Here is a 72,089-nt window from a genome sequence, read left to right as displayed (position 1 = left end):
AACTTCTTTCCTGCTAAGGCTACACTATGAAGTTGCAAATTTTTACTTGATATTCAGGTTTTATTTTATTCATGGACATTGAGAATTCTGTTGAGACTTGAAAGTTGATATCTGTTTCAAATGTTGCTCCACTGCAGAGAAGCCATGTCACAGATTCAAATCTCCATTAGCAATAATCAGCTTAAAGTAACAAACACATAACTTTTCTAGGTCTGAGGCCATATAAATAAAATTATGTTTTTAAAGGCCAAAGATTGGCCATAAATATAAACCTCATTTAGTCACTAGCTTAGAATCTCCCTCCTTAATTAGCATAATTTTGTGACTTACTCTGTCGCAAAATGCTCTTGAAGCTAAAGATTGTAAATTAAATCATCACCTTCAGCAACTAGTCATTTATTTGTCATACAGCATAAGCTGCCTATCTAAAGAAAACTCAGTTTACAGGAAGACCCAAGTATACTGTGTATTCTTAGGAATGCTGTTTTGAACACTTCCACTTTCACAGACTAGAGTCACAAAATAGTATTTATTGAATCTAGTTCTCTCTTTTGCATGCAAGAAAATACTGACTAAGCCACAAAGACTAGAACCCTGCTTGATTCAGAACTATACTTGAAGTCAGTAGCCTTCCTAACCTAAGAAAGGAGCAAAAAGGACTTCACTTATATCATAAATTTTTCCGCCTATGAAAATATGGTTCTCCCTTTTGATAAAACTAAAACTGGACTTTCAAAATATTTTATTGTGATTATTATTGTGGTATATAAACATTTCAATTCAACTTCACAAACAAGGATTAAAGACTTCAACCTATTAGGATCAGTCTGATACAGAAAGACAAAACAGAATCCTGTCCCCAAAAGGGAATGACAGACATCTAATAAAGCAGAGTGTTTTAGACACTTTTGAATTATATATGAAATCCCCTGAGAATACAGAAGACGGAGAAAATATTCTCCTGCGAAGTGAGGAAATCTTTAGGAGGAAGTAACTTTTGGCCCATAGCTTATAAAGTATGGAATTTCAACAAAAAACTGATGATAGGAAGACCCATCCTTAGAAGGGAGTGAAGCCTAGGAGAGCCAGCTCGGGCAGGGAAACCAAGATCAGCACACTTTTAAGGAGACTTTCCTATTACCATTTTTCAGAGGCTGCTTGGGATCTTAATAGAGACCTGAAAATCACAATTGACTTGTAATAATGCTCAACAAGAGTGACCCATGACCTCTGCAACTCCTGCCCCCACTCCCAAGGGCAGGGCTAAGGCTGCTTCCTAGTTACCCCATTCAGGAGATGGACCTAAAGGTAGTTGAAGGAAGACAATATGTCACTTCCATCTCAGCCCATCACTGAAACGGCTCTCACTAAATTCACTCATGATATATTTGACACTAAATCCAATAAAAATATGCAACCTTTATTTCTACCCTTGGCTGCATCTGACATCTCTGACTTCTTCATTGAAGCTGCTTCTCTAACTTTCCTAGGACCACTTTCCTCATGTTTGCTTTATGAATCATCTTTGGACCATCCTTAAAATTCCTACAGGTCCTATCTTCAGTACTATATGCATTCTAAGCACTCTCCCTGAGCAATCTCATCTACTTTCATAGCTTTCACTACATCTCTAAGCTGATGAATTTCAAATCTACATCTCCAGCCCTGACTCCCTTCCTGAGATCCAGACTTATATCCACTGTCCATCGGGCATCATCCATTCTCTCTAGTCGCATACTGCCAACAATAAAGTGACCGCCTCATCCTACTTTTTATTCCTCTTAACTGTTTCCTAAATCAGTGCACTTTTCTCTGTCCAAATAACAGACTGGTAAGGAAAGGTGACTGCACCTGAGAATGTCAGCAACAGCTCCTAAGCATTCTCCCTCCCTCTGGTCCTGTCTTGTAATTTTATCCTCAACACCGCAGCCAGTGTTATGAACACAGATCTGGTTATATCACACACTTGCTTAAAAAAGACTTCAAATTGCTTGTTGTATTGGGTGCAAAGTATTCTGGTGGCTTATAAGGATATTCATTACCTGGTGTTTTTTCACCCAACCAGTTTCATCGTAATCAACATTCTCCCCTTCATAGTCTGGGAAATCATTATGCTGAACTTCTAAATTTCTACATTTTGTGTGGCCTGGAATCAGCCAGCTCACCATCTTCCCCTTCTTCTTTTAATTGGTTCAATTTAGATAGCACCTGCTTCTATGAGTTTTCCATCACCAACACTCAAGCTCCAAACACCACCATCACCACCAAGACAAGCATTAAATGAGGCTCCCAACTGGATATACTTTAAGGTCTTTTACTGCCTTTACCATATATGCCATTTTACTTTATTTATTTATTTTTTATTCTTTCTTCTCCACTAGGACTTGATCTCTATGAACCTTAAAAGAAGATTGACTTATTTACTCTTGTATCCATGGTGTGTAGCATAAAACCTGGCATATAAAAGTAACTTTATTATTATTTCTATATAGATAATTAACATGGAAATGTGCAGGTCAAATTATAGAACAACTGGTGTCATAGTGGTTTTGAGGTATAATTAAAAACAATTTATTGTTATTGTAGTTATTATCTTGTGTTAATGGGAGAACATGTAACCATAATACAAAGATAGTTGCTGCCAGGGATGGGGTTCACAAGGGAGGGGGAAGGATGAATAGGTGGAACAGAAGGTAGGGAGATAGATAGATAGATAGATAGATACATACATACATACATACATACATACATAAATACATAGACAATGTAGGCTGAAAAAGATTTTATCCAAATGATAAAAAATATTAAGCCTCAAGCTACGGTGGTCTTTTTTTGGTTATTGTTTATTGTTTGTTTGTTTTTTAAATCTCATTCTGTTAGCAACTGGAAAACAAAGCAGCTTTGCCAGCAGGAAAAGGATGTGAACTAGTCTGGGTTTTTAGAAGAGGTAATAATGGCGATATTCAGAACGGATTAGAGAAAAGAAACACAAGTGAGACAGACACCAATACAAAAATCTAGAAAGGAGATTATAAACCAGCTTTGTGGCAACAGGAATGGAAAGAAAGAAAAGAGTTTGAGAGCCAATGTGGAGATAGGACTGAAAGCACTAGGAGAGCACCTGGATGAGGAGGGTGAGAGAAAGGGGTGTTCTAAAGCTGAAGGCAGGAAGTGGACTTGGCCCAGTGGTTAGGGCATCCGTCTACCACATGGGAGGTCCGCAGTTCAAACCCCAGGCCTCCTTGACCCATGTGGAGCTGGCCCATGTGCAGTGCTGATGCACGCAAGGAGTGCCGTGCCACGCAGGGGTGTCCCTGCGTAGGGGAACCCCACGCGCGAGGAGTGCACCCAGTAAGGAGAGTTGCCCAGTGCGAAAGAAAGTGCAGCCTGCTCAGGAATGGCACCGCACACATGGAGAGCTGACACAGCAAGATGACACAACAAAAAGAAACACAGATTCCCATGCCGCTGACAACAACAGAAGTGAACAAAGAAGAACACGCAGCAAATAGACTCAGAGAACAGACAACTGGGGAGGGGGGTGGGAAGGGGAGAGAAATAAATAAAAATAAATAAATCTTTAAAAATTAAAAATTAAAAAAATAAAAAAATAAAGCTGAAGGCAAGCGTCCAAAACATAATTGCTTTGGTGAACAAAGGAGAATGAGATCATTCAAGGGAGGGAACAAGATGAAAATTGATTACATCCTTCTTACACTCTTTGAATTTGCCCAAACAACTGAAATATGGATATGAAATGCAAAAGAGAAAAAGATAAGGAAAAGTTTAAAACAGGGATTTATCTATAGAGAAGTGATGGTTGAAGCTACAGTGTAAGAAAAGGATGAGAAAAGGGGAGAGGATGGCTCCTTAGGGAGTATCAGTATGCCGGTCAAGCAGAAGAGGAACAAATGAAGAAAAAGGATAAGGAATGATCATAGTAACAGGAGGAAAAGTAAAATGGCGTATTGTAGTTTTCCCATATCACTGAGAATTTCAGGAAGGAAACATATGCATTAGTCTCAATTACAGTGGAGGGACAAAAAATGCAATCTTTGACTTTAAAGTCAGCAGATAATTTGTGGCTTTGAGACAGTAGTTTCAATTGTGTGTTGCCATTAGAAAATAGATTACAAAGAGCTAAGGAACAAGTAGAAGGTGAGGGAATCAAAGCACCAAGGGTAGCCTACTCTTCCAATATGGGATTGGACAGGTCCAAGAGAGACAAGTATCCAACTATGAGTCTGTACACTAGTATAACAGGAAGTAGTATAAGATGGAGAGAACACACAGTAAAGTGAGCAAACATTTGGAAGACAAAATCTACAAGACTTTGTCATTCATTGTGTTTTGAAGGAAACGGTGAAATAAAGTTAATCCTCAAGTTTCTATTTTGGGTTATTAGGTAGAATTTGGTTTCACACACCAAAGAAATAGAGGCATAAAGAAGATTGTATAGGGGAAAGATGGAGTCAGTCTTTAATGTGTTGGTTAGATTTTTGAATGGAGATGTTTAATGGGCATTGGATACCTAAGTTTAAGATTTGTGGCAGTGGGTAAGATTGCCACATGGTAAGTAGATTGGTGAGCTAAGGGTGTGACCCAAGACAAACTAACAATTAAAGAGAGAACAAAGGGATACTCCAATCAAGGACTGGTCAGAGAGATGGGAGGAGACTGAGGAAGGTGTGGGAGCCCCATAATCCTGTAGAATAGACAGAGCTGATCCACAGTATCAAACACAGAAGATCAGCCAACTTAACTAAGTATCAAAAAGACATTGGATTTGGCAAGTTGAAGGTCATTTGGGGCCTTAGATATTTTCAGAGGAATAGTGAAGGTAGAAGCCAGAATACAGTGGGCAGAGAAATAAATATGACTTAGAAAAACGAAAGAGTAACACAATGAATCTAGACTGTCTTGGGGGCCCTGTGAATGGGAAAGACCCACAGAAGGTGAAGCCCAAATAGACTTTTCAGAGGACTAGATATCTGTTAGCTGGATTTAAGAGGAGATTTCATATGGGAGAACACAAAACACAGGCACAGCAGAGCAGCATGAAACAGCTTGGTTTGCTTAGAAAGCACAAGAAGTTGAGCATCATCAAGGCTTTGAAGTAAATGGAATGGCTGTGTTGTCTCATATCATAAATAAGACATGAGACAGAGGCAGGAGCTGGATTAGAAGAGACTTCCATGACACATTAAGGAAAATGGACTTTATCTTGAAGGCAACAGGGAGCCACTGAAAGATTTTAAACACCTATGTTAGTTTCCTTTGATAGTTTCTATAACAAAGTACTACAAATTGGCTGGCTTACAACAGCAAAAATGTATTCTCTCAGCTTTGGCGGTGGAAATAAAGGTGTTGACAGGGTCACCCGCCTTCTGAAAGCTCTAGGGGAGAATCCTTCCTTGCCTCTTCCAGCTTCTGGTGGCCCCAACATTCCTTGGCTTGTAGCAGCATAACTTCAGTGTCATCTTCACATGGCTGTCTTCTATTTATGTCCATGCCAAAGTTTCCTCTTACAAGAATACCTGCTATATTGGATTTAGGGCCCACCCTAATCCAGTATGACCTCATCTTAACTAATTATATCTTCAAAGAACCTATTTCCAAACAAAGTCACATTCTGAAGTTCTGGCTGGACATGAGTTTGGGGGACATTATTTAACCCAGTACAACATCCTATTTGTGATTTACACTGGCAGAATAAAGAGTGAGAAAAGGCTGGAGGCAGCAGGGAAGAAGTTTTTATAATAGCATAGCATATTATAATAATAAATATTAGCATAAATTAATTGCAGAAACTGGATAAGGGTAAGAATTAAGAAGACTTGATGATTATGTGGATGTGAGAAATAAGGCATGAAAGAAGCAGGAGTCAAAGACAAGTCCCATGTTTCTGTTTTCTTGATTGAAGGGGTGGTTTGGGGGATGGACCTATATCATCAATTATGGAAAAGAACAGAGAGGGAGATTGGTTTTGGAGAGGGTAAAAATCATGATTTCACTTGGGAATATTTTGCATATGAGGTTTCTTTTAACATCTAAGTGAGAAAACTCCAGGCAAGTTCCTGGATCTGGCATGCCTGATGCATGTGCTGTGTCATTTAGAGGCAGAGGGTGACTGGGGCCCCTGGGGGATCTGGGCCAGAATTCACTGCCTGGAGGAGATTCCCAGAGAAAAGAGGTGGCTGTGCTTAACTATCCCAGAAACAGTTTGAACTAGTTCAAACTCTCCCTCTTTGGGACAGAACTGATTTTGGAAATTGAGCTGTCTAGGGGTGGCAGGGGTTGGGAGGGGTTAGAGGATGGAAATGATCAAGGTCAACTATGGGTTGTAGTAATTCAGAGGCTGGAAATCAAATAGGACCTGACTTATCCTTTAAAACTCTCATGATTACTCCCTATGGCTCTTTCCAACAAGGGTGTAGGAATTGGGTTGGTGGACCTAAGCCAGAGCCTCATAAATTCCACAGAAACAGGGTTAGGGGAAACCTTGCAGATGTAGCCAGTGGAGAAGAAGCCCTGGTCTTCACACTTCATTGCCAAAGAGGCCTAAAACTCTGCAATCTATCGCCACACCCAACCCAAAGCAGGCAACCTGCTTTTGCATTTCCACACAGCCTTCTTACATTGCCTTATGAAATTTTGTGACCCTGGTGTTCCTAATAACCTGATTGCAACTGCACACTCATTTGGGAATGGACAGTCCATGCCATCTCTCTCTTTCCCCCTGGCCTTGAGCCCTGTAGACTTGAATTGCTTCCAGTTCAATAAGAGACTACAGTGAATCTTTGGACACAGGGTTTGATTTACTTGAAGCATGGATATTGTGCAAACCGGAATCTCTTCTCCCTTTAAAACCCAACAGTCGTTTAGCTCCAGAATAACTTAAGGCAATTTCTCATGTGTTATTTTGTCGGCACCCCTCTGTCTACACCCCCCCAGGCAGCATTTCCAAATAAGAATTTCAGAGGCTCTAAGTTGCAGTCAGAGAGTAATTTTTCATTTGGAAGAATGAGAATTGCTGAAAGGTTTGGGGTCATCAAGGACTAAAGAAGAAACAAGGATCATGTGGCCAAAGAAAGAATTTCCCAGGGACATGTTTCAGGTCACTAAGCAGAATGAAATTCATTCTGGGCTTCAACTCTTTGACTCATGTTTTTTTGTTTTTTAAGAAAAGGTGAATGTTTATAGAAAAATCATGCAGAAAACACAGAGCTCCCATATAATCCTCTATTATTAATACCTTGCATTAATGTGGTACATTTGTTACAAACAATGAAAGAATATTATTATTCTATTTCAGTCCATTGTTTACATTAGGGCTCCCTGTTTGTGATGTACAGTCCTAAATTTGTAATTTTTAAAAAATGTTATTCTAGTACCATATATACAACCTAAAATTTTCCCATTGAATAATATTCGAATGTACAAATTGGTGCTGTTAATTGACACTTAGAGTGTTCACACCATCCATTACCAAAGCTTTTCCCTCATCCCAAATAGAAACTCTGTACAATTTAAGCATTAACTCCCCATTCCCTACTCTCACCCTGGTTCTTGGTAACTTTTATTCTTGTTTCTGCCTATAATTTTGCTTATTCTAATTACTTCATATCAGTGAGATCATATAATATTTCTGCTTTTGTGCCTGGTTTATTTCATTCAATATGATGTTTTCAAGGTTCATCCATGTTGTAATGTTGTGGAATTTAAGAGAAGTTTAATTATTTGAGAATAGAGAGGCCAGGACTCAGGAATGATTTTGAGAAGGAAAAATGGTTTATTGACGGCCGGCCGGACTCGGGAACTTTCTGTTTGAATCCCGAGCCCTGAACAAGATTTTTAAACGTTTTTTATACAGAGAGGAAAGGCTAAATGGTCCCTTTGTTTCAGTTTTCAATAGGCTTTAATTAGCATATATCTCTTTTACATCTTAGGTAAGCTTTTAGCAGGGACTCTAGACATTTTAGATAAGCCTTGGTTTTTGCATTTCTCCTAAATACTTAAAGTTTATAGCCCTTGCTTTGTTAAACATTTCCTGGGACTGGAGCCTGCTGGTCCCTAAGAGCAGGATTGCAGCTTCTTACCGTTTTACACCCACAAGTCAAACAACTTAGTTATCTCTGAAGAGACAAAGAGCTTTCCACCCATAGCCCACATCATTCCCCCCTTTTGTCAAAGTTTACTTGCTAAGCTTTGGCATAATTATTGTTGTAGCTATGAGGTGGATGACTGTTTGTTGTCTTGACTGATTATTTATCAGTCTTTAGTACAGCATCAAGGACCGTTTTTAGAAGTTTAGAACTTTTCATTTTGGACAGCAGAATTTTGGGCAGGGGCCTCTCGCAGTTATTCTGCTGCCACTGGCACTCACGTGGATTTTCAGTCAGGTTCCAGATCCATCTATTACTTTTATTTTACTCTTAAAGAGTTTACACCTTTAATTTAAAAGGGGTGCTGAAGGGAGACGATCTCTTTTTTGTAACTGCTTTTTGCTGGCTATGGGCTGTAGTCATTGCCTAATAAGGTGTAAAACTCTTTAATTTATTTTAACTGGAGGAAGATGGATCTGGCATTCTGTACGAAGTTGGATGAAGTTTTTATATGGTTAATAAGATGTTTACTCTGAAAGAAACAAACTTAATTAAAATTTTGGAATACCTGTTTTTAAAAGAGGACACATTGGATTACAGAGGTAGACAAGTTTAGGTGCCTATAAAGATGGCATTCTTTAAAAGCTGGTGGGAACAGCATATATGTTTTTTTTTAAGTTATCTATCTTTAGAGAGAAATTGCAACAGACACTTAGCTTTGTTTGAAGACACATTCTAAGCTGTTTAATGATTGACACTCATTCGCTTTGTCAGATGCTCCTGGTGAACTGGCACTCTTTGGGCAACTGGCTTCACTCAGGATTAGAACACTAATTTGGAAATATTTTTAGTTTTCACCTGTGGGAGTGATCAGAACTACAGAATAAAGATTTTTACACCTTGGTTTTCATTGTACAATTTTTAGCAATTTTGACTTGTTCAATAGGTGACTCACTATCAGCAAGCAAGCTTCACTTTTGCTAACTGAGACTGGCTGAGACTGCCACTTTATTTTATAGACATGTTATTAACTGTTTAGAAAATGATTTTACCAGGAATTTAACATGTTTAATATACTTCTGCACTTGATTTAAAATAGAAAAGATAACATTACAATTATTAGGCATATATTTAGTACAGGATAAAAGTACAGCACTTAATATTAACTAATGTATTACTTAATGCATAAGGATTCAGAGTTGCTATTATTAGTTTTGAGTTTCAGGTTTGTAATACTTTACATGTTATTTCTCCATGAGAGCAGGCCATAATGCTAATTGTGTTTAAGTTTTATTTACAGTCTCCTGGTATCATGGCTCTACTTAGCATGTTTTTTAACGCAGTGAGCAAGTTGCAGCATCTTTCTAGTATTTTAGAGATTTTTTAGTATTTTACTAGCCTGGTGCATAGTGCTCTTTGGCACCATGGAACAGTGCCAGTCTGGAGGCGATATCTATTGTACACTTGGCTGTACCGAGTCATTATTGCTTGCAGGAGCTTGAAACTGCAATATAGTTTTCATCGACTTCAGGAGCAGAACCAGAGACTGATATAGCACATATTTTTAATTGAGGGGTCAGTGACCAGCCTAGCTAATAACTCACATGGAGAGGCTACCTGTAATGTATACAAGGCCTGGTTTGAATGCACAAGAGTTTGACAATGTTAAAGTTTATTTTTTGTTTTATATATATTTTAAACAACTTAACGCAATACATATATCAAATGACTATTTACTTACACAATTTTACTATGAAGATAACAGTAGGTACTTTACTTTAGTAATAGAGGAAAAATATTATTTTTCATTGTTAGAATGAAAACAGAATATTTCCAATAGAATTAAGACAACTTTTTATTACCATTTACTTAAATGTGTATTTTGCAGTGGCCTTCAGACAGGTTTATTATCATGAAGTTATTTCTGCTACTAATACTAATCTAAGTTTTTTTAGTTAACAATGACTTTTACAACTAGAACTATTTAAACATTTTTAGTTTGGAAGATGTTTTACAAACTCTTTATAATTGACTATAACCGCATTGACTAGACACCTCATGTTTAAATAAACTTACTAAATTACAATTACTAATGAAAGAAATTTACTTTTTATTTAAGAGAGCATATTTACAATTTTTTCTTTTTAGCTTAATTTTACTAATGTGAACTTACAATTTTTACTTACAATTTTCATTACTGTAAAGATTTGTACATATGTTAATTTAGTTTATAAATTGACTATGGGAGATTACACTCAAGTTAAATAAAATTGAAACTATAATAGTTTATGCAAGGAATGTTTTCTTTTTTTCTTACAGGAAGCTAAAAACTTTTTTTTTTTAAGTTATGAAAATTATTAATTTAAAAGCATATTGACTACCAGGTTTTAAAACACATTACACAATTACTTAATTTTTTAAAATTATAACCCAGGAAAGATTTCTCTATAGTTTTTATGGACTTTTTTTTACTTACTGAAATTTGTTAATAGAGCTACTAATTACTTTATTTTGTTGGAAAGAAATTTTCTGGAAGAAAATAAGGCTCACCAGATTGTGGAGAAGAAAATACTTTATTCTCAATTTTGCAAGAAGGGGCGCAGAGCCAGATATGGCTGGTGCCCCGAACAAAGAAAAATGACACAATTTATACTCTTAAGCTTAGCATGCAAGCTCTTCCTGTTTTTTTATAGATTGGATACTTCAGAAGTTACAGCTTATCTGAGATTTAACTTTTTCACGCAAAAGTTTGATTTAACTGCTTTTTTTATTACATTTTAACTATTTTAGTTTTTACCTGCTCTCCCCCTTTGTCAAATAGAATTTAGTGCTGAAATGGCACCGACTTAGTTAGCTCTTTTTTGGGCATCCTTTTACTGCCCATAGGACTGGCCTAAACTGGTCTCCTCCACTGCGGTCTAACCCAGGAGTGGGAGACTGAGGCAGCAGGCCGCTGGGTTACATTAACATTTTTCTTCTGTGAAAATTAACTTAATCTTTGTTTTGTTTTTTGTTTTTTTTAATTTATGGCTGACAAAGGTTTAAACTGGGAAATTACCAGGCAAACTGATTTTTAATTTCTTAGCTTAGTAGATAGGTTTAATCTGCCACACTTAGTCTTGCCTTAAAAGCTCTTGCAAAGAGGAGGCCCTTTTTCAATTGTTTCTATAATCAGATTTTTATGACTTTTTCATCCTGCTTAGTTCAATTTGGGCTTTAAGAATATTTATAAATATAACTGCATATTTTTTAACAATTTGAGCAAATAGGCAGACATGAATAGTTTGACACAACATGACTTTAGTTACTTTAAACTTTTCAAAGACTTTTGAAACTCTTTTTAATTTGCACTATGACCATGCAGTTTACCACAAGAATTTTTTTTTTTACTTAATGGATTGTAATAACTAAAATGTTTTCAATGCCTTAGCACCATTTTGTTTTAGAACTTTATATTTTACCTTGAAATTAGCAGAATTTTGGATAAGCAACAAGATTAGTTTTATATATATTTACTGAGGCTATTTGAAGCCTCAGGGAGACAGACTGCTTTTTCTCATGAATTGCCACTCTTAGGAACACTGACCGTCAAGGCAGGAGACTTTTCCCTCTCCACCTCCCTTTGTCTTTGGAGATAATAAAACTCTAGTGGTCATTTAACCTTATTTTATCAGGCAGCAATTTATTTAGTTTACACTTGAATTCATGAGAGAAAGGGTTACTAATACCAGGAGAGGAGACAGTGATGTCTCAGCTCTTCTCAATTATGAAATAACCATAGGCAAAGGCAAAGGGTGAGGTTAGGCTTGAAGTAACTATAAACAAAGGAAAGGTTAGTGTAGAATTTACACTTAAATAATAGTTTCAGGCTAAATTTACCTAGTTATAATCTCAGTTATTGTCTTTTCACTGTTTTACAATATAAATGCATTTATAAATGATTTTAACTCTTAGTTACAGTTTTTATTAATTTTTTAAAACCTATTAATTTTATAACACCTTTAAATACCTTTCATTTAACTTATAACATATTAAATGAACTTAACCATTACTTTAATTTTTTTTTTTAAAGTGAAAGAATAAATTTCTTGCAGTTAGTTTGAAATAAAAGGCTACTTTTCAGGATTTGATTTTTAGAACATAAAATGTTCTTTTAAAAGAACTCTTTTTTAAACATTGAGGATATGATGAGGTTAAAGCACAAGAAGCTATTGATAAAAGATTTTTTTTGTATATTGATCTTATTCAATTTTAATCATAAAAATTTCTCTTCCACAAACTTTTTACACTTTCAGTATTCATTCAGGTTCTGTCCCACACTCTACTCTTTCCAATAATCAATCATTTTATTTTAGGACAAAATTATTTTCTGTTTCTTTAACAATAAAAAACCCACTCCATATATCCCACATACTAAGTTACCAGGCAAACTTCTTACAACATATAATTGCCATTAATACTAAACAAGTTTGTTAAAATAATGAACTTTTTTTCACTTTAAATACTTAGTAGCATGTAATACCAGAAACAGTTTTTTTGGAAGCAAGTTGGCAGGGGAGATTGGCTGCCGAATAAGTTTGTTATAAAATTGCCTTTTATTATTATTATTATTAATTTAGTTTTGTTAAATAATGACTTTCTGCAATTAGCTACTTAAATACCTTAAACAATGTTTTGTAAAACTTTTATAATTATTTATACCCTTAATACAAAGTTTACCTTCACAGAACACATTTTCTTACTTAAGGTTACTACAATACTTTTTAAGAACCTGAGCAGAATGCAAACGTATTTTGGCTTTGACACCCTAAGGAGGGAACTTTACTGCATTTATTCTGATTCTGCTTTTTACTTCCTTCACTTCCCCCCCTTCCAGGCAGTCGGGTGCACAACAAACAGGAATGCGGCTTATGAATAGAAGGGTGGACTCACTGGAAAGGGGCAAGCCGCTCCCACCTTTCCAGCTTTCAGCCAAAATGGGCAGACAGAACTTACTCAAATTTGGCAACTCTCTCAGGAACCCAGCCGCCCTGACTGGGACATTCCCAACAGACTTGGGTGCTTGGCGCGGACACAGATGGCCTCCAAGCCCCGGCAAAGGGCCAGACCAGAGACAAGACACCAGAACATGCACAAACATCTAGACTCTTCAGCTTTTGCCCTAGAATCATTTTACCCCCTTGCCAATGGCAAGGGAGGGCTCCAGCTCAGCTGTAATTTTACTTCATGTAAGGACACAACTCTAACACTAACATTGAGCTGACACAGACAGAAGCACAAAGGTCACTAATCTGACTCACAAGTTTATATATTTATTTTCACCACGGCTGCCCCCACAGCCATCACAAACTTCAGAACACTTAACATTTGGTATAAAGCAAATTTATTCACAAATTAGCACTATAACAAAAGATTTCAGCTAGACTTTTCCACTGTTTAAACTTTACACCCAGACCATGCTCTACAAGCCGATCCATTTTCCTGTAACCAAGTTTTGTTTTCTTTAATTTAGACTAATTTCCAGGATATTAGGACTCGAACCTATAAATACCCTTCCTATTAAAATCGAGACTCCACTCCTTTAGTGGATATAAGACCAGTACCAGATTTTAACATGCAGTTAGACAAACCCAAAACACCAGGGCTTTTCTCCGGTTTTCCTCCTTTTCCCAAGCCTAGAGAGAACAGCTTCCCCCCAGCCTTCTGGGGCTACTAGGGTTCTCTCGGGAGGTGATCAGCCTCCCCTTCTTAGCAATTAAAGCTAGGGCCTTCCAGACTGTGCTCACCCGGGGAGTCTTACTTTTTTCCATGTTCGGAGTTCTTTTTCGTTCTCAGAATCTTTCTCTTCAGACCTTTTATTGCCCTCGATTTTTGTCGGGAAGATTCTGGTGGAGCCCACATCTTTTCTGGATTAAATTTAATCCAGGGGCACCCAGATTTGGGGTTCACCTGAGTCCTCCCGGCTTCCTCGGGGATTTGGAAGGGGCAGCAAAATGCTACTGTCTCTGGCCTTCATTTATTGTCCCTTCGTGGTCGCCATTAATGTTGTGGAATTTAAGAGAAGTTTAATTATTTGAGAATAGAGAGGCCAGGACTCAGGAATGATTTTGAGAAGGAAAAATGGTTTATTGACGGCCGGCCGGACTCGGGAACTTTCTGTTTGAATCCCGAGCCCTGAACAAGATTTTTAAACGTTTTTTATACAGAGAGGAAAGGCTAAATGGTCCCTTTGTTTCAGTTTTCAATAGGCTTTAATTAGCATATATCTCTTTTACATCTTAGGTAAGCTTTTAGCAGGGACTCTAGACATTTTAGATAAGCCTTGGTTTTTGCATTTCTCCTAAATACTTAAAGTTTATAGCCCTTGCTTTGTTAAACATTTCCTGGGACTGGAGCCTGCTGGTCCCTAAGAGCAGGACTGCAGCTTCTTACCGTTTTACACCCACAAGTCAAACAACTTAGTTATCTCTGAAGAGACAAAGAGCTTTCCACCCATAGCCCACATCAGTAACATGTATCAAAATGTCTCATGATTTTTTTAACCTTTATAATTAAAATAATAATAGAAAAACTTGACAAATATATTATCAGAATGTTAGCAAGTTGAAGAGTCAAGTTCATCTATTCTTTTGCCCACTTTAATGTAAAATTTAACTTATGTATCTAAAGAGCATCATATTTTACATTAAACATGACAATATGAAATTTTGCAAACAAAGCATAATAGCTGTAATTCTACCAAAGGCTAAAATTTAGCATTGCCAAATACTTTCCACTCTAACCTCATTTCTTTTTGGTTGAAATTTATACAAATACTTCCCCTCTAAGGAGCAGGGGTGTCTCTGCTCAGAAGTGAGGTGACTTTCTAAAAAAGATAATCTGAAGTCTTCTGAACCACTTTTTTTAATATATATTTACCATGCTAAATTTTATTTTATGCAACACATTTATACTTACTGATCAAGGTATCAATGTGTTAACACAATGAAGCCCTAGTGAACCTGATTTTGAAATTAAGAGCTGGACCATCGCAGGCTTCTGTCACCTTGGAGGGTCCAATTTACTCCTGTGTTTTGTTTTGCACAGGCCCCAGGAAAGACTCAATGCATGCTGATAAGCAGCTGCAATGGAAAGCGTTTTCTTTCTTTTTGCATCTACAGCTAAACTCATCCAGGATTTTGAAAGGAGTCATGACAAATTTCTGTTTCAAAGATAAATCACTAACATCTAACAACTGTTCACACTCTTGACAACAAAAACTGAGGTCTGGAAAGAGACGCCCCAAATTTAGAAGGGCTAAAACTCACTACGCTAAAATAGTAGTACTGTGTTAATACGCTTACTTGTTATTTTGCTATCACACTACTGAAAACTGCAGTTTAACAGGAGCACATGAATTATAAGGGAAAACTTGCTTCCACAGTGTTATGTTACAGAACATGCACAGGACTAAATTTCTTCCACTTCTTAATTTCCTCGTCAACGTCACATTTACAAGAATCTCAATTATATACAAAAAGAGGGCAGAAACAACTAACTAGGAACCTTATAAAACCAAGTTAGCCTATGAACACAAGGTAATGTTTTGATAGTCTGATGTGGTACAATTTGGTTTATGACATACTTAAGTTCGTTTTTCAGTTTTGAAAAAAATACATGGGAAAAAATAGATCCAGATTAAATATCTGAGGAAGGCTTGAAGATGCCCATAAGGAAGGGAAGTGACCTGTAGGAAGGACTCTAATTCTGCTCATTGCCGCCAGACTCTCATCCCTAAGGCAGAAAACCACTTCTCACACTGTGGTATGAGGGGAAGAAAAATCCTACAAAAAACTGTCAAATTTCTGTCCTCTGAATAGGCACACAAAATCAGACCAGAATGCCATGCTGTGAGGGTGGGCGGGGTAGGGGGCTGGGGGTAAGGGCAGGTTATCCCAGATTAGTGGTTTTCAAACTGAACCACATTTTAATCATAAGCACAAAAAGCTGTAAGTCCTATGGAACCTTGAAAATGTCAAAAATTCTGAACTTTATATACAGATATCAATGGTATGGTGGTTATTTTTCAGGTAAAATTGCAAAGTTTTAAGAATCATTCAAAATCATGCTAAAATATTAGATATAGTCCTGATATCTGAGTTTAATTTTAAGCAGCCCATAGAGATTGACATACATATATTTAGCAATAAGTATCCGCATGAAAGAGGTATTTTCAGTAGATCAAACTTTGGATAAAGTCAAGAGTACAAAATATTAAACTAGACCTGTATCATTAAACTATTTTATACATGCATAGAGTTTTGCAAGACAAATTGTTTTACAAATCATATCCTAAAATTGGAAGTCCCCTACTTTCACTGCTACTTTTCTTGCTGCTCCCTAGAAGTAACTGATGATGATTCTGTTGGCAGTTTATATTGGTGTTCACCTCTATAATTCTAAATAAGATATTTTCCCTTTTACTTCTTGATTTGTAACTTTTAGGCATCTCTAATTGCCCTTGTGTTGGAAAAGAGGCAGCACTCTTACATTCCCCACATTTTTTCCTCTTCATCTTCCAGAGCAGTTGTATCATACTTTTCATTATGATATTTTAAGGATGGTTTTACTTTGCTTTTCCTGCCACTAATAATTATATCTTTCTTGCCTCCTTGCATGATTTTCTCTTTGTCATTAATGCTTTTCCAACTCTCCAAATGAGTTGAAAAGCCCCTTGAATGCTCCTTGTCACATGGTCAAGGACCTGGAGGGAAACTAACAATCCAACTGTTTTCTTTTTACTTTAAAACCTTCTCCTTGAGTCCTCTTCCAGTCTGGAAATGTTGCTCTATGGGCTTGCTCCTCAGCTTCATTCTGCAACTTCCTTTAACCCAGATCTTATGTCTGATGTCTTCCTCCTTGGTTTGATTCCCTGTTTCGATGGAATGCATCCTCAAATACAGTGCAACTCAGCATGGGCTCCACAAACCATTATTGGTCCACAGACTATTTACTGTAGTTCTGTGATGAGATAAGAACAAGAGATCAATAGTAAGCATTTTAAAAATGTATAGCAGTTTGATATTGCCATTTCATCCACATATTTGATCAGGCTGTAGACCAGTTCATGTATCGTTAAACCAGGATGGTGAGTCGTATGCTAGAGAGGTGAGGTAGCAATGTTTTACACTGAGTGATATTTTAAGGTTAGTCCTTGGTAACCCAAAATTGTATAAAAATGTGAAAAAAAGGTGTTAGCATTTATGACTTCTGTAAGTTGCTATTTTACAATACTAAATTTATAATAATAAACAATTCCAATTTTTGCTGTCTTTTATAAATCCTTATTTAGCACTATTAGTTAAATAAAGGAGGTAAAATTGGTATTATTTGTTTTCAGCCCAAAGATACTGGTGGTGAAACAAGTTTCACTGGACTGTGGAAGAAGCACAACTTTTCTCAATGTGGTAGTGGTATTCATCCAAATGATAATGAGGAAAGGATGCCAAAGACCTGAAGACCAAAAGAGTTCATGCTAGTTTACTTACAAGTATGTTTTGAGGGTTTTTGTTTGTTTCTTTGTTTAGTAATAACTGATGGTGAAGTGTTAAAACCACCCTGTGGCCACCTCCTCCACATCCATGATAAAAGTTCTGGAGGGAGGAAGAAGGAGAAATGGGTGTGATTTGGGGGTATTTTCAGAACTTGGGCATTACCCTGAATGACATTGCAATGACAGATATAGGTCATTGTATATCTTGTAATAATTTGCAAAAATATGCAGGAGAGAGTATAAACTATAATATAAAGTATAATCATTGCTTGCTGGCAGTGCTCCAAGATGTGTTCGTCAATTGTGGCAAATGTACCACACTAGTAAGGGATGCTGTTGATGTGGAAGAATGTGGGAGGGCTGGGGAGTGGGGTTTGTGGGAATCCCCTGTGTTTCTTGCATAGCATTTGTGTAATCCAAGTTTCTTTTAAAAAATGAAAATAAAAAAGTATATTAAAAAATAATAAAATAAAACGGGTTAAAAACAAACCAAAACAAACACATGCTGTGCTATTTGGAGACATGTACTGGCTGATGAAGCAATGCAGCCCTCAACAATTAGGTGACATTTACATACCAAATATAAAGAAAGATAAACTAAAGGTTGGGTGAAGAATGTAAAGAAATTAGATTGAGGGCCACTTTCCAATGGTATCATAACTAAGCATATTCAGGAACTGACAACAAAATAACATAGAACCCCTAATCAGAACAAATCCAGCTAGCCTGTATTTTTATTGCAAGTTGACAAATGCTCATGTATTGCTAATATGGTAATTCTTTAAAAATATGTCGTTTCAGTTTCCTTGGCTGCTCAAACAAATGCAGCCAATGACTGGTTACTTAATGGGAATTTGATGGCTTATGGCTTTGAGGCCAGGAAAAAGTTCAAATCAAGGCATTAATATGGCCATCCTTTCTCCACAAAGACCTTTTGGGACTGGCTGTCGGCAAACCTTGGTCCCTGTCTCCTCTATCACATGGCAATGCACATAGTGGCCTCTCCTGGCCTCTTGCTTGTCTCTTCTGAGTTCTGCTGAATTTCAGGTTCATTCTTCCTTGGCTTTATTTCTATCTGTCAGAATTTCGTTCTCTTGGAAAGGACCCCCATAATAGGATTAGGACCCATCCTGAGTGAAGAGGGCTACACTTTAACAGACATAACCTCATCAAAAGGTCCTACCTACAGTGGGTTTACTCCCACACAAATGGATTAAGTCCAAGAACATGCTTTTGGGGTGTACATACAGCTCCAAACTACTACACACATGAATTTTACTATGACAAAGGCTCTGAAGGTTTTCCTTACATAAAAATGCAACTATCTCTGAGTTCTATAAAACTATGAAGGATTACATGTCTATTAATATGTCCATTAATGACAGAATCCTTTAGTGAAAAAGTCTTACAAATAAAAATAATGTCAATTGAACTATACAGTGTGAATGATGTTAAGGTTTATGCATTAAATTTCAGTTTATCCTACTAAATAGGGGATAATAGAACACTGATTATAAACAGCTTCTTTGCATGCTGAAGTACAACGGTTATTAAGGGGGAAAGTTCTGTTTAGATGAATGAGCTCTTGGTATTTCTGCACAATAAGAAACTAGTTGGGTCCCCAAACTTTAAAGATGCAAAGTGGATGCCAGAATTGTTTAATTGTTTAATCCATGGATATTTTTAATCATCACAATATGCCAACGTGGAGAAGGACTAAAACACGCTCTTCAGTGGCAGATAAGGTTCAAGGACAAAAGGAAAATTGATAAGCATACAGAATGTTTATTGATTCTTATGACAAATTTCATAGTTTAACAGACTATAAATGATTTGGGAAAATTTTGATATTGCATATCTGTGAAAAGTTATCACTGAACATTTCCCAAATTTGAATGAACATTTTGACTTATTTTCCATCAAAAGAAGATATACACAAGGAGAAATTCATGAATCAGTGATTCTTTTCACTCATTGAAAGATAATTTAAACTAAATTATAACATTATTGGGATACATTGTTCAAATATGCTGTTAGTGAATACTTGAAGGAGAATATTGAAAATATAGCATTTTTTGCTTCATTTTGAATAAAAAGTAAAGCTGTATCATTTTTTTATTTTGCATTTTTCAAGAGTTTTATTGAGATATCATTCGCATACCATAAAATTCACCCATTTAAAGTGTGCAATTCAATCATTTCTGGTATATTCACAAAGTTCTACAATGATCACATGTCAATTTTAGCACATTTTCATCACCCTCAGAAAGAAACCTGTACCCACCAACAGTCACTCCCCATTTACCCCCAGCCCTCCCAGATGTAGGCAGCCTGAGTTTCTTATCATTTGTTTGATTTTAGTTGAATGTATTCAATGGTATCTTAAAGTCATTTTCCTTTGTTTTTCTTTAATGCCTAGAGATTGTACATTTTTCTTTATTTCCTTTTCCAGTTTGAATTTCCTTGGGATAAAGTGGACCATTCTTTGGCCCATTTAATGAACAGAACCTGGGATTTAGTTTTTTATAAACAAATCAATTTTATTAATATATATTAATAAAGCATACAATTTACCCAAAATGTGTTAATGCAGTCAGTGTTATTTGGTATCATCATATAGTTTTTTGTTCATCACTTTAATCATTATTAAAGAATTTTCATTATTTCAATAATAATAATAAACAAAAAAAACAAAGAAACAAACAAGAAAATTCCTCCCTCTCAATCTCTCTGTTTCCCCTGCTGTGCATAGCTGCTGGTTATTCTTGCACAATTATTTATTTGTTTATTAAGCAGTTTTATTGAGACATATTCACATATCATATGATCCATCCAATGGCTTTTTTTAACTGTTAAAAAGTCCTTTATTGTAAAATTGTAAAATAAATAGAAAAATAGGTTGAAAGTGCAAGGCCAGGTTAGATTTAATATAATCAATTATACAAAATAGATAGCATCACAACAAGCATTTATAAATGTAAATAATAATTTAAATATAATAGAAATTAATTCTAGCATAATTCTAATTTTTATAGTACAGCTCTAACTGTTGGACATGATAATCTCTAAGAATGAAATAAATTGTTCATTTAGTTATTTAATTTCCATTTAGGTCATAACCCTTTCTAGATAATCAAATTCCTATTTGGGAATTCTTCACATCTTATTGGAATGAATTACAGCAGATAACAATTTGCCAGCTTATAATTTTATGAGGCAGAAAAACTCAAAATCTTGTTCAACAGTAGTCATGCTAAATCATTATTTATCCAGATAGATTATTTTAATTAAAGAGTATGAATAAGAAATGGTTAAAGAGAAATGGGGTATCCAAAAATATATCTCTTCTCCCGCCCACCTTAATTAAAAGTAAGTATTTATTTTGTATGAGAAAAATAACAGAATACTAGTCACAGGAACAATTTCTAAGTTGCACTGAGTAATTATTGTTCATATACTACAATGTTATTTTACATTTATCCGGTCTACGCCAGCTCTTTTTTGGTTACTATTTCATTGAATACCTTTTTCCAACATTCCACTTTTTTTAAAAAATATTTATTTTACTTATTTATCAATGACCCCTCCTTGCTGCTTGCTCGCTGTCTGTTCTCTGTGTCCATTTGCTGCGTGTTCTTCTGTGTCTGTGTGTCTCCCTTTGTTGGGTCATCTTGCTGCACCACTTCTCCACAGGCGTGGGCCGTCAGTTCTCTGTGGGTACGGGCCATCAGCTCTCCACAGACTCAGGCCAGCTTGCCTTCATAAGGAGGCCCTGGGATGTGAACCCAGGGCCTCCCATGTGGTAGATGGGAGCCCAATCGATTGAGCCACTTCTGCTTCCCCCAACCTTTCACTTTTAACCTGGTTGTGTCCTTACATCTGAGGTGGGTCTCCTGTAGACAATATATAGATGGCTTATAGTTTTTCATCCATTCTATCAGTCTATGTCTTTTGATTGAGGAGTTCAATCCATTAACATTCAGTGTTATTACTGTAAAGGCATTACTTACTTGATATATTTTGTCCTTCGGCTCTCTGTTTTCATGTCTTTCTATTGTCTGTCTCCTTATCCTTTAGCTTACCCTTCCTAATAATCTTCATTTCTAAACTCATTTCCAAATCTCTCGCCCTTGTTTTTTCCTTTCAGGCTGCAGCACCCCCTTTATTATCTCTAGCAAATCTGGTCTTTTGGTAACATATCCTATCAGTTTTTGTTTGTCTGTGTAGACTTTGAACTCACCTTCATTCTAAAGGACAGCTTTGCTGGATATGGAATTCTTGGCTGGCAGTTTTTCCCTTTCAGTACTTTAAATACACGATACCACTTCCTTCTCACCTACATGTAAAACAGTATCTTGAATATCCAAAATTGCTTTGAAATCTCTTCTTCCATGTCTGTCACTCAATTTGGGAGACTGTTTTTTCTACTACAAATGTTACTTAAATAAAAGTTAGAAACCATTTAGACATATACCATCACCTGGAGTACCTAGGTTATCATCAATCCAAACTGTAATGAACCAAATCTAAAAAGCGAACACATTTGTCTCATTAAAAAGTTCAAATTTTGATAGACACAGTGTTTGTTAAAATTTGCATATAAGTATTTAAAACAGGGAATCACTTTTTGTTGGATTACAAATGTGGAGAATCTAAAATTCTCAAGGGTAATAAAGACTGAATTTTTTTTTTTTAAGATTTATTTTTTATTTATTTAATTCCCCTCCCCTCCCCCAGTTGTCTGTTTTCTGTGTCTTTTTGCTGCGTCTTGTTTCTTTGTCCGCTTCTGTTGTCCTTAGCGGCACGGGAAGTGTGGGCGGCGCCATTCCTCGGCAGGCTGCTCCCTCCTTCGCGCTGGGCGGCTCTCCTTATGGGTGCACTCCTTGCTCGTGGGGCTCCCCTACGCGGGGGACACCCCTGCGTGGCACCGCACTCCTTGCGCGCATCAGCACTGAGCATGGGCCAGCTCCACATGGGTCAAGGAGGCCCGGGGCTTGAACCGCGGGCCTCCCATGTGGTAGACGGACGCCCTAACCACTGGGCCAAAGTCCGTTTCCCAAGACTGAATTTTAATCACCTATATATTCACTTTCAGTGAATAGTGTGTGTAGATTTTGTAATTATTTTCTCCAGATTATATTTGTTGAAATGCAATTTAATATCCATTGTATCTTATAAAAAATTGGGCATTATATTTTTATGAATGTTTTATTTCACTTTTTAAATAACTCAGTTTTAATTGTATTTTATATAGGATTGCTGCATGTGAAGCCCTACTGTAACTAGTTTGGAAGAAGAGAACTTCTTCCCTATATAAATCCCTCCCTCTATAATTCCCTATATATATATTTTTAGGGAACTATTATTTGGGAGAGAGAGGGATGGCAGAACTGGTGTCACATGGAATTGAGTAAATGTTTGGAACACTTCCATGTCTGAAACTATCTTTATTCCACCCTCATGTCTTATTGATTGTTTGTATAGGTATAGGATTCTAGTAAGAAACAATTTTGTAGGAATTGCCTCTTACCATTTTCTGTGGTGCTCTTTAGAAATCCAAAGGCAGTTGTATTCTGAGCTAATATAAGCCTCTGTTGTTTCATTCTCTGTAAGTGTTTAGGATTTTCTCTCTCACAGGTATCTGAAATTTCACAATGATGTACATTGGAGTGGTTTTTTGCATTCATTCTTTGGTCAATCATGGGTCTTTACAATCCGACATGTGTGTTCTTCTTTCTTCATGTATGTTTTCTGTGTTTGTTTGGAGTGTCTCACCTCACAAACTCCCCAATCAGATAGTCTTTTGCTATTCTGTCAGATTGACTGTGAGAGAGAAAAGGCTTATTAAAATCTGTTTAGCATACTAGGAACACATAAAACTTCCTTAGTTGATGTAGAATATCTACTAAAAACCTAAACAAACACCACATTTATTAATAAAGTAAAGAAAACCTCCCCTCTATTGAGAAGGAAACAAGGATACCTGCTCTCACCACTTCTCCTCCACAATGTACTGCGGGTCCTGGCTAGGGCAACAGGCAAGACTAAGAAACAAAGTCATAAGGTTGAGAAAATGAAGAAATAAAATTGCCATTATTCAGATATGACATGAATGTATACATAAAACATCTGAATCTCTAGACAAACTGCAATAAGTAAATTGACCAAGCCACAGAATATAAGACCAATATATATTTTTAAAAATCATTTTAACTCTATACATCAGCAACAAAGTTAGAAAGTGCAATTTAAAATACAAAATAAAAAAACATTTACCAAAGCATTAAAAAAGTGAATACTTGGGAATAAATTTAAGGAAAGGTATAGATGATAACTTGACTTGAAACTATAAAATATTATAGTGAGAGATTAAAGACCTAGACAAATAGAGGCATAGTTCATGTTCTTGGATTGGAAGACTCAATAATGTAAAAAATGACAGTTCTATCCAAATTAATGTATAGATTTAAAACAACTCTAAGTAAAATCATAGGAAGTTTGTATTTTCCCCAGGAATTAACAAGCTGATTCTAAAATGAATATGGAAATGAAAAGAGCAAATTGTAGCCAAGGCAATATGGAAAAAAAAAGACAAAAACCAAATTCTGTAGTCTAATTCTACTTCAAGGCTTACTTTAAAGCAATAGTAATTAGGAAGGGCACTGTGACATTAGCTCAAGGATAGACAGACTGACCACTGGAAAAGAATTAAGTCCCAAAACAGACCTGCTATCACAAAGGTGACACTGCAAGACAGGAGGGAAGGAGTGATTGACACTGATTTTAAAATGATAATCAATCAACTGAATATCCCTATTAGGAAAACAAATCTCCCTCCCATATCTCTGTGACATAAACAAAAATGAAATTTTATATTTTTTTGTTAAGTTACATTAAGATCAATAAATTGAGAGTCCTATAACTTAAATTTACAAATAGTTAACGGTTTTAAAAACATCTTCACATATTATTACCTTGTTTTGATTTTTATGAAAACCCAGTGAGATACATATGGCAGATATTTTTGCCTCATTTCTATAAATGAGGAAACAAAATTTTACAGAAGTTAAGGGTTTTGATGGAAATTTCAATGTCACTAAATAACTAAGAACGAATGTCATCTAGTCAAACTCCCACAATTTTAGAGAAAGTGAGAAATCCATAGGTTCAAGTAATTTGCCTACATTTCTCATTTTTGCCTTAATTTCCATTTTTATATGTTAGCAGGAATATTGTAAGAAATAAATTACATAATGTACATGAACATGTTTACCAAATGCCTACCATGTAGTAGGCACTCAATAAACAGCAGCCTCTAACCTTCACCCATCCCAAAGTCAAGTGACCATTTAGAAATGTAGAGAGGACTGGGTTGAATATCTCTATTGCAAGACTCTTTCCAGCATTCCCTGCTGCCTCTGATAAATGATACTGATAAGGCTCAAGAAACTATTTTTAGTGAAATTGGCCACCTGTGCCATGTGAAACTTGTCACTTATCAAACAGCAACATGGAAAATTGTTAGAAGGTGACAGGATATTTTAGAGAACCAAATGTTCCAATTTTCAACACATTTCACAAAGTGTTTTATTTGTGTTTCTTCCATTTCTTTTTTGTGAGTCCGAATTTTTCTAAATGTGTTCTCTGTCAGCGTTGCTCTAGCTTAGGCTTCTTAGCCGTTCAGTTTTCTCCCCTGACCTCCCAGTGACAGTATCATCATTGCTTCTGAAACTGTGATTAGGATTCTTGGCGGCTGTGTGACAAATCCTCCCAGGGGAAGGACGCTCGCTTGTTCCAGAGCATTTGTTTTACTTCAGTGATCACAACCAAGAATGAGTTGAGAGCAGAGCTGACCATTACCTGGCAGGTTTCATTCCCTCCTCCTCTACAGGAAAAAGAAAAGGAAAGAAAAATTTAGTTATTAATTTAAATCTAATATATATAACACTTTCTGTATACTTATAAGCAAGGACATTTTCTGGAGACATAAAGATCATAAAATCATGAAATTTGAGAACTGGAAATGACACTGAAAATTCTCTCATTCAAGGTTACAAACTCAAATGCCTATGAGAGCCAGACAAGTAACACAGGTATGACAATGACAATTACAGCCTTCTTGAGCTGCTGTAGAGAGCTGCTAATTGTATACATGATGACCATTGAAGCTTTTTTCTTCTTAACAGAAACCCTATTTTGCTCAGCATGGCAAGTTGTCCAGTTAAAATACTCACCTCCATACAATCCTTTCCAATTTGTGGTGGTCAGTGGCATCATCTTGGCCAATGAGATACAAGCAGAAGTCTACAGGAAGACCTGCTGGGAAAGCTGTCATTTTCCTGACAGAAAGGACATCCTCAGCAGGCACCTGACTTATGTCTTTACCCTTCTTTCTGTCAAGAGCACAGTCAGGATACCTGAGATTAGAGTAGCCATATTTGTGACCATGAGAACAAAAGCCACACACTAAAGATGGTAAAGCAGGGATACACTCAGTCAACAAATAATTTTTGAATATTTACTGCATGGAGACCCCTGAGGAGACAGCAGAGAGTAGCAGACAAGAGCACTATTCTCATGAACCTTAAATTCTGAAAGGGAGGAACAGTTTGAAGATCAGATACTAATAAGTTTTATGAAGGAGTAAAGTGGGGCGAGAAGAGAGAAATTGCTGTGGAGGTGATGTTCATTTGTATATGGTGGCCGGGGACAGTCTCTATGAGAGGGTGGCATGTGAAGCAGACTCCTGTGAGATGCTACTGACAGATCCAGAGCTGTATCCCTGCCCTCTCTGAGGAAAAAAGAGAGTCCATGATCCCTAGGATTGAGAAGCCCTGAATAAAATATTCCCCTTTGGCAAGTGATATTCTACACTAGTATATAAAAGTGTCTAAGTAATCCTGAGATTAAATAAATAGTTTGACTTCAGTTAGACCAGAATTTCCCAGCTTTATTTAGCTTTGGAATCTTTCATTGGAGTAATGCCTATCAACAGGATCTGGAAAAACTTCAAGTAATATTCTTCCAGAAATCGCAGCTGAAATGACCTTAAGAGGGGAAACAATGAACTATTGCTGAGGTCTCTTGGGAATTAACTGAAGCTGACCAATTTGTTTTTAAGTCCTCATAAATAAGCATTTTTATTCAAATGCAATCAGAGCCCTGGATCATGGCGTTTTATTCTTTAGGAAACTTACTAATACTGGAGGCAATGTGGGAAGTGTGGGAAGTTTACCACCATGAAAATAAAAGTGCTGTTACAAGGATTTAACATTTCAGGGAGAGAAATGCCCTTCCATAATTCTCATCAAATAGGCTGCATTTATCTCCACTGCATTTCTCTGTTGTCCCACATTTCAATTTCAAGGTATATATATCCTTGTGTTTTTTTCTCTCTCTATTTGTTACTATGCTGCATCCTTGAAGTCAGGGATTGAATCTTGTTCAATTTTCAATCCTAATAGGGCCTGGCACATGCTAAGTGCTAAATTAATAAAAGTTCATTCGACTGTATATCACACTATTGTCCTCAGCATCTTCTCATTTGTTCATTAGGAAAGGCTAATCCAGGCGATAGATCCATTGAAAGCTTTGCTTTTTATACTTTCATTTTTTCAGTGTAACTTTCCATGCATTGCCATGAAAATAGCGTTATAGGTTTCAGACAATCTTGGTATACTATGTTCATGCAATCAAAAAAGTTTTGACATGCTAACAATCTTTTGAGCAGTACAACGAGATGGAGAAACAGGTCAGTTTTTTAGGAGTTTTTTTTCAGCTACTCCATTTCACTTCATCTCTAATTACGTTTTAGAAACTCAGGGGAGCTTTAAAAACAATAATAGCTGGATTTCATTCAAAACTAAATTAATTCTTATTTTCTAAGGGTAGAACCCAGCATTGGGTTTCCCACGTCATTCCAATAACATGTATTTTATTAATCAAAGTAATTGAAAGGTTCAGGGAACCTCTGAGTGTCAACAGTGCAATGAAGAAGGGCAAGCATGGTTACAACACTCAGCACAAAGTGCAAGAGGATGTGGGCTGCCATGCACTTGAAGGCAAGAGGATATACTTATGTGGCCTCAACACCCTCACATCAAATAAGAGCATCATCTTTATTCCAGATACCTTTAAGTACAGTCACCTGAGACAGGCCCTGAAAATACCTTAAACCTTTTGGAAAAAAACTTCGATTTCCCAAGATGCCCACAAACCTGAATACTGATGCTACCATTCACTTATTACATCAAAGACAAGATTGGAAGGGCAAGATGGTATATTATAGTGCCACTCTGAAAGTCATCCAAAAACATTTTCTGTCTTACTGGCATGGACAGAGTGAGCAGACAAGGCAAAAAGAAAATCTTATAGAACTATAAAAGCTGTTGTTCCTTTTTGTTATGACTTTTGCACACAAGTATAAACACACATACAAGTTCATTCACACAATTGCATATCTGTGCGTTGGAGATGACTGACCAGAATTCCAGGTGGCCATTCACTAACATTTGGAATTAGATGGACCAAAGGTCTATGCGCTGGATGACTTCTCTAGCTTTCCTTATCCATTGCTTAATTGTTATTAAATAAAACTTTATTACTCAATAGTCTCTATGTTATAAAGAAAGGGGGATGTACTATGCTTTTTATTTCATCTTGCAAGTGTAGTGTTGTATGTCTGATTCTAAAGATACAAACTCTGGTCCAGAATCTGTCAGCTACAATTAATAACTCAGCTGATAAACTTCTGTCAATCAATCTCTCTCACCCACCTAATATCAACTTCATGTTTTGCCGCTTAAGGACATTTCACTGATGCAGGTAAGAAAGCTTTCCTTCCATCATTTAAAGCAAGTTTATCATAGCATTCCCCAAAGACACTCTCTTTGATCTCTAAATAGGTCCATCTCTGAATGCCTATCAAGCATATGAAATAGAATACAACTGGTTTTTTTCTAAAGATTTATTTATTTATTTATTTCTCTCCCCTTATCCCCCACCCGGGTTGTCTGTTCTCTGTCTATTTGCTGCATCTTCTTTGTCCGCTTCTGTTGTTGTCAGTGGCAGGGGAATCTGTGTTTCTTTTTGCTGCATCATCTTGTTGTGTCATTTCTCCATGTAGGCAGCACCATTCTTAGGCAGGCTGCACTTTCTTTTGCGCTGGTTGGCTCTCCTTACAGGGCACACTCCTTGCGCGTGGGGCTCCCCTATGTGGGGGACATCCCTGTGTGGCACGGCACTCCTTGCGCGCGTCAGCACTGCGCATGGGCAAGCTCCACACGGGTCAAGGAGGACCGGGGTTTGAACCGCAGACCTCCCATGTGGTAGATGGATGCCCTAACTGCTGGGCCAAGTCCGCTTCCCCACAAATGGATTTAAATCATTTTGTTCCATATATGATACAATCAAATGGTCTGTAGTTTCTTTGAGGGTAATGAGTATGGCTTAAATATTCAGTCCATTATTGAGAGTTCATGAATGAGTTCTGGCAACGTTGAAGAAAATCCATAACAATGTCTTAATTGTTTGTCTAACTATTAAACATGCTTCTCCATTTCTTTTTAAATTTTATTTTGAAATGATTCCAACTTAGAGAAAAATTGTGAATACAGTAAGAAATTTTTATTTCCAAAACCATTCGAAAGTAAGTTGCCACCAAGATAGTCAGTTAGAGTCTCCCTATTGCTCAGATATAGCCTCTCTCTAAGCTGAACTCAAGACATAAATACATTATCTTCCCACAGCATGGGATACGACCCCCAAGGATGAGCCTCCCTGGCACCAAGGGACTACTACCAAGCACCAACTATCAATGCAACTGGAAAAAGACCTTGACCAAAAAGGGGTAAAAGTAAACACAAATGAGTTTATATGGCTAAGAGACTTCAAAGTGAGAGCACATCTCAGCAGGATCTCATTGACTGCCAAAGTAGATACTACCCCCTAAATAGTGGGTCTTCTGAGGGTTCTGGAGATATCCAGACACTATGGTCAGGGTAGATACCTCAGGAATTTGGTGCTTTGTCAGTGGGCCCTACTTTGGAATTTGTTTCCCAAGGTGACAAAGTTGGTCTCAGTCATGATTTCCCTACACATGGCTCTTCTGTCCCTCTATTTGAAACTATAATTAGTAATAGAGTTGATAGGTATATGTCCAAGAGACAAATCTTTGGGCTGTCAATGTGCCAGCTGGGTCCTGAATCTCAACAGAGTCACACCACCTGCTCTCCTGTTCATTGGTCTCACCCAGGACAACTAACAAGGAGGTGATGGTGGACAACTACAATACCAAGGAACTGAGAGAGTCTACAGCCATAAGCAAAAGAGTCTCATCCAGCAGATATAAAGGATACAGCTCCTTCTCAACTAGAGGTTAATTGAACATCACCATCCCAGAATCCTTAACACTGGGGAATGAACTATGGACTAAAGTTACTGGGAAGTGGACTTAGCCCAGTGGGTTAGGGCAACCGTCTACCACATGGGAGGTCCATGGTTCAAACCCCAGGCCTCCTTGACCCGTGTGGAGCCAGCCCATGCACAGTGCTGATGCATATAAGAAGTGCCGTGCCACACAGGGTTGTCCCCCACATAGGGGAGCCACACACACAAGGAGTATGCCCCATAAGGGGAGCTGCCCAGCGCAAAAGAAAGTGCAGCCTGCCTAAGAATGGCACCACCCACACGAAGAGCTGACACAAGATGATGCAAAAAAAAAAAGAAACACAGATTCCTGTGCCCCTGACAACAACAGAGGCGGACAAAGAAGACAATGCAGCAAATAGACACAGAGAACAGACAACTGGGGCAGGAGGGAGGGAAAGGGGAGAGAAATAAATAAATAAATAACTCTTTTAAAAAATAAAATAAAGTAGACTTACTGGTATTCTACTATAGACTTAAAGTGATTCTAGCAACGGAAGAAATAGATGTGGAGGCAGTGGCAACTGGAGGTTCTAAGGGCAGGGAGAGGGAAAAACAGGTGTAATACAGGAGCATTTTTGGGAATTGGGAATTGTTCAAAATGACATTGCAGTGAAAGATACAGGCCATTACATATTTTTCCATAACCTACAGAATTGGGTGGGAGAGAGTGTAAACTACAATATAAACTTCAATCCATGCTTAGTGGCAATGTTCCAAAATGTGTTCATCAATTGCAATGAATGTACTACATTAATGAAGGATGTTGTTAATGTGGGAAAATGTGGGAGGTGTGGGGAGCAGGGCATATGGGAATCCCCTATATTTTTTATGTAACATTTATGTAATCTAACTATCTTTTTAAAAAAATTTTAAAGATTAAAAAAAAGGTGTCCCATCATCTATAAATATGGTAGTGTCATTTTCTATGAACAAAGCTATTCCACATAACCACTAATACTAACATCAAAATCTAGGAAATTAGCACAGATACAGCAATAACATCTAATTTTTAGTTCTCCATTCAGGGTCTGCCAGTCAACTCAATAATGACTCCATGGTGCTGTTTCTCCCGTAACCAGGATCCATGGGTCCAGGAATCAAGGAGTGGAAATGGGAGTGACACCACTCACTATTACCCCTAGTGACCCACTAAGAAAATTTTTGCTTCCTGTCCCTGCAACCTCAAACTCTGCTGGTCTACAGGTTTTGGCCCCAAAAGGAGGAATGCTGCACCAGGGAACACAACAATGATTTCATTAAACTGGAAATTAAAACTGCCACCTGACCACTTTCGGCTCCTCTTACCTTTGAATCAACAATCAAAGAAGGGAAATACTGTCCTGGCTGGTGTGATTGATTCTGACTATCAAGGGGAAATAGGACTGCATCTACATAATGTGGGTAATGTTTGCTTGGAATACGGGAGTTCCTCTAGGGCATCTCCTAATACTGCCATGTCCTATGATTAAAGTCAATGGGAAATTGCAACAACCCAGTTCAATCAGGACTAACAATGGCTCAGAAACTTCAGGAATGAAAATTTGGGTCACCCCATCAGGCAAAGAACCACGACCAGCTAAAGTACTTGTTGAGGGTGATGAAAGCATGGAATGGGTAGTGGAAAAAGGTAATGATAAATATGAACTTCAATCACGTGACCAGTTACAGATATGAAAACTGTAATGGTCAAAAATCTTTCTTCCTTGTTTCATTAGGATAATGATTGTATATGTACACAAAACGAATTTCTTTGTATTCTTCCCCAAACTTTTCCCTTATCATAAAACAATTTGTATCAGTTTCATGTCATAATATTTGAGAATGTTAAGTTTGAGAGTGAATATTACCCAAGAACTTGCACCCTATTCTTTATGGAATGAATGTGTTTCCGGTTGTACGCAGGAGAGTTAAACATTATTAGGTAGAAATACATATATATGCATGTTGGTAATTGTTTTTACCTAAAAACTAAGTATGGTTTAAGGTAATGTGTACGGTTACCAAGTTAACAAGGGGTGGACTGTGACGGTTAGGCTAATGTGTCAACCCAACCAGGAAATTGTGCCCAGGTGTTTGGTCAAGCAAGCCCTGGGCTAACTGTACTACAAGGGCATTTATGGACTTTAGTCACCATTGTCTCTACTGCAGTGGTAAATCATAGATAGCTGATTATGATTACATCAATCAGGGAGATTGCCATCACCAATGAGTGATGTTTTATCCCCTTTATGCCTTGAAAGGGGAAGTGATTCCAGCATTGAGTAAGAATTTCCCAGTTCGTCTTTGGACAGCCAATGTCTCCCAGAACTCATCAAGAACCCTCACTGGACTTTCATCAGAGCCCCTGGTTGCAGCCTGCCTCCAGAACCTGGACTTATGCATCCCCACAGTCATGTGAGAGACTCTTAAAAAATCGCACACTATTGACAGATACCTCTTGTTGACTCTGTTTCACTAGAGAACCCTGACTAACACAACCCTTATAGCAATAATATCTACAGCAGAATCACAATTAGCAATTAGATGATATATCTTTTCAGTCTCCTTCAGTTTGGAGCAGTTCCTTAATCTTTTGTTGCCTTTCATGACCTTGACATTTTTGAATACTACAGACCAGTTATTTTGTAGAGTGTCCCTCAATTTGTTTTTTTCTGATGTTTCCTCATGATTAAATTCAGTAATATTACAGAAGTGATCCTGTGTCCTTCTTATTGCATCCTGTCAGTAATTTAGATTTGTCCCATTACTGATAATGTTCTCTTTGATCACTTGTTTAAGGAAGTGCCTGTAGGATTTCCCACTGTGAAGTTAGTCTTTTTCCTTTTCAAATTTCTTGAGAACAATTCTTCAAACCATTAGTATCCCCTGATTCACAGATTATATCCCTGAGTATATTTGTGATATGAGAACTTGTCAATAAGTATATAATATGAGGGCATGAAATGATTAGAGAATTGAAATAAATTCACCAAAAAAATACATGCATATTTACAAAAAACACTTTGATTTGGGTGGTACCCTAAGTTAAAATAATGTCAATGAAATTTTGCATGTATTAAAGTAGTAATGAAAGATACTGTACGAATGTGTATCCATACATCGCTGATCCTGTGATCTTTTCTTGGAATAATAGAGAGGTCTTGCTACTGATGGTGGGGATGATGGTGGTGCTGGTGGGAATAAAGCAGGAATAAAACTCTTTTATGGACACTGGATCTTCTCATCATCAGTGTTTCTACACTCACTCAGTTCCACAAGTTCAGTTTGAAACGGTGGTTTTAGGAAGCTAATAAGTTCTCAAGCATGGGCCTTCATGCCAAATCATGCTGATGGTGGTCTTGTTACGTGGCTCAATGCTTAAATTAAATGTTCTCTTTTGAAATGTTTCTTTGTACTTCTTTTTAGGTTGTACCTTCATCTGAAGGTAACTGGCAGTGTTCTTATGCATTTGCACTAAATATTATTAAACAGTACTATCAGCTGATTTATTTAGGAGGTTTTGTTATGCTCCAATATGCCCTTGAAATGCTAGTGGCTTGCTTTTGCAATGCAGCAGGTCTATGTTCCCCAAAGTTGAGTCCTCTGAGCCCACTTGGAAGTTGCTTTCTCTCATTCAACATCAGCAGTAGAATTCTGACTCCTGCAGCAATAAGAGGGAAGAAAGGAAGATATTGCAAATTGAAACTCATGTATGTATTTGTGTGTATGTGTATTAATATCAGATAATGATGGTATTTCAGAATAGAAGAAAAACTGTCTAATAAAGTTATGGTCCTTGCTCACATTTTAAGCCATAATAAATTTAGATTTACTAAAGATCTAGATATGTACATCTAGATTTTTACATCTAGACATATAAAGATTTGCATATGAAAGAGATACCACTGAATTACAAAGAGAAGTTATAAGTGAACGTAAGAATAGGGATGGCCTCAGTAAGCATGACAGGCAGAGCAAAAAGACTAATATAACTGACTAGATGAAAATTAAAATTTCTCTAAGTTGAGGAGCATTGTAAGTAAAGTCAAAGGACAAGTGACATGTGGAAAAAACTTGCAACATGTTTGGAAGACAATGGTCTAATATCCTTAATTTGTAAATATATTTTTAGAAATCAATCTGTTAAAAAATGAACCTAGACTGGGAAAAAAAATGACCTAAAATATAAACCTACAACCTACACAGGACAAAACAAGTTGCCAATAAACACAGAGCAAAATTTCAACTTCATTTGTAATGAAAAATAAAATTTTGAATTTAAGGAAAGAGATACTATTTTTAGCCCAACAGTGTGCCAACAAAGAAAAAGAAAGGTAATACCCTAGGTTAAGTAAAGGTGTGTATTTTCTAATTTGTCTCTAATCATATGTTGCCTGACTATATTGCTTTAAAAATATTTGAAAATTATGAAATCTATAATCAGCAGTCAAAGACATGGGCTTTTATAGGAAACAGGGATTAAATAATTAGTAACTTTGGCATTAAAAGGTGGTGTTTGTTTGCATCTACATGGCCTTTTCTCTCGTATCAAGGAAAACAGATTGTTGGATACAATTTTAAAAAGTATAAATTTTCCAAAGAATATTGACTTCTTTTATTGCCATAGGATAATGGGTATGAAGTGATTAATAATCATGCTTAAGAAATGATGTTTCTGTTTAATATATAACCAGGTAGAATCCTAGTGATATAAAATTGCATTTAAATTCCCCTATATCTTTATTTCTGTTCCTCTACCAGATTTTCTGATTTTGTGACTTTTCAATGCATTTTCATATTCCCTTCAATACTCATCTTTTGTGGAAATTGCCTGCCTATAAGCAGACATTTAATTTACCGGATCAAATTTGGAATAATTTGATTTTGTCCTAGAAGGGGAGTAAAAGAACATTAGATTTTTATTTGGATTGAATTAAATTAATATATTAACAAAAAGGAAATTGCCATCTTAGGAAAACAATTCTCCATATTTCAAATTTCATTTTATGTACATCAAAAATTTTTTTATAGTTTTAATTATAAAGGTTCCACAGGCGTTTTGGTATTCTAGGACATCTTATTTTTGTGTCTAATATATATTCGAGTCATTATTATTAAAATGGAATAAACAGAGAATTTTTGTAAATTAATTTTAAATGGTCTCTTTATTAAACACTGAGTAATTCTAACATCCCTCCCCTCTCCAATAAATTATCTTGGGGTCTGTAGATAAACAACCAAAATGACAAATAATGGTCATTTTGCCTCCTCTTTTCTCATCCTTACATCTCTTCTTTAGTTTTCTCTTCTAAAGGACTGGCAAACCCTTCCAGAATGATGTTTAAATAGTTGTGATAATGAGCATCCAGATCCTGTTCTTCATTTTAATGAGAACTCTTCTAGTGTGATGCAAGATATTGGTTGAATTTGATTATTTTTATCCTATCTAAGAAAATGTCCATGGTCACCTTAATAAGAGTTTTCAACTAGAATGGTCTGCAGTTTTACCATGGCTCTAATGTCTATTGAGAGAGGTGCATTTTTTTTCTTTTTTAACTTATTAATATGATATCCTAACATTAAATAGATATCCTAACATTAAAACGTTCTTGTTTTCTTTAATGAGATTTGCATAGTCATGTTTTGTTTTATTTTAATGTAATACTGTATTATAACTGATGTATGATTGGTGTATATAGGTGTCAATATTTTACATATATATATATGTATATGTGTGTATATATATATACACTTTGCATCACTGCCTATATACAGTACTGTATGTGTTTGAATGCCCAGGCCATTGTATAGAATTCTTTTTTTTTTTTTTTTAAAGATTTTATTTATTTATTTAATTTCCCCCCCTCCCCTGGTTGTCTGTTCTTGGTGTCTATTTGCTGCGTCTTGTTTCTTTGTCCGCTTCTGTTGTCATCAGCGGCACGGGAAGTGTGGGCGGTGCCATTCCTGGGCAGGCTGCTCTTTCTTTTCACGCTGGGCGGCTTTCCTCATGGGCGCACTCCTTGCGCGTGGGGCTCCCCCACGCGGGGGACACCCTTGCGTGGCACGGCACTCCTTGCGCGCATCAGCGCTGTGCATGGCCAGCTCCACACGGGTTAAGGAGGCCCGGGGTTTGAACCGCGGACCTCCCATATGGTAGACGGACGCCCTAACCACTGGGCCTAAGTCCGTTTCCCTGTATAGAATTCTTAAATGAGTTTTTGATGACACTAGTAATGAAACCATTGAAGCATTGAAAAATATACCCTGGAAAGTCTCTGAATTGGCAGTAGCCTATTTTCTCATGATAAAAGTCCTATAAATCTTGGTTAATTCCTTTATCCTCTGACCAAATATTTCAGGTGGAATCTCCATGATACGAATCAATCATCTATTTAGGATAATTAGAAACATCATGGCTAGAGATGTACTATTCAACTGATACTGATCTTTTCCTCCCCAAATTATCTTGTTAACTGCCACCCATAAATTCAAAGGAGAACAGATTAGAGCCAGTACTCGATAGTGGCATATATAAACAGTTTTCTAAAGTACCCTGAATGACGAAGAAAAGAAATTTAAAAAAAAAAATTTAAAAAAAGGAGGGGGTATGTTCCAGAACCAAGAATGTTCTTCTGGAATGTTTCCATTGTGGTTTTCACTTCAAAGTAATTTGTCTAAGTTTGGAAAGTAGACCATAATGCTCTGCATGGGGACAGGTTATCCAAGGTAACTCCTCTTTCAAAACATGAAATAATATTAATAACCTTAGGCTCAGTGGAGATCGTATGTTTCCAGTTATTAAAGCTACAAAGAAAAATGGAAGAGTGCTTTACATTTCTGTGTGCATATGTGTGTGTATTTTTTTATATATGTGTGTATTTGTATGTTTGCATGTAATATGTGTATACAATATATGTACATACATTATAATTGGTATATATAACAATACGATAGATTCTTCGATGGGTAGAAAGACACTTTAAGAACGTTTAAAATACTCAACTATTAATATGCTAATAGTGGGGCCAAAGAATAAATAACAACTTAGTCTCACCTACAAAGGTTATTTTAACAGAAACACTGACTTTTCATATTCAGATAGTACTGTGGAAATAGTACCTGCAAAAGATAGAATAAACAGAGAGTTTAAATAAGAGAAGAGATTTGTAATAAGACAATTCATAATTTTATCATTCTTGGACTGCCATTTGTCACCCTAGTTTTGCAGAACTCATCAGTTTGTTATTGTGTATTAGATGTTCTTGCTATATAACCATATTCGAAGGTTGAGAAAAGGCCAGACTTGGGGAGAAAGAGGTATACACATTAGGTGTGTAAATGAATGAAAACTGCAGTCAAAGCTGCTTTAGACAAAACTGTAAACGAAGTGAATTTGTTTTCACTAAGCTTTTTCCTCCTCTTTCTATGCCCTTCAACCTCGTCCATGGTGCTGTCACAAAAACTTCAAGTAGTCAAATCCTCCTACTTAACCTCTTGATGACTTATCAAAACCTTCTCTCAGATTCATCATTTAGAAAGTGAGGATGGAATTCCATCTTAATGAGGCCACGTCCTATGCAAGCATACCTGGGAAAGGCAACACTTCAAGATTCCGTTGATCCCGTTTACTGATCTGCAGCAATCAAATTGCTACTTCGGCAAAGGAAATAAATTGTCTCCTTGCAAAACAAGCAAACAAAAAGAATGCTCTTACATTTTAATAGGATTTGAAGCCACAAATTACGAAAATATAACTCAAGTGAAGGAAATGTAAGGTTCCATTTCCTTACATTTAGGCAATGCTTCTGAGCAGGTGGAGGTAGAGAGTGTTTGGGGAAGGGGAATCCCTCAAAATGTATCACACGCAATGACATTCCCTATCTATTTTCAAGAGATTGAATCAACAAAGTTTTCTTTTTTTTCTTTTTCCCTAGGATTCTTTCATTTTTACAGGTATGATTTAGCCATAGATGTCTCAAAAATAAAACGTTATAGCTCAAGTTAAACCTTCACATTTGATAGGAGATGTCCCAGCTTCTGGTAAAAGCACTGCGGTGAGGGGCTAATGCCTCTGAATACCCCTGAAATAATCTATGCAGGATTGGAATGAGAAGGCAGATACCTTTTTGTTGCTTTATTTCTTAGGGGAAAAGGGCCAAATACTTCACATCAATGCTCCCCCATATTTTCATAAAAGAACAATTATATTTTTCTCACACTTTGACAATTTCACCACTCTTAAGATAAAATTGAAAGTCATAATGAAAGGTGATCTCTTAAAGTTATATAAGCAAGATGTTCCAGGCAAAAAACTAACATACTCATTTTTTTTTCCTTTCCAATAAAAGTGGAAGCAAATGTTCCTAAAACTAGCAGTTCCAAAAACTATTAAGAAATACAAATTGTGGAGTGGGGAAGAGATTGTGGTCTTAAACTTGTACTTGGTGAGGAAGAGAAATTTTTATAAGGCTTAGATAACTTGAATTGGGATTGCTTGTGAGAACAGTTTGCAAAAGCTCCTTAACACTTGCTTTTGGAAAAGTTGATCACCTGTCCAGCTGAAAGGTTAAGGGAAAGAAATTCAGGATGAAAGTGAAAATGAAAAATATCATAAGGTCTAGAAAATCAAATTATGAATTCCAAACATTTGAAACTACAGCATATTCCTATAGCATTCATTTTGATTCTCAATCTGTCTTCAACCCCATTTTCTATTTTCAACTTTATTCAATCAATCTGACATTTGTCTGGCTTGTTGTTCCAAATGTATGCATACTACAAACATCTCTGATTGGGTTAGAAATAACAAGAAGGGAAGAAATTAACCCAGTTTGCCATCCCGGGCTAAAATATTCTTTTTGTGGCATTCTTCCTTCAAGAGCATTTAGAGAGAAGAAACTATGCCAAGCAAAATACCAACCAGTTGAGCTTTGTCAGTGGAATTCCTTAGGAATGAGATTTGGAAATTCAAGGACACTTGCCTCATATTCCCCTGAGATCTTAAAGAAAAAGCATTTTCATTTTTGTGTGAGATCAAATCAAGAATAAACTTTTCTATATTCCTATTACTAAGTGTTAATTATTACATTAGGAGGACATGATTGCTATCACAACCGTGAACCTGGAAGAAGAGAGTGTAAGAAGGAACAGGAGCTATGCTAAAGAAGCAAAGGATGTTTTTAAAGGATATTTTAACATAAGATAAATAGGAGATTTCTTTAAAAAGTTAAATATGTGCTCACACCGTGAGATGGTTGAGGACATGTCTCCAAGCAGGGACTGTAGAGAAGTGTGTTTTTGTGTAACAGGAAGAGAATGAGGTTGAGCTTCTTGTATTTTCCTTTCATTTGGGGTTACACTTGGCATTTTCCCCTTATAATACACATACAAGGGGAATTTTCTCTAATATTCTGTATGTTTTGGATGTGATATTCCTAAAGGAAAGTAGGTTCTTAGAACTAAATGGGAGGCTGTGCTTCAGAACGGGTCTCCAGGCATTTGAATTGCACTTCTGGCTCATTTCCACCCCTCAGTCAGAGGGGGCATAGAGATGCTTCTGGAAGAACACTTATCACTTTTCATAGCTGCCCAAGGAGAACGTCATGTTCAGTTTTAACTTGCATTGGTTGGTGATGGTGGTATTGGAAAAACTACCCTCTTAAAATGTCATTTATCTGGTAATTTTGAGACGTGTGTAGCCACGTTGGGAGTTGAGGCCCATCCCCTTGAGTCCCATCCCAACAACGTATGGGATACAGCTGGTCAGGAGAAATTTGGTGGACAGAGGTATGGCCATTATATCCAAGACCAGTGTGCCATTATAATGTTTGATGTAACATTGAGTTACTTACAAGAATGTGCCTCATTGGCATAGAGATCTGGTAAAAGTGTGGGAAAACATCCTCATCATGTTGTGTGGCAACAAAGTGGACATTAAAGACAGGAAAGTTAAGGCAAAATCCACCCCCTTCCACAGAAGGAAGAATCTTCAGTATTATGACATTTCTGCTAAAAGTAACCACAACTTTGAAAAGCCCTTCCTTTGGCTGGCTAGAAAACTGATTGAAGACCTTAACCTGTTGTTTGTTGCCATGCCTGCTCTTGTCCCACCAGAGGTTGTCACAGACCCAGCTTTGGCAACACGTATTAGCGTGACCTAGCGGTTGCTCAGACAAATGCTCTGCTGAATAAGGATGACGACCTATGAGAAAATGAAACTGGAGTCCAGCATCAGGAGTCTAGTTTTATAGGCAACTGTCCTGTGATGTCAGTGGTACAGCATGTTTGCGACTTTATTATACAACTAAGCAGAACATGCACTTAATCTTTGGGATGCTTGAAGGAGGAACGGGCTTCAGAGTGAATGTGACAGTTAAAAAATATCTTAATTTTTTGGACCTGCATATTTAGCTGTTTTGGAACACAGTTGTTTCCTTTTTGAGTTTCAAATATAAGACTGCTACAGTCACATCATAATAGACACTGGCGGTCTTGGTTTGTTACTGTCATTCCCATTCTTTTACATTTAGAATCACGATAAAGTTGTATTTTAAATATAAAAAAAAAATAAAACTTATCAAAGGGCAAACCCATTAAAAGAAAGGTTATGATTCATCAAAAAGCAAGTTCCACTTTCTTTTCCATCATCTCCTTCTGCACATTCAGGTAGCAAACAAAGATTGCAGTAAGAATTTTTTTCCTTAATGCAAATGTCAGCAGATAATGCACAAAAAAAGTAATTGTTGTATCAAGTCACTATATGTGGTTAATTCAGTGTACTCAGGAACCAAACAGACTTGGAGAATCCTAGCTCTACTCTCTACCAATTGCATAACTCTGGACAAGTTACTCTACATTTCTGTGCCACAGCTGATCATCTGTAAAGTGAGAATAATGATACTTGCCCCATATGTCTGTGGTGAGTTTTAGGTAAAATAACCTATAGACAAGTGGGTGGCACAGAACTTGGCACCTCATTAGTGGTCTGTAAATATGAGCTATCATTATTATTATAATAATCATGGCGATTATGTGTGATTTTTATTAGATTTGGTAGTGTCGAAATGAGAACTATTTTCCCACATTCCAATTCCCTATTATTTTACGGCTCGCTTTTTTCAAGGAACTCAAAATATTTCATCAATAGAAATTTCTGACACCTAAGTGTTTTTTTTTTTAAATCATGAAATACGAACTTATTTTTTTGCAGTGGAATAAAATTAAAATTCATTTTATAATTTTTTTTTGTTCAGGGATTAATAAAACCTTCCTGGTGTTATAAATCTCACCTTGAAATTTCAAGTTCCAATTTGCACAAACCAATCAAAAAGCAATTATCATAAAGCACCAACCAACAATATGAACTAAAAGGAATCATCTATCACTTATTTAAAATGGGTGATAAATGATTTAGTCTAAAGAAAGTTCTACATTTATTTTTATCATTCTGTTGTAAAACAGAGCAGTTCCTACTGAATTTTGAGTATACAGGTCTGCAAAATCATCATCATTTAAAAAAATCACTGTTGAATATCTAAAGCCCATATGTGGTACCAATAAACCTATGCAGACATGTATTTTTCTAATATATACCAAAATAAAATAATAAAGTTGACTATTAATAGTATTTCTTAGATGGTTTATTTGCAGCAATATCTACTACTCAGTTACTTTTAATACACCATCTCTGGACTGTTAGAAACTTTCAAATTTTTCATTCCTAGGTTTTTCAACAAGAGTTTCTGTTCCACTGAGATGTATGTCTCATTCTTTTTTTCTGGTCTGGAACACAGAAAGAACACTCTAAAAATTTTTTAAAGGAATAAATAAATGAATGAAGGAATGCTCCTTCCAAGTATACCAGGACTAAGTCTTGAAATTGTTGAATTCTTGTCTCTTGCCCACAGAGCCCCCAGGGACATAAAGAAATTCCTATGCTTGGGAAGAAAAGAATGGAGAAACTCTTTTTTTGTAATCCCCTCAGTTCAGCACTGCCAGTGTTCATCAGAACAACCACCCTCTACAGCCAGATTTACCAGGGGGCCAAAAGGGCCAGATGGGAGAGGAGAGAAGCCTCCCTCCCACGGTTATTCAGGGCATGCTTAGTGTCCAGTAGCATTCCAATGAATTTACCTGGGTTATTCCATTTGAGCCCCATAACAAACCTAAGAATTAAAAACTACTAGTATAACCATTTTACAGATGCAGAAATTGAGGCTCAGGGGACAGGAGGTAAATAACTTGACTACAGTCACATACAGAACTGGAATTCTCATCAAAGCTTAGCCATCTGTGTCTGCTTCTAAACTTGCTACATAGCCTGTTTGGCAAAGGGTTGTCACTTGACTATGTTGCATGTGAACTTGTTTTGAAAATTTCCACTGTTTCCAACCTGGCAAACCCATTTCTTTATTTCATCATTGAACAGATAAATTTATTAAGCCTCCTATTTGCCAATTGCCATGTGAGCCCCTGGGGAACCAAGATTGAGCAAGAGAGAGACCAAGGCCCTACCCTCAGTGAAGCATGTTTATGGGGGAAGTCAGGAAAACCTGTCAAGTCATACAACAGTGATTAATTATGTGTTACTTATAATGCTTTCTCCCATTGAGAGAAAGAGCTGGTTATCATCAGAATTCTTAGCAGCAGCCTCTGTTTCCATCTACAGCACTTGGCATTATCATTCTTAAGATGCATAGAAGAGTGTTTTCTTAAAAACTCAAATAACTGGACTAGGCACTCTGCTCAGGGGTGAACAAAATTTAGTGGGGGAAAAAGAAACACAAGGTGGACAGCCTTGGAAATATATTTTTTTAAAGTTATGGGAGTACAGAAAAGAGAGCCCTTGAGTCTAAAGGTGGGGTTTGAAGCCACTTCCTGAAAAATAACTTATTGATTTCATGCATTCCCTAGAGAAACCTTGTTTAGTGAAAATGGGGAGCTAGAGACCTGACTTCTACTCCTACCTCAGCCACTAAGACAACTATTTGAGCTCGGTCAAGTAATATATCCTTCTTCACCTGACTTTCTTTCTAAAATGAGAGAGTTAAATACAATGATTTCAAATGGCCTCTCTATCTCTCACATGCTGTGATACACATTTTTCAAAAGAGCTGAGGAATTCACTACTCGTTCAAGAACACGGTTTAGGAAGCTGGAAGGACAGCTTGATATGAAGACCTGTGAGCCCTAAGAACCTTTTTTGTTAAACCTCCTCTCTGCTTCTGTTAGAAATACCTTTAATGAATCACTTCTGTACTTCCTCATAAGTCAATGAATTGCAGGTTATTTTAACCTTCAGCATCCCATGCCCTGAAAAAAATCTAGCTTTTGTATCCTATCCCTACTAATTGTACCATGAAAAATTGGTCAACTAACTAATTTTTAAGGAGATAAATACTAATTCTGTTCAGGATGTAATAAAAACTCCCATTTTTCTAAAAATAGGGGAATTCATGTGACTTGAAGTAATAATTATTAAAGCTATGCAAACCTTTCATTCTACTTAGATCACAACATTATACATACAGGTACATATATATATTTGTGGCTTGCAACCAGGGGATATTTTTGCCAGGAGACATTTGGCAATTTCTGAAGATATTTTTGGCTTTCACAACTGGGGGTGCTACTGGCATCCAGTGAGTAGAGGCGAGAGATGCTGTTCCACATCCTACGATTCACAAGACAGCCCTCACAACAAAGAATTATCTGGTCAAAATGCCCATAGTGGGGATGTTAAGAAACATGAACTTCTATTGGAGGATCATAGTCCTACATTATGGTAAATGTATAACACGAGTCCTCATTTTTCTTTTAATTTGAAGTCATGACACTGTCTTGATAAAGCTCCCCTTCTTTCTGATTAGCTTCTTGAACTAACAGCAGTGCTGTCCTCCCTTCCTTACTTTCCCTCACAAGACTCATAACTCCATCCTGATTGTCACCATCAATTACCAAGACAGGAATCAGAGGAGAAGGACTGCCTCTTGCAGAAGGGTCTGGAACAATCACGGGAACCCTAAGCTAGAACTGTCTTTTCAGGTTCCCAAATCAAGACAAGCCCAAGCACCATCACAGCCCACTGACAGTGGGGGTGGCAGTAATCAAGTTCCATTCCTAGAGCCATGTCGAGTAGTAGTGAGGAACAAAGGCTCTGCAGCCTGATGCTCTAGGTTCAGGTACCAACTCTTCTGCTATCTTGCTGTTTAGCCTTGGACACATTTCTTTGTGCCTGTCACATTGTCTTTAAAAGGAGGCTGCTTTAGTTTCATCATTGCTAAATCAAATACCATGCAGTGGGTTGAGTTAAGCAATGAATATTTTTTGAAGCTAGGAGAAGTCCAAATCAAGGCATCATCAAGGCAATTCTTTCTTCATGAGGACTGGTGTTCTGATACTGGCTGCTGGAGATTCCTGGTTGTTGGCTCCTCCGTCACATAGCAATACATATGGCAGCCTCTCCTGGTCTCTCCTTTCTTTTAAATTCCATTGACCTTTAACTTCTTGCTTCCTGGGTCTGTTCTCCATGTGTCAGAATTTCATTCTGCTCATGAAGGACTCAAGTAATGGGATTAAGACTTGTCCTGATTGAGTTGGGCCACACCTTAACTGAAGTAACCTCAACAGAAAGTCCTACTTACCATGAGTTCACACCTACAGGAATGGATTAAATTTAAGAACATGTTTTTCTGAGGTACACATCTCCAAACCACCACAGGGGCTACAGGCATAATAGTAAACCTATACCAGGGAACTGTGGGGAGGATCCAATGAGCTCATATATGTAAAATGCCTGCCACACTCTCAGCCCTAGATATAAGTTAGCAAATGTTATTATCACTATTAGACCTAGCTGAATTCTGTCTCATTACTTCCTCCAACCTTTGTCTCTGAATTGTCATCAGAGATTGCAAGTTCTCCTGGATCCTGCCTTGATCCTGGAGCTCCACCTGAACCCCATCAATCTGATGATTTTCACTGGCCTCCAAAATGTTCCCTGCTGGAACAATTATGTCACTGCTATTCATGGTGTCTCTCATTCAGTCATGCACTTTCGAAGTCCATAACATGAAAAATAATTTTTCCCTTTGACTTTCAAGTATGAAATTATACCCCCCACCTCTAAGAAAAATGTATTTCAACAGAGTCATTTAGTCTTAGGTAACCTTATATAACCCAGGCAAATGAATAAACACAACTAATAAAAGAAAAAAAAAATTTTTTTTACTATTTCCTCTGTAGAGTAACAGAAATTACTGGGAATTTTAACACTTATTCAAACAGCATGTTATTCTTTGTGCTGTTATCAGTGTTAGGAGGGAATCCTACATTAAAACCTCTAATCAGCTCTGAGAGGTTCTGCATAATTATTTAATATATATATCTCAGTTCATAAATCTTTTAGGCTGGTGTGTGGTGGAGTCAAAGGATTCTTATGGGGTTTCTGTGCAAAATAATGGGGTTTTCAAAGTTGAAACCATGACACTGCCCTTTGTGCTAACTTCCACATGTATTATTCCTAACTTCTCTCTTATTAAAGTTTGTCATGTTGGCAAACTACCTATGTGCTACCAAGTTCATCTCAAACAATTATAGAATCAAATATGACAACTACTAAAACAAATAAATGCAATATTAATCCAGTGGGACCTTATCAATAAAATGCTTGAAATAATACACCTAAAAAACATGTAATGAACCAAATAGGGGAAAAAGAATCAGCAAATGAATTTGTCCCCTTGTTAAAAAAAATGTCATTTTCACAAAAATAGTTAAGCCATATATAATACTTTATGAAGAAATTAATACTAGACTTCAGTTTTTTAGCTTCTTCTTCATCAAGCTTTGTAAGCATTGCTAAATAAAGCATCCTTTCCACAAATAAACATTTTACATTGGAACACGATTTTAGCTGTACAAACAGTTCCTTCCATTAAAATGACTGGTTTCTCTAGTGGAGGTTTCCCAGATGCAAGCATTTGTTTTCATCTTTGTGGCTGAAACAAATATTTTGTTAGGGCTTTTTCACTAGCTTTACCACATATATGTAATATGAGAATATATTTGCTCATCTTTTCTAATGGGAAAGCAGGATGTCCTCAACATGTTTGCATGAAGTCATTGAACCTTTATGGTAAAGGAGGGCAAAAGATTCTAAAATCATTGTTATGAAAATTAGCTTTTAGTTAGACCAGCTCTTTCTCTTTCAGCACTTCTGAGAAAGTGTGTCTATATTTTGTCAGAATTAAAAATAGTCCCAGTGGTACCAGCACATTTTCCAAGTAAGGAGATTGATTTTGAGAGGGGTATGGTTTCATCTCTATGATAGAGCAGTGGAACTTTCAAGATCAGTGGATCAACAAGCAGATAGCAAAGGAACCATTGCAAATTGGATTTTGATGAGAGCTTATCTAAAACATCTTTAAACTCTAATTAGAAATGAAAATACACTAAATAAATACATTTTTTAATTCCCGAAGGTAGATAAATTTGGATTATGGTACTGTATTATGATTCAGCCTCAATACAGATACTTCTACTTTGTATTTTAAATGTGAGTCTGATATGACTGGGTATATCTAGTGAGTCAGCAGGGCTAATTTCTAAGAAATCCATAAAAGATCAACGACCTCCTGGGAGGCCTCTTTCACTTAGGTAAGAAGGAACCACCCAGGAAGAAATGGAAGTATAAAAAAACCTTTGGCAGTACAACGGAGAACCCATCCTAAATGTAGGATGATGTTTGGCACTCCTATTTTCCTCCCACCATAACCCCACCAGAACTTATGCCTGAAGCTTACAATGAGCAGAGGTTAGTAATTTACACAGAAGTCACAGGCCCTGCTTGATCTACCCTGATCTTCCTTTCTGTCCTCCAACATCCCAGACCCCATCCTTTAGGCTCTTAACTACATCAGTACTCTAATGCTTGATCCTGCATCAGATCAGAACCTTAGTTGACTGATATCACTGAAACCTCTTTCCCTGAGCTATGCTCTACTACTTTCCATACCTTCAGACACACTCCCTGGGGTTACTTAGGAACACTCGGTGGAGAAGAAGGCTCTTGCTCAAGAAAACACTGGAGATTCTGGGTCAGGAGTTACTGGGAAAAGCTGGTAAAACGTGATTTACTCTGTGATTCTGGTTTCCATCTGTCCTCCCAGGTAAGAGAGGTCTGGCAAACTGAGGTTGTAATTTTAAAACATGTGTTATAAAAGGAAAAAGAAAAAAAAAAAGATTTAGGATTCTTTCTCTTTCCCCTCCTTTTTTCTCTTCTCTCTATATCAGAAAGCTATGTTTGAGACTGAAGACTAAAACATTTGCTCTATTCTAATCTCTAAACTGGTTCTCTTAATCTGTGATGATATATAATCATTGCATTTTATAGATTTAGGATGGACATTAGAAAACATGTAAGCCAAACTAGGGAAACTGAGGGCTGAGGAGGGCAAATTGCTTGCTCAGAGTTAGACAGAGAGTGGCTGGAACACAGGATGACATTCAAATGTTAGTACAGTGAACTATTAGCTTTCAATTTAAAGGAAGAAAGAAAAATGAAATATCAAACTGTAGAATTAAGCTGAACTGACCTAGAATTAGAAATCAAAGTCATGCTACCCAGATTATATACTCTGCTTAACATTCATGACTATCATAAGTATATCTCATAAATTACAATTATTTCTTTGGCCCCAGAAATCACTTGGTAGACTGCACCATTTATTTATATAGAGATCCCCACTTTTACATTTATCTCAGGACTAAGTGTGAAGGTCAGGGTTGAATACTGCTAGAGGGCATACATTGAGGGAAATGGATTACATATGATATTGCATATCTTACTTTAATATCAACAATAATCTTTCATTTTTAAAGCATATTGCATATAAAGTGGGCATTATGAACTTCCTGCACCACAAGCAAACAACAGAACCTTATCATATGGCAAATGATTAATGCTCCCACCTCCAAGTTACCTTGGGCACAGCCAGGATGCATCTCAAAGAAGTTGTTAAATATCTATCAACCCCTTCTGCGATGATTGCAATAAAGAAAAGACAACAATGAAGGCACTAAACTTGTTTTCAGGATTAGATTCAAAGAAAAATAATTAGCATGAATTTCTGAAAAATTATGATAACTTTAGACACTTAAAAACTCACTTATTTGTGCATTTGCTCATATAGTGAATGTTTATAAAAGAACATCTGTAATAAACCAGATACTCCTTTGGGCCTTAGAAATAGAGCAGGATTCATAACAAAGTCCTACATTAAAGGAATTTACATTCTTCTGGAAAAGTTAGAGAAATGGATTTAAAATGTCAGGTGGTGGTAAATACTATGGGTAAAGAGAACTAGTGAAAGGTTTTGGGGTGAATGGGGAAAGAGAAATCATAGCTCTGTACTTTCAGTTTGTAATCCACCTAGTGCTGGAGATTGAATCATGTTTCCCACAAAAGACACACTCAAGTCCTCATCCATGTACCTGAGTGTAACTAAGATCTTTGAAGCTGTTATTATTAGTTGGGGTGTGGCCAGACTGATTGAGGGTGGACCTTAATCCAATATGGCTGAAATCTTTAAGAGCAAAGGAAATTGGACATGTAAGTAGAAGTCAAAAGTCAGCAGAAACCAGCAGAGCAGACAAGAAAAGAGAGTTCACCATGTGATGGAGGATTGCCGGAACACTATAGACTAAGTGAGAAAATAAGACCTTTCAGACATCTTGAATTTGGACTTGACATCTTGAATTTGGACTTCTAGCCTCTGAATCTATGAGCCAATGAATTCCTGTTGTTGAAGTCAACCAGTGTGTGGTATTTGTTGTATCAGCCCTAGCAAACTAAGACACTTAGGAAGGAAGATTTTGGTCAGGGAAGTTCTTTCTGATAAGATGTCATTGCTGCAGAGAAGTGAAGAAAGTGAGGACTGAGCCAGGCTAGAGGGAGGATTTTCTAGGCAGAGAAATAGCACATGTGACAACCCTGAAATAAGAATGCGCTGGGCTTTGGCATGTTTAAAAGGCAGCAAGCAGTCAGTGTGGCTGAAGAAGAGCAAGTGTATGTGATCATGGAAAGGGAAGCAAAGAAGAAATTAGATGAGAACAGATGATTTACAAGTTATGATAAAGTTAAGTACCAACCTATGGAGAAAAAGAAAACAAAACAACTTTCCAAAGTGGTGTAATTTGTAGAAAACTACAGACATATAACCTTTTATAACCTTTAATATATGGGATTTCACAGAATGAAAGCATCATTTTTATAACATTTTCTGAAAATTGTATAATTAGCAATTCCTTAAAATTTAATTTTATAGATTTATATTCTGATTTCAGACATCCTCATTTTTAATCACTCACTTGCTTTATAGCTTTGGTTAATTATTTAAACTCTCTATACCTCAGTTTTTAAACTTAACAGAACCTAACAACAATCAGCAATCTCTCTCGAGCATAAAAGCAAATATATATATATATATATATATATATATACACATATATACATAAGATACAACATACATATAAGCAAACTAAATAATAGAAATTAAATCCAAATAATATATAAAACATTAAGTTATTAAAGAAATACAAGGACTAGTTAATATTTTAAAAATCATCCCCAAATCCTCAAGATTGAAGAATGAACAAATATAAGGGGAAATGCAATCATGGACCAAAGTAGACTAGTTACTGTAGTAACAGAAGAACTTAACATTGTAACATTGATATAAAGATAGTAGTTACCAGAGGTTCTGAGGGGAGAGGAGGGGAGAGAAGAAAGATGGAACATGGGTCATTTTCAGGGCATTGGAATTGTTCTGCAAGGTACTGCAGTGGATATAGGTCATTATACATTTTGTTAAAACCTATAAAACTGCATAGTGCAAAGTATTAACCATAATGTAAAACGTATACCACGGTTAGTAGCAATGCTTCAATATTTGTTTGTCAATTGTAACAAATTTACCATACTAATGTAAGATGTTAATATGGGAAAATGCAGGGGGGGGGGGCCGAGGTAGATGCCAATCCCCTATACTTTGATGTAACTTTTCTGTAATCTAAAACTTCTTTAAAAATAAAGTTTATTATACAAAAAAATCAATCACTATGACATCACATTATCAGAAAAACAGGAAAATTCTGATTTTCTCCATAGTTGCAGAAAAAACAGTCAGCACTCTGAGATAAAAAGTTTAAATCCCAAACTTAAGGTCTATGTGCAGGAAAAAGGAGCTTCTTTGGATGCCTAAAAGAAACTCTATCTCCTGTAGCTGAGATTTCAGAAAACCAAAACCAAAGTCTTATCCAGCATCTGGGTGAATAACAGTAAGAACTGACTTTCCACTCTCACTCTTTGTCATGTTAAATTTAGGGCATTGATAGGAGGGCCCTACCATTTGGGATGATGTCATATCAAAATGTTCTAATGAGGGTGGGGGCGGTGGGGTTGAATGGGACCTCATATTTTTTGAATGTAATATTTTAAAAAATTAAATTAAATTTTAAAAAAAGAAGAAATACTAAATATTTTAAAAACTTAAAAAAAAAATGTTCTAATGAACCTGAAGATCTTGAACTACTAAATTCAGCCAACCTATCTTTAGTGGTGAAACAGCTCTTCATCTCACTTAGGAGTTAAGTCACCTTTGCTTCAAGAATGTGTAGTGACCTGCCCCAAGCTAATTGCCTTGCAAGGACTGCTGATACTCCTTGGGACCTTCGTTTACCACCTGTCATTGTTAGAGACTTCTAAACAGGCTCAAGTACCAACAGGTCCCAAAGAGTGGGGTACAACATGTGACCCATAATGAAGTGTCGCACACACCAAAAGAATTGCCTGATTACATTGATTTATATTGTCAGAAATATGGGAATATGTGTTGGAATGGATGTTAAGGGTATGTGATCAAGATAGAAGGAACATAATGTTGAATCCAAACAAATGAATGGATTTGTTTGCTCATTAAGTGGAAGTTCTATAGTCAATGTGTTAGCTGAAATGGCTCAAACCATTTGCTTGATTGGGTACTCAAACCGGGACCATAGGTAGCCCATACCAAAAGAATTTGAAATACCAGAGCTTCTTTGGTAAAATATAAAGGAGACAAAAGGAGATTGGAATAGTAGAGTGGATTCATCACGTAAATCTTACTCCCTAATTATGTCCCCCAGGAGGGACTAGAGGACATGTCCTTCACCAAGTAAGAAACAAATTCATGAGAGGACCCCAAACCCTTGAATTGCTCTGTGGTGGCTATTTTTTATTGTATATCAGGATGTTTTCTCAAAGGACTTGGCTTCTTCTTCATTTAAGGGACTCTGGATCTGTGAACTAGTTCAAGTGAGGTAATTATTTAAGGTGCCATGATTCTCCATTCCAGTGATTCAAGTCAGACTTCTATTCTCCAGACCAAATAAATGAAAAATCACTTCCTGTCTATTTCACTTCTAGGAGGACCACAGTCAGACAGAACCAAATATCTCTCCAGATAAGACTATTCTGATTTATTGTTTTGGCTTTGCTATCCATGGGGTAACTATACCATTTTTGGCTTTGGTAATTAGGTGCCGCTTGGGTCCTTTCATGCTATGACTCCCTTATCACCTCTTAAGTCAGGAATTCCAGTTTGATGTCAATAGTTATCACTGTGGTCTGCAGATGATACACAGTCAAAAATGTACATTTTAGATCATCTTCCTAGCCTTCCCCAATGGGACCTGCAGCCATTTCCAGAGAGACTATGCACTGGGAAATGGGGACAGTGGTAATTAGCTTTTCAGAAATTATGCAACAGTACCTTTGAACTGACAGTAATTCCTGGAGACCCAAAATATCACTGTGGTCCACCATTTGGAGAGAGGTTTATATAGGCCAGGAGATAAATGGACTTTTTTATAGGTCTGTCTCACAGTGGGCCCTGTGCATCTCTATTCCCACCCTATTTTTTTCCCCAGTTTTGGAATTATGTACTTGAAAAATACATATTTAGCATTTAGCAGGTTCCCAAATTGGGTCCTGGACCCTTGGAGTAAGGTATAATAGAAAAGGCCAGATGAAAGCCCATAGAACCACTTCCACCTACCAAATAAAAAACCAAGAGCAGTAACACATTCCTGGAGGGATTTCAGAGATAAATGTCACCATCAAGAATTTGAAAGATGCAGTGTGATGATCCTTACAATATCCCTATGCTACTTGCCTATTTGGTCTGTGAAGGAGACAGATGGGTCTTAGAAAATGACAATGCATTATTGAAAGCTTAATCAGGTGGTGAAATCCAATTGCAGCTGCCGGACCAGATGTGGTATCATTACTGGAGCAAATAACCACATCCCCTGGCATCTGCACTCTGCCTTTGTTTCTTTCTCTCTTTCTCTACCTATCATTAAAGAACACCAGAAAAAACGTGCTTTCATATAGAAGAGCCAGAATTATAGGGACATTTAAACTCTCCAGTCCACAGGGCCCTCTATGGCATTTCCACCCTTGGATACACCCTTACTCTGATAATCCATTGCACTGGTGATATCATGCTGATTGGACCAGAGGAGCAGGAAGTAGCAGCTATCCTAGACATCCTGGAAGGCTCCAGGCTTAAAATATAATGGGAAAAAGATCTCCAACAAATTCAGAGGTTCTGATATCTCTGTAAAATTTCCAGAGGTCTAGTGCTCTGCGGTGTGTTGTGATATTCTTTCCAAACTGAAAGACCAGTTGCTTTATCTGGTTCCTTCTATAACTAAAAAAGAATTGCAATTCCTAATGGGTCTTTTCACATTTTGGATAACCATAAACCTCATTTGGGTGCCACTTTGATCCACTCATTGAGTGGCCTTATAACCTATCAGTTTTGAGTGAGACTTTTAAAAAATAACCCCTCAGTGGCTCTGATACTTGGACAATGTTTTAGTTTGCTTAAAGATGCTGGAAGCAATATACCATAAGTGGCTTGCCTTTTAAAATGTTTTATGTGTGTTTTTTATTTTTTTAATCTTTTTTTAAAAAGATAACTAGATCACATAAAACATTACATTAAAAAACATAAGAGGTTCCCATATACTCCACTCCCCACCCTGCCCTGGATTGGCTTTTATAATAAAAAAATTATTAAGTTAAAAACCTGCAGTTCTGAGGCTGTGGAAATGTCCAAATCAAGGTATCATCAGAGATGCTGTCTCACCAAAGGTCAGCTGCTAGCAATCCTGGGCTCCTGCCATGTGCCAAGATACGATAGTGGTTCTGCCAGTCTGGGTCTCTGCCTCCTTCTGCAGGTTTACTTCTTGCTTGTAATCAGCTGTGGGAATTTAGGTTTATTCTCTTCTCTCCTCTGTGTCTCTGTTTTCAATCCTTTGTTTATAGAGGACTCCAGCAAGAGGACCAAGAACCACCCTGAGTCACACCTCCTTGAGGCAATCCAGTCAAAGACCCCCCAGCTGAAACCAATCCAATCAAAGGGTCCCACACCCACAGAAGTGGATTACCTCCAAGAGCATGATCCTTTCTGGGATGCACAAAGCATCAGATTTTCACAGACCACATTCTGATGATGTTTGACATATCTGTGGCAGAGATGCTTTGTGGAGACTTTAGCAATGCTCAATGAGTGGACCATAGAGCAAATATTCAGAACTTTGGATCAAAGCTATGCCATCCTCTGCAAATAATCAGTATTCTGAGAAACAGCTTCAGGTTTACTACTGGAGCTAAATAGAGAATCAATGCTTGATAATGGGCCACAAAATTACCATGTAATCGGAGATGACTGTCATGAACTTGGTGTTGTCTAACAGTAAAACCGTAAGGTTGGACAACACAGTAGCACGCCATCATCAAATGGAAGTGGTATATACAAGACTGAGTGCAATTATCCTAAAGGCATATATTAGACGTATGAACAAGTGGCCCATATGCTCACAGGCCATACTTCTGTTATGTTGCCTCTTCCTTCTCAATCTGCCCTCCTGGCTACTTGGAGATTTTCTATTATCAGTTGACTCAGAGAAAAAGTGGACTTTTCTACAGACAGGGGAACTCTATAGGGCCACTCTGAAGTGGCCTGAAGGATAGTGGTTAAGGGAAATCTTCCCAGTGGGCAAAAATTTAAGCAGTGCACTTGATTGTTTACTTTCAATGGAAAGAAAGAGAGTTGGCTAAAGGCATGGATCTATACTACTTAATGGGAAGTGGCTATGGATTAGCTAACAGTTGGGGTCTTGGAAAGAACATAATTGGAAAATTAATGGTAAGGAAGTCTGCAAACAGGCACATACTATGAAGATATTTGTTCCTCATGTGAATGTGGACCAAAGCAACCTCAAACAGAGGAGGATTTTACTGATTATCTGGACAATCAGACTCTTCCCAGATAACATTGTCCTTGTCCAATGGGTTCATGAAAAAAAGTAGCTAAGGTTTTAGGGCTAGAGTTCACACATGAGCTCAGAAAGATAAACTATCACTCATTAAGGCCAATCTGACTATAGCCACTGCTGAATTCCAAGCATGCCCCCAGCAGAAGACAACACTCTCTCCAGCTCTGTCCAATAGAACTTTCTTTGAAGATGGAATACTCCATATTGGTACAGTCCAAATGTAGTAGTCACTGTCCACTTGTGGTTACCTAACACTTGAAAGTGGCTACTGCAACTAAGATAATGAATTTTAAAATTAACTTAATTTTAAGTCATTTAAATGTAAATGCATATAGCCACCTGTGACTAATGACTGTTTTACTGGACCAACATCTGTCATAAGGTATAGAGGTCTTAGTTCCCCAAAGAGGAATACTTCTATCCGGGTACTTAGTAATGGTTCCATTAACTTGAAAGTTGAAACTGATAGATGGGCCACTTTCGTCTTCCATGCTAATGACTAAACAGGTAAAAAAGAGTTACTGAACTGACTAGAGTGATTGATCCTAATTATCAAGGGAAATTAGATTGCTACTGCATAATGGGGGCAAGGGAGTATGTTTGGAATGTGGAATATCCTTTGAGTACCTCTTAGTACTCCTTTGTCCTGTCATTCAAATCAATGGAAAATTACCGCCCAATACAGGCAGGACTGCTAATGGCCCAGATCTTTCAGGCATGAAAGCTTGAATCTCTCCACCAGACAAAAAATTATGCTAGCTGAAGTGTTTGCTAAGGGCAAAATAAATATGAAATTGATAGATCCAAGATACAACCATGTGACCAGCTGTGGAAATGAGGGCTATAATAGTTAGGAGTATTTTCTTATTCATTTTGATATGAATTTATTTGTAAATGTATTAACCGGTTATTTTTATTTCTCTCTCCCCTTCTTCTACCATATACCACAAGATATATTCATAAAAGTTAACCTTACATCTGACTATTTAAGTGAAGGATTTCAAAATGGGAGTGTGACTCAGAAAGAAGAGTTAACAAGATAACCCAAAAATGGATAAAGAGGAGGGATAGCAGTTTCGGCATTGTACAAGGAACTGCTATATCATTTTAGGAAGAAGCATGATTTTGCTTTTTTTGATAGAAGTTAAGATAGTTAAAGGGTATGTATGGACATCAAGGTGACAAAGGCAAGAACAGGGTGGCTTTGCCCTTTGTTGACTCAGCCAGGCTAGAACTGTATTTCACAGAATTTCTTTCCCTGTATGGTTCTTTGCTAGTGTTGGTCAGAAAAGATATCCTGTGTAAGATTTTTAAGGTGTAAGTGAAGCAGTTGTCGTATTTCTCCTGCTCTGAGGGCCAGCATAGGACATCAGGCATGGTGGCACTCGTTTGCTGGCTCATCTGCAGCTCATCAGCTCTCCCCTCATCTCCTTCAGTTTCTCCAAGAACTGGACCAAACACACATGCTGCTCCATAGTAAAGGATGCCAGCTTCTCCAGCAGATGGCTCGTGACCAGGTTGGAGATGACAAGTGACCAAGGTGCTCTTCAGTATTTCCTAACAAGGGTCCAACTCTGTTCTTGAGGTGTTATAGTTCTGCTCATAAGTTCCAGCCTTTCATTGTTCTCTTCTAAATTCAGTTTTTCTTCCTAGCTGATGGAATGACTGACTTAGAATGATTTGGAGCTCAACACTAGACACAGTAGCAGCATCCTCAATAGATTTCTACCTTGGCTTCTAAAATTAAATAAGGTACAACCCTTTTAATAAATCCCTTATTTTATGTCACTCAAATGGCTCAATGTCTCTGATAAAACCCTTGACTGATTAGAAAATTATTTGTTAATATTTACTAAAACCAAACATCTTCTTACCCTGTGACTCAGCAATTCTAGTCCTAAATATCAACCCACAGAAACAAGTATGTATGTGCACAAAAGTACATCAACAAGGATGCTCAAGCAAAAGAACTAATAGATAAATGGGACTTCCTCAAAATTAAAGCCTTCTGCACCTCAAAGGAGTTTGTCAAGAAAGTAAAAAGGGAACCCACACAATGGGAGAAAATATTTGGCAACCATATATCTGATAAGAGACTTATAACTTGCATATATAAAGAACTCATATATTTTGAAAATAAAAAGGTAAACAACCCATTTTAAAAATGGGAAAAAGATTTAAACAGACACTTCTCCAAAGAAGAAATACAAATGGCTAAAAAGCACATTAAAAAATGCTCCAAATCTCTAGCTATCAGGGAAATGCAAATCAAAACTACAATGAGATACCATCTTACTCCCATAAGATTGACAGCTATGAAAAAAACAGAAGAAAACAAATGCTGGAGAGGATGTGAAGAAATGGGAACACTCATCCACTGCTGGTGGGAATGCAGAAGGATACAACCATTCTGGAGGACAGTTTGGCGGTTTCTCAAAAAACTAACCATAGATTTGCCACATGAGCCAGCAATACCACTGCTTGGTATATACCCAGCAGAACTGAAAACAAGGACACAAACTGATATATGCACACCAATGTTCATAGCAGCGTTGTTCACTATCGCCAAAAGTTGGAGTCAACCCAAATGCCCATCAACAGATGAGTGGATCAATAAAATGTGGTATATACATACAATGGAATACTACTCGGCTTTAAGAACAAATACACTACAAACACACGTGATAACATGGATGAATCTTGAGAACCTTATGCTGAGTGAAGCAACCCAGGCATTGAAGGACAAATACTACATGACCTCAATGATAAGAAATAAGCAAGCTGCCTCAGAGAGCTAGAGACTGGAAGATAGGCTTACAGGAAATTGGGGGGTGGAGGAAGGATGTGAGCCGACGTCTGCAGGGGTGGAATCTATGATGAGCTGGCGGTAAGTATGAGCACAAAGAAGAGATAAAATGGGGGCAATGGGTTGCCTTTGGGTGGGGCTTTGCAGGTTTGAGGGGGGCTGGGGATGGGCAGATGGGTAATAGTGCCCAAAAAATTGGGGGGAGGGAGGGGCAACATACAAACATAGGAGAGTGTCAGGTGTTGGCTGAGAGTAAAATGCTGAGAAAACCATATCAAAATATAATTAAGAGGGTTATCTCTTTAGGATGCTCAGAGGGGATGGTCTGACACGGGACGGACTCCTGAGGAATGTCTGAATGCCCATTTTGCCAGGGTGGGTTTTACCATTGGATAGAGACCCAAGTAGTGAGAGTGGAGGTGGACCCACATCCTGGGGAGGACTAATGCCATCAAAAAAGAGGGAACTGTATCTCTCGAGAGAAAGGATGGTTCCCAGGGCATTAGGCAGTTGAGCAAGTCAGGCCCTGGACACTGTTGCAAGTATCTCTGGATGTGGCTCCTCGGGAAATGGAGATTGGCTGTCGCTGTGGGCCCCAAGGGGAGGGGAAAATGGATGCTGAATGGATGGAACCAAGGTAAATGTGGGGGTAAGAGAGGAGTTTTGCGAGAGTACACAAGGATGGATATAAAACATGTAATATTACACCAAAAACATATGGGGACAACAGACTAATAATGTAAACCATAATGTAAAACATAGGATGACTAAAAATTTAGAAAACTGTATATCCTAAAGTATGGACCACAATGTAAGCACAGATGTCACCTTGTTTGAAAGCTATTGTCTCAGAGTCTGTACATCAGTTTAAGTAAATATGATATGAATAAGTTATAAGAATATCGCTGTGGAAGGGAAAAGATTTTATGGTGGATGTGTGGGAGTACTGTATATTGTATATATGAATTACTGTGATCTAGGGCTCTTGTGAAGAAGCTCAATAATTAGGAAAAAAGAAAAGAAAAAGATAGGATGTAGAATTTTTCCAAATCAATACGTATTCTATATCTAACCTTTAAACCCATCGCTATATTCCATTTTACTAGTAAGGGATCCTGACATTATATTGGGCTTCACTTTTCAGGAAGTTTTGGATCACAGAGTGGTTCAACAATGGCAGTAGAGGAATACTGGTATAGGATGTTATTGACAGGTGATATATGGTTGACAGGCAGTTGACAGGGCATATGTCCAGGGTGCATGGTAATGTTTGGATATACTCATAGTGGAAACAATTAAAAACAACAGCTGGGGGGGGTACTGGGTTTCTGGCCAGGGGTGCTCTGTCGTGGTCCCCAGGGGAGCAGTGGCAGTCCCCCAGGTGCAATGGTAAGGACCAGGAAGGAATGAGGGTCCAACAGTAAGCCCCTGATACTAATGACTATGCTTGTGAGCCTATACGCCTGAAATAAGAACAAGGCCTAGAGCAGCACTGTGCCTAGGAGTTTCCTCCTGACAGGCTTCATGTTACTCAAATGTGGCCATTCTCGAAGCCAAACTCAGCATGTAAATGCAATGCATTCCCCCCAGCGTGGGACATGACAGCCGGGGATGAGCCTCCCTGGCAGCAAGGGATCACTACCAAGTACCAGCTGATGATGCAACTAGAAAATGACCTTGAATTAAAGGTTCAACGTGGACCAGCAGAATATCCCTGTCTACATATAATAACAGGAATTTAAAATGCTGTTTGACCTAATGTAAGGGGGAAATGGAAAGGAGAAATGAGCTTATATGCCCTTATGCACACCTGAGCAGAGTTTCAGAGACAGAAAAAGTAGATACAACCCCAGGTATTGGTTCTTTTGAGGGCTAAAGAGACCCACAGGTTCTATGGTCATGGCAGATGGGGTTCACTGTCATGTCAGTTGGCCCTTCTTTGGAGCTGGTGTTTCTGCATGATGGAGCTGGACACAGATGGGATCTCCTTTCACAAGACTTTCATGCTACTTTACTGGAATTGTAGTTGGTGCTGGGGTTTAAGATATATCTAGTGGATTTGAATCTCTGGACTGACAATATGATAGCCAGGCCCTGAGCCTCAACAGACTTCAACTCCTACACTCTAATTTATTGGACTTACCCCACTCAGCTAACATGGAGTTGAAGAATGTCAACCATCACACCATGGAGCCTAGAGTGCCTACAACTGAAAGCAGGGGGATTGTATCCAGTATCCATATGGAATCTAAGCCTCCTCTTGACATAGATGTGCAATGGACACAACCAATCCAAGGTCCACAGAGAAAATGTGGCATTGGTGTGGGAAAAGTGACCATGGTGGCTGCTGGGTGCAGGGAATGGGAGGAAGAGATGAGATGTGGAGGCATTTTCGGGACTTGGAGTTGTCCTGGGTGGTGCTTCAGGGACAATTACCAGGCATTGTAGATCCTCCCAGGGCCAACTGGATGGAACGTGGGAGAGTATGGGCTATGATGTGGACCATTGACGATGAGGTGCAGCAATGCCCAGAGATATACTTACCAAATGCAATGGATGTGTTATGATGATGGGAGAGAGTGTTGCTGTGGGGGGAATGGTGGGGTGGGGGCGGTAGGGTTGAATGGGACATCATAGTTTTTGAATGTAATATTTTTTAAAAATGAATTAAAAAATTAAAAAAAAAAAAAAAAACAAGAATGCCCATAGCTCTTTATTCCTCAGAATCAAAACCTGGAAATAATCCAAACATTTGTAGTGGTAGAAATTATAAATAAATAACCTCGTACATGAGGATACTACACAACAATGAAAAAGAACAAATGACTGCTTCCTGCCACAACGTGGATGAATTTTAAGACATAGCATTGAGGAAAAGAAGCTTGACAGAAAAAAATTGCATATTCATATGATATGAAGTTCACTAATCAATTATGATAGATGTCAGAAAAATGGTTACCATTGGGAGGAGGTCATAACTAGAGAAGCACAAGGGTGTTTTCTGGGAGATAGTAATGTTCTATACCTGAATCTTGTAGAATTTACATACATGTATTCACTTGATAAAAACTTAAGATTTGTATACTTCACAACTTGCATGTTACACTTGCAAAAATGTTTAAAAAGAATATAGTTCTACCTCATAATGTATTTGTAAGATTAAATGAGATAATTCATGCTTAGCATAACATGAGTTTAATAAATATTATGTAGCATTAGTTTTGTAATCACAAAACAAGTAAGTAGAATTGAGCAAGGTAGGTACCATGACCATGGAGAAGAATTTTACATTAGAGGGAAAAGTTGGAACTAAACCATAATGTTAGAGGAACAACATCCATTATTTATATCATATCATAACCTCACATTCTAATCTGAAAAATGACTTTACAACAAACACAGGGGCGAGCAACTGAAGATTTCAGCAGGAAGGCATCTTTCTGCTTGACTGCCCCATCCCCACTCTTCTTAACCTAGCTCCCTCTATTTCCTTCCCAGTACTCTTCAGTTTCTTTCTTTGAATATATTTTGCCTGACTTGTTCTACTAGAATGTAAGCTCCATGAGAACAGGTACCTTCTTTGTCTTCCCTTCTTTTCCCCAGTATTAAGGACTGTGACTGACACATAGTGGGTTCCCGATAAAGATTTATTAAGTGATACAAAGAGCATGACTTTCCCATGAACTGGGCATAAAGAGTTGGCAACTGTGACACATGGGCCTGCCATCTTGACACACGTGGCATTAGTAGCTGATCTCTGCCCTAGTTTCTTTCTTGTAGAAAGGAGCCATGCAATAGCTAAATTTAACTCTGTGGAGTTGTAAGGGCGATTGTTCTGAGGGTGCCAATTTCTGAGTACTTGACATTTCTGATGTGGTTGCATTGGGCTTTTCTTAATGAAATGACACCACAATAAATCCTTTTCAAAATGAAGTGGAAAATGAAGGTGAATAAATAAATAATTAATGAAGGGACCACAGTCTAACTAATTATGATTACAATATCAGAAAGTTCATATTAATGAGAAGTGTGTGTCATTTTGCTTTTCATTTATTCATAATCTGGAAAATGGTGACAGGAAATTCTTGTGTCATCAAAAAAATCATTCTAATAATCAATGAGACATAACCACTATAAATAATTTAAATTCTATCAAGTAAAAGCAAAGATTTAACAAAGTTTTGCCAAGTAGGGTTGGGACTCTTAGCCATCCCCGCAGCAGATGGGAACTGTCAAAACCCATAAACATTCAAAATTGTAAGACATGACTTCAGATGACAGAAACCAGAAGAATTCATGCAAATCAATGAGGCCAACACACCTTATTTAAAGAGAGTGCTTGACAGTCAAGACACAAGACAGTGCCAAAATCTCACCTTTGGACATATTTCAGGCTTTAATTAGACAAATGTCACCATTTCCTAAATGAATGCTTTTCTATAGATAACCTTTTTAAAATCCATTTGAAAACAGTTTTTATTGTACTGATTGTACTAATTCTATGCCAAATTATGTTTTGTCATCATTCAAAATTTCATTTGATGATATTCAACGATGGAATAAGGCAACTAAAAAAAATCCCCCTGATAGATGTGGCCAATTTAGTTATAAGCAAATGAGTTCAGGGTAGGTTTTGTTCACTAGATTCTTTTAGCTATATGAATAATCTGGAAGGGTAAGAGAAGGTACCTCTGGACTTTCTATATAGGAAGGGCAGAAACATACAGAATTAAGGACTCAGTATATGATGAAATATTTGTATAGGAGCATACTGCTTTCACTTAGAGTGCATGTCCATTTCTGTCGCTCATTGAGAAGTGATGAAAGAACTTTAGGGGAAGACAAACCCCACCCACCATCAACAATACATGTTACTCATGAGATGGGCACACAACTGTGGATAATAAAATAATAGACATATATATATGGCACTTGATTATTTAAAAAATGCTTTCATACACACCACCTAGATTGTTCCTGAAGCCAGAGAGGTGAAGAGAATACATGCATTTGCCCCATTTACATCGGAAGAAACTGAGGGTAGGGGAAGTTGAGTAACTCCTTGAGATCACATTCCCAGGATGCAGTGGGTTTCAGAAGTAGAAACTTCCAGCTCCAAATTCCTTGGTCTTTCCCACCTATTGGGAAAAGATCAAATTCACTGTCTGAAAATAGCATAAGATTAAAAAAGAAACTACATGATATTTATGATTTCGTATTTTGTGCCCCCTTCTGTATGTGAGGACCCGGTGATGCCCTGGAGACTGAGATGCCGTTCCTGCCCTACAGCGCATGGGCAGGCGATTGAACCACGGTTCCCGGAGGAAATGGCCTCTCAGTCCAAACTTCTGATTGGAGTAGGTGTAGGTCAGGAGATTGGGCAGGGTGTTCTAGGCACAGGGAACAGCACAGACAAAGGAAGTGGCAAGCGACAGCCCGATAGTCAAGGGCCTGAGAAATCATTTCTTAAACTTTAGACTTTAATAGCTAGGGAGAGATTGTTAAGAGGTTTAAGCATTTCATGTGCTTTGACAGCATAAATTTAAAGTTTACGTGCATTCCTAACCATAAGAGGAAATCTATTTTGGAACATGTTGAGTTCTTCAGAAACCTGTTCAAGAGCAAAATTGCAAATGGTCAAACGGACCTGAGAAAGAACAAGATTTCTGCTCCAAATCCATACAAATTTCATTCTCAGGGTAATACAAATAGTTAGGCATGATTGGCTCTAAGGAGAATTAATATAGCAAACCCTGAGGGTTTTTTTTTTTAAGTAGCTGTCCTAATTTTACTTAGTTTAGAAGATTTCTTCTCCTTCTTCTTCTTCTCCTTCTTCTTCTCCTCCTCCTCCTCCTTCTTCTTTCTATTCTACCTGGTTCTGTAGACTAAATGATCCTGGTTATTTGAAACAATTTTAAATAATCTCCCAAACTCAGGCAAGATCCCCTGGGCCATTAGAATATGAGCTATTTTCATGCTAAACTGCAAGATTCAGCATATGGCCTCTTTATATTTGCATAAAGAAAATCTTAAGAAAGCATTTTCATAAGGTAGCTTTTATATTTGTCTATTATCCACAACACCTAAGCAGTGTTTCTTTCATAAATAGATCAACTCCTTATACATTGTTAGAGTAATATTTTATGTTATTTTACCTTATACAAATTAACATATCAATGTAGAAAATAAGCAAAATGAAAAATATTAAAATTTCTCATAACAGGTATATATGTTCTTTTGTTGATTGTTTTACAAAAATGGACTCATATTCCATATCCTAATTTGTGGTGGTTTTATAAACATTTTTAAAAATCACATCATTAAGACTTTTTCACATGATTATTCATCCAAATATATTTTACTAGGTGTTATACTCAATCTTATGAACAAAACTTTCTTAACAAATCCCATATATTTAGGTATTTGGATTGTTTTCATTTTAAAATTATATGCAAGACTCTAATTTATGACTTATGGTAAAATACCATCTCATGGCAATCCCATTTATCCTAGCCCCCAAATATATCTATCAGCCCCATACTTACTCCATATTAGTATCATCGGAGAAAAGAGGTATCTTTTAGTTGTACATTAGTCTCAATAGGGATTTTAATATTATTTAATTCTTTTAAGAAGTTGTATTTGTCTACACTCTGAGGTTCTCTAACACCAGGGGAAAGTCACCCTGTGTGAATTTTCAGAGCTGCCATAAATAATGAGTACAAGCAAGGTAACCTTTAATTTTGCTTATAGGCTAAACAAATAGTGTTGAGAAAGAAAGGACTCTTTTTTGAATATAGTCAGTTGTTCCCCAACATAGTACATCTTGAGCTTCAGGGCAAATAAGAAATGTCCCCAAAAAGACTACCTGGAAACAGCAGCTAGAGGAGTAAACAAACATTCTGAGCTTGATCTTACTCAGTTCTCAGTTTTGGCAGGAGTCTAGGAGATCCTCTGGGAATGAATAATGCATAACTAGTAAATGTGAGTTATTATTGCTTCTTGAATTTGTAAACCTAAGTTGGGTCAAGAAACAAATGCCAACTCCCTTTCAAGGCTATTTCTTATTTCTCTCATTTACTACCTAGTTTAAAAATGAATGACAATAAGCTCTTTAAATTAAGACCTTAAAGAAGTCTTAAAACCTGAAGATGAAAAAGAAAAAGGGGAGAAGGAAGAGGAGGAAAAGATGGAGAAGGAGGGGGGAAACAGGAAGAAGAGGAAGAGGAAAAGCATTCTATAATGTACAATTGCAATATAAACCATTGCAAATTAGCATGAGAAAAAAGAAAAATTTAGCCATTAAAATAATGTCAGTGAGAACAGGAATAGTCAAATTTCTTTTATTTAAGAAAACAGAAGGCCAGCTTGAAGTAGGCCTTTACCAAGTTACTTAACATGTTATGCCTCAGTCTTGTCATTTGAAAAGTGAAGGATTCAGCTAATGATTTTTTTAAAAGAATTGCATCATCCCTAATATCTATGATTTTATGAAACAATATTAAATATACTAAATTTCCATAAAAGCAAAGAATTTGAAGGTCCTTTAGGAGATCCTTCACTATAAGGTGGTTTTACCTAAGAAAGATAAGAATAAACATTTTTCCTTCTGTTGGTGCAAAGGCTATTGTAACTGAAAGGAACACTAATTTAAATGAAAAATACCTTCAGGAGGAAATGGCATGGTGTTGCAAGGAAACACTATGCCATTCAACAGAATTTCATAACTGAAAACAGGTTATAAACCTAATAGCCAAAACCAATTTCAATTTTGTAGCAGTTTGATATTGTTTATGAATTCCAAAAATGGATGTTGGATTATGTTTGTAAATTGGTCTGTTCCTCTGGATATATTAGATTGTATTGGATTCAGAGTTTCCACTCTGAATTAAATAATGATTAAGGCTTTAATTGAGTCATGTCAGTAGGATGTTAAGTCCTCACTCACTTGGTGGGCGGGGACTCACATAGAAAACAACATGGCTGAGGAGAAAGTTGGAGTTTTGGATGCTGGAACTCTGGGACGTAAACACACAGGAGAAGAATACAGTGGAAGAAAAAGGCTCCAAAGACGCAGCAAAGGCCCAGGTAAGAGAGATCAGCCGTTTGCCTAATAGTTTACAGCTGACCTTGAGGAAAGAGCAGAGTAGATGAGCCTGGAGAGAATAAAGCCCCGGGGAGAGAGTGACAAAGCCTAAAGAGTCTGATTGTCTACAGCTGACCTTGTGGAGGCAGCAGAGCAGCTGAGCCCAGAGAGAAATGAGCACAAGGAGAGAGACAAGACGTATCCCAGCCTACAGCTGATATTGGAAGAAGTTGGGATCACAGACCTTAAGAGGAAGAGGAAGCCTGAAGATGTCAGCAGTGATCTTGCTCCAACATGTGGCAACAGACTTTGATGAGGGAAGTAACTTACGCTTTATGGTCTGGTAACTGTAAACTTCTACCCCAAATAAATACCTTTTATAAAACCCAACAGATTTCTGGTACTTTGCATCAGCACCCCTTTGGCTAACTAACAAACCTTTTTATTATAAAAGAAATATATTTTCAATGGAAACAAATCTATTTTGAAAGTAGAAAATGGTGGTATTTCAGTGACATAGTTTAGAGTTGTAAAATATTGTCATTAAACATCAAATATTGAATCATCAACAATTTCTACATGTAATGATTAGAACTGGTGTGGGGTAGTAAATTCTCCTTTTTTTGTGAAAAAGAAAAATAACTTGTTCTCCAAATGTAAAAATATATATAAGAAAGTAAAGTCACCTCTGGTACTATCTTCCACAAAATCACTAATAACAGTTTAGTTTTACATATATCCTGCAGTTCTCTCTCCCTTTCTTTCTCTCTCTCTCTCAGTCTCTCAATCTTTCTCTTATCTCTCATTTTTTGGTTGTAAATTTTTAGCTTTATTTTTCCTTAACATTTTTATGTGATTGTAATTACAGCTAAATTGCTAACTTAAGGAGAAAAAGAAATTAATGGTATATCAGGAAATCCAAAAACCCAAGGATGAAAGAAGAGTTGGGTATGAAGACATCCTGGAATCATGAAAAATAGATTATCAGGAACCTGTTATGTCCCATTACTCTCTTCTGTCTTCTCTCAAGGAATCTCATCTGTTTCTTTCTGTACATCTGCTTATTCTTTCTTTCACTACTTTGGCTTCTTCAGCATTCTGAAGTTTAAATGTTCACTTCTTGTGACCATTCCAGATGAACAAGCACTTTTAATACCAATTTCAAATTCTTGGAAGAGAGACTCTAATAGGGTTCTTTTGCATTAGTTGTTGAGGAAGATGTAGAGAAGTTCTCCATGAAAACCATTTGAGTTGCTTCCAGTTTTGGATGATTACAAATGAAACTGCTATAATCATTTGCATACAGGTTTTTGTGTGAACATAATTTTTCATTTCACGTAATTAACTAGGAGTAGAATGCTGGCCCAAATGAGAAGTGTTTAAGATCATAAGAAAATGCCAAATTGCTTACTGAAGAAGCTGCACTAGTTTGCATTCCCACCAGCAGTGTATGAATATTCCACTGGCTCTACGTCATCAATCAAATTTGAAATTGTCATTTTGTTTCATTTTTATTTTATTTGTAGACATCCTTATAGGAGTGGAGAGGACCCCATTGTAATTTGTACCACCATAGTGATTAATTGTATGTGCTTATTTGCCATCCTTCTGTTTTCTGTTCACATTTCTTGCCCATTTCTTTACTCGTTGATTTATTTTGGAAACAATTTTGCATACAGTTTTTAAAGGTTTGACAAATACAATTATATAACCAACAAAACTACAACCAAAATAGAGAGTAGTGATGTCATTCTAAGATACTCTTCTCTTACTCTCTTGCAGTCAACTCCTTCTCCACCTCAGCCCAACATTCACATATTTTGAGCTTTCCTTAAAATCTGATTACAAGTCCTTATTCAGATACTTGATTTGTGAATGGATCTAGTCTGTAACTTGCCTTTCCATTTTCTTAGCAATGTCTTTCCAAGAACAAAAATTCTTAATTTAATGAAGTTCACAATTTATCAATTTTTTCTTTTATGAATCATCTATCTAGTCTTATATCTAAGGCTCTTTGCCTAATTCAAGGTTACAAAGATTTCCTCATATGTAATTTCTGACTTTCAGCTTCACATTTAGGTCTATAATCCACCTTGACTAAATTCTAAATATGGCATAGGTGTGTATTGAAATTCTTTTTTTATTTTTTTAGGGTTTGTGTTTTTTGCATGTTAAATTTTTGGAGGAGATTATGTGGAAGTACTATTGTTTGTTTTTAAATGTTTGGAAGAATTCACCAGTAAAGTTCTCTTCAGCCTGAAGTTTCTGGTAGAAAGAAAAAAATTCAGTTTCATATATATTAATATATAGGTTATTTGGGTTATCTATATCTTCTTGAGAGACGCTTAATAATTTTTGTCTTTCAAGAAACTTGTCCATTTCATCTAAGTGGTAAAATAAATTAACATAAATTTGTTCATAATTTTCCTTCTTCATCCCTTTCACATACATAAGGCCTGCAGTCATCTCCCTTCTATTAATTCTGATTTGGGCAAATTGTTTATATATTGTTTTCATTTCCATTCAGCTCAAAATACTGTCTAGTTTTCATTTTGATTTTCCCTTTAAGTTGTAGAAAATTATTTAGTTTCCAACTTTCCAAGTTTTTTTTTTTTTTTAAAGAGCTTTTTCTATCTATAATTTCATTTTGGTTAGAGAATATATTTGGCATTATTTGAATACTTTTAAATTTATTGAGACTTGCTTGATGGCCTAGAATATGATATAACTTGCAAAATGTTCTGTGCAGACACAGAAAGAATGTGAATTCACTGTTGTTGGGTGTAGTGACATTCTCTAAATGTTAGCTCAGTGAAGCAGGTAATAAATAGTGTTGTTAAAGTCTTCTATACCCCCACTGACATGATTTTCTGTGTAATTTTTCTACTGATCATTGAGAGGTGGTATTGAAATCTTTGACTATAATTGTGGAATGGTTTGTTTCTCCTTTCAGTTCTGACAATTTTTGCTTCATACATTTGGAAGTTCATTAGGCTCATAAACATTCATGATTGTCATATACCCATGAGTAATTGACCACTTTATTCTTATATTTTAAAAAAAGGCCTTCTTTATCCCTACTAAACATCTTACTCTGAAATTTACATTGTCTAATATTATATAGGCATTCCAGCTTTATTTTAATCATGTTAGCATAGTATATCTTATTCCATCCTTGTTACCAAGATCATTAATTTAAAGTTATTTCCTTATGGGCAGCCAATACCTATGTACTTCTTTTTTTTTTAACTCTCTTACAAATTGGAAACCTCTGGCTTATAAATGAAGTGTCAGACCATTTATATCAAATATGATGACTGATATTATTGGGTTTAAATTTACTATCTTATTATTAATTTTTCCTTTGCTCCATCTGTTCTTTGGTTCCTTTTTTTCTATTTTTCTGCTTACTTTTGGATTGAGTATAGAAGTAGGTACAGTTCTGTATGCCAGGATAAAACTTCTTCTTAATCTTAACCCATCATAAAGAGGGCCTTTTGAGGATGCCGTTGGGCCTTGTCCTATCTTTTATGATTTCATTTTATCTCCATCTTAGCTCAAGTCTTAGTTTACTCTCTGCTCTGACAAATACCACACAATGGGTTAGTTTAGCAACAGGAATTTATTGGCTGACAGTTTCAGAGACTAGAAGGCTTGCTTTCCCCTGAGGTTAGTAGCAGTCAGGCTGGCTGGCAATCCTTGTGTTCCTTGGCTTTCCCATCACATGGTGATGTCCTCTCATTTTTGTTCCCCTTCTGTTGTCTTCCAGCTTCTGCTCCTCTAAGTGGCTTTCTCTTTATAAAGCCTCCAGTAATAGTATTAAGGCCCATCCTGACTGAGTTAGCCATATCTCAACTGAAAAATAGTGTTTTCAAAAGGTCCTATTTTGCAAAGGGTTCATACCCACAGGAATGAAGAACTTGTCACCCACTACCACCAGGGTACATAATTCAAACTACCATAGTTTATTGGTTCTAATTGTGTGTTTGTGTGTATGTTTAGTGCTTGTTTTGAGAATTCATAACATGTGTCTTTAACTTAACATGTTTCCCCTTCAAATAATATTAAGCGCTTTATATACAACAAAATATTTCCATATCACCTATTCTAGATTAATTTTTGTTACTGATGTCATAAATTTTAATTCTGCATATTTTTAACTCCGCAGTTCATTTCTATCATTTTTTCTTAAACAGTTATCTTTTAAAATGAGTTTTAAAATAAGGAAAAAAATTATATTTACCCATATGTTTACTAATTTTGGTACTCTTCATTCTTGCGTGTAGATTCTGTTCCATCTGGTAGATTTTTCTTCCTCTTAAAGGACTTCCTTTGACATTCCTATAGTCTAGGACTAATTTTACCCACTCTTGGGGCAATACTTGTTAGTGGCACTCTACTCAAAGCTCCGTGTTTTGCAGAGCTTCTCAACCCTGGTTGTTGATAACACCAACTCTTACTCTCATGGTGTGAGCCTTAGGATTGTTCTGCCTGTTCTTAAGTCATCCCTTCCCTGGCCTTGATAGTTTCCTCACATGCCTGAACTGACAAATATTCAGTTGAAGACTCAGACATGGAAATCCTTGGCAGATCTCTGGAGTTCTTTCTTTCTGTGCAACTTTCTCCTCATTCTTACTCTGTCCTGGAAGGTCCAGCTGTCTTGTCCTCCTCAACCTTGCAACTACCTCTTCAACACAGGGCCACCACTGAGTTTTAGTTGCACTCCACCTTCCCATACCACTGTTTGGAAATCCTGAAGGCAGTAAGCTGGAGCAATTATAAAGCCTTCCTTGTTTGTTTCCTCCTACTCCAAGATCACTGAACTACTCTATCTGTTGTCCATTGTTTCTTTTTTATTTTTTCCCCAACAGCTAAAAAGTTGTTTAAGACTAGAAGGTAAATCTGGTCCCTTTTAGTCCTTCTAGGGCAGAAGCAGATGTTCAGCCATTTTCTTTCCAAACACTGTGCTGTTTCCTCCAGATATTGTAATGGAGAAACCAAAAGAGGCTTAACGATTGACCCACACACAATAGTGTATAAATGAGAACATAAACAGAAGCGTGTTTCTTTTCTTAAAAACTTTTTGTTACAGTCAAAAATGTTGGCGACAAAATCACTTTTGAGTCCATTAGCCTATAAACATTCTTCATGTTGAACATCTGTCTGCATTTCAGTAGAATGTTTGGGTCCCCAGGCTTGAAATAAAGAAATAAGATTATGTTGTCATTTGCAATTCAAATACAATTAATATTACTTACAGGAACAAAGTCTGAAATCATCTGAATTGAATGAATTAAATGTAATCTTTTATGAGTGGGAAATAACAACATATAGAGAGAATTAGCTCAAATTTGGACACAAATACTATCTGTGCCTACAAATCACTTTTAGGTCAAATTTCTTTCATGTGTGCCTGCAAATGATCAGCATACACAATTAAGAGAATACATATAGGAGATATACATAAAAACGTAAACCCATAAGTGTTTTTTAGTGGTGTACTTTTTCTCCTTTTGATCAATATTTTTAGACAAACTGCTAAGTTAAATTTGTTTAGTGGGCAATTATGCAGCTTCACAACCCTTATTCAGAGATTTCCTAGCTCATTTGTGCTAAGAAATATTTGAGACAGAGAAATGAAACCAAGTTTTGGGAGGTGGGGGGAAGAGAAGGAGAGTATTTTTGACCCAAATCAAGCACATTTTCAAAGAAGCTGGGGCTTGTTGAAAATGGGTCCAATGTACATATTTGGTTCTGAGATGTGACAGTTCACCATGTCAACCTTTCCTTGCTCAGACACAAGCTTTTTTGATCTATCCTGAAAAACCTATTTATGCTAACATTCTACATTGCTATATAAAGGATTCTTTTCCCAGAATTAATGGTCAAAACAATACTCCAAATTCAGTGGGTACTAAAGTTACCTAGACACTGATATAGTAATTGTGTTTGATGATACTGAAATAGGCAATAGATCAGGTTCAGAATCAAGTCAAAGCCATCATTAACTAGTTGTGCACCAAGAAGCAAATTGGCATTTTTTGGGACTTGAGAATTGTCCTGAATAATGTTGCAATGACAGAAGCAGGCAATTATATATCTTGCCATAACTTACAGAAATGGGTGGGAGAGAGTGTAAACTACAACATAAACTTTAATCCACATTTAGTGGCAATGCTCCAAGATGTGTTCATAAATTGCAATGAACATACCTCACTAACTAAAGGTGTTATTAATGTGGGAAAACATGGGAAGTATGGGGAGCAAGGTATATGGGAATCCCCTATATTTTTATTATAACATTTGTATAATGTAAAAAATTTGTATAATCTAAAAAAAATGAAAATGAATAAATTTTTTTAAAAAGCAAATTAGTAAATTAGTGAAAATTATCTTCTAAAAAATTAAGAATTAATGCAAAACCATAGACCAACTTGGCAATCATAATAGAGCAGAGAATATCTAACTTAGAGAATTAATAATTGTGAAAGCCAAAAGAGATGTTGTATGATACTGAACCTTAGTTAACAATGCCATTCCTGGGAGCCGAGTTTGACAAACAGAAAGAATGTTTGCCCTGTAAAGTACTTGATACTATGTCCTCTGTACTTTCCTGTTTTCCCACTTGTATTGGGTAATCAATATGATTAATGCCTCTTTCTTTTCTTTTTTTTTTTAAGGGATAGGCTTGTGGATATTTATTACCTTTTTCAAAAATGTAGAAAATGCTTAATGATAGCATTTCTTTTAGCTGTGGTGGGAGAATTA

General features: G+C 36.9%; 1 pseudogene; it reads left to right on the top strand.

Moving 5' to 3' along the window:
• The first annotated feature begins 39,595 nt into the window (after window positions 1-39,595).
• LOC101433780 (GTP-binding nuclear protein Ran pseudogene) lies at window positions 39,596-40,252 on the top strand (annotated as a pseudogene).
• Window positions 40,253-72,089: the final 31,837 nt, after the last annotated feature.

Source organism: Dasypus novemcinctus, chromosome 7, assembly GCF_030445035.2.
Source record: "Dasypus novemcinctus isolate mDasNov1 chromosome 7, mDasNov1.1.hap2, whole genome shotgun sequence".
NCBI classification, from domain to species: Eukaryota; Metazoa; Chordata; class Mammalia; order Cingulata; family Dasypodidae; genus Dasypus; species Dasypus novemcinctus.
Note: the sequence above shows the minus strand (reverse complement) of the source record. Positions and strands in the feature narration are given on the sequence as shown.